Here is a 67,107-nt window from a genome sequence, read left to right as displayed (position 1 = left end):
GCGGCGCTGTTTAAAGAGAAATTTGAGTTGCCTGATGTCGGTGTTGATCAATGCTGTTTTTTGGAAACTGTGGTAACGTATTCCAGCTTTGGTGCTGCTATAGTTTAAATGCTTGCTCCATTTCTCTGCTTGTTTCTCTCCCCCTTTTCCCACTTTATGTTGTGTTGTCATTGGCATCTTTCTCTGGGTGCAAGATCTCTCTTGCCTACTGTCATTCAGCAGATTCTGCAGTTGTACTTGGTTCCGGAATTTTTCTGTCAAGTGAGCAATCTGCATTTTGCTTTGTTTATAGCAGCCTTCCATGAAGAGCTGTTTGAATATGTCAGTGCCTGGAATCTGCTGTAAAGCACTGGCATTGAATTTTAATTTCTGGTCTATTTTTGTCGTGCTTAAGTGGCATGAAACAAAGAAAAGGCATTCCAGCTGCAGGTTTTCTATGCTGAGTTCGGCATAAATGCCTTGGGGAACTCTGGGTCCCTTTTTTGGTTGGCATGAATTTTGCCACTATGCGGTAGAAAGAAAAGAAAATATAATGCCGAGTGCACTTTCAGCCCTTTCAGTACTTAGCATAGCTTTTGATGGACCCTCTTTATAATGTGGCGTAAGGCTGTGGTGGTAGCACATTGCAGTGCACTCCACTGTACTCTAGCCCCCTCTGTGGTATCAGTTGCGTTCTAACAAGGGGACTTCATCACATGAACTTCCTTCATGTTGGTTGCACTTGTGAGGAGACGTTGAAAATCACACTGCCAGATTGTGAACATACACAAGCCATAATTATTTTTTGTAAATGTCTCAAGTGCTTTTTCATGGGGTTTTCAAGGTGTGACATGTAACCGGAGGTGGGTTGACTAGAGGGAGGAGCTTGGACGCTAGCATTCACACATGCACGTAACAAGTACACATGCCACCTGTGAAAGTGAGATGGTTTTTAAAAACCTTTACGTAAAGTGTTTAGACAGCAGCATGCCATGGAAACTAATTTCATTAGAATTAAGCCTTTTTATTGATGTTCTACTGGGTTGTAAACTTTTGGGGGAGACACTTCATTGGTATCAGTGCTCACAGCTGTGGATATTTGGCCTAAAGGCCTGTAGAGCAACATTTCAATTAGATGTCTGCTGAACAGGTCTTGGTGGTCATTTTCTGCCCCATAGAATAATAATACTGCTGAAGTTACATGAACTGAATACTAATAGTTGTTTTCCCCTTAATACATGGACAAAGTCGCATCTTGCTAGGTAATCAAGTGGCTTTAAAGTACAGTTCTGTGGGAGTGATAGCTTAGTTGTATCAAAACTGCGAGTTGCTAATCAGTGATACTATAGCATGTTCTGTGTTTAGAGTGTGTGCTAGTGTGAAGACTGCAAGTGCAGTTGGCTTTTATTGCAAATTTTTCACTTCCTTTCCACACTTAGCATAAAAAAATTAGAAATCAGGACTTTCATGCTTGCCGTGCTTTCATTCTGCACACTGTGTCAGCTTAAAACGACAAAAAAGTAACTGCGACTAACTGCCAACTGTGCTCCGTTCATTTCAGGAGTGCAGTGTGAGCTGCCTGCAGCAACATTGACTATGTTTATAACAGAACATACGGGCTGTTGTGGGGGAAAAAAAAAGAAAACTAGAAACAGGTGCAATTTTCCTTTTGCTTAGTTCCTGTTTTAGTTTGCATCAGTAGCTATGCAGGCATCTCGACTGCTGCTATGCTGTTTGAAAGGACACTAAAGGAAAACTCTAAACCATTTTGAGTCTGGGAAAGTGCACTGTTTAAATGCTGAGATCATATTTCTGTTGGTGGAGAAAGGTAGATTAATGATGTCGAAAAGGAAGCCCAAACTTCCCTCATTGAATTACATGCACAAGTCATGGCACTTTTGTCATTGTGACATTGATTTCACACTCTTGCTGCTTATTACAGCCATTCTACACACTGGAAATGCTCTTGAGAATGATTATAGCAGAGACGATATAAGGCTTCCTTTCGCTCAATTCTATTCCTTTCTAATCATCCACTGCTCTCGACGGGCCAGTCCCTGTGATATGTCGAGCACTGCTCTGACCACTGACAAATCACGAAACGGAACAGCATTGAATTAGACACTGCACTATCCCAGCCTAGATGTGTTCCTTGCTTTCCTTTCGAATGCGATGTCAGCTTTATTCATTGGCAAAGAAAAAATATTACCCCTGAGCAGAAGCTGTCATTCAGCGAAGTAGCAAGGAGCTGCTACGGGAACCTCGTGCTGGGGTCACCACCATCGTTTCTAGTTTTTCTGCTAGCACCCTTCTTGGTTAACCATGTGTTGGATCATAATTAGACACCCATTTGGCATATTGGGACTATAATCTTCCAATCTAACTTGCGATTTCTCTTGAGAGTTCCTTTAATGCTGAACTGTGCTTGCTATGGCTGCTTAATAGGGTAGCATGACACTACACTAGTTTGTGTTGGACTATGACAGTATTTTCGAAGGCCAATTCTGAACATCGCATCTTCACTGCATAACAAAAAAGCTGCTATATTAATGCAAAAATAATGATGGGTCTTTGAGCACTTCCCAAATCACTCGTGCATGAAAGAAAGTTCTTGGTCATATCTTTGTCTCTCAGTGACATACAGTTCTGAACTTTACGAACTGCATTTGCCAGGCTGGTTAAAGACAAAATGTGAACAATGGAGGTTGTTGGATGTCTTGATAGCATTTTAGAATATATTGTTCAACGATAAGTGTAGCAGTGTTTATATGTTGCATTGCTTTTGGGAAGAGGACTTCAAATGTGGTTCTACCCATTGCCAGTTAGCCTTTTGCCTACTAGCAGTGTCGGAGGCAGACGGGACAGGGGCAGCCACGACTTCTCTACTGTTGTGTCCTGTCATTAAAGGCAACTACCTCCTTTCATGCCCTCTGCCGCTTGAAACCCCCCACACTGCAAGGCTCAGTATGAGGGCAGTCTTGGGACGGTAAAGCCAAACATTAAGCTGAGTCAGTATGATATAAGATTGGTACTCTGAAATGTCTGAATTTTCACCTTTACCAAGATAGGAGCGTTAGCAAGCAAGGGAGTGACCCAAGCGAAAAGTGGGAGGGAAGAAAACACCACCTCCTGGCGACATACGATGTCCCCTTTTAAATTGACAACTAATTGTTCCCAAGTATGAAATATATACATTTTCTTTCAGCTTGAAAGAAAATTGAGTTTGGCTGGGTTTGTTAGCTTGTCCTACAGGATTTGCCAATGCTGCCGTTTCAAAATTTTGTGGTGCCTCATCTGTGCACTGGCGCTCTTTGGCCATACTTGTCCTTTGCACTAGAAGATAACAAATTCATCATCTATGCAGCTGCAGGACTCAAAGCAGGCAGTAGCATCTGCAGAACTTGACCTTGTGAGAGGTGACCTCTTTCTTTGGGTGCGATTTTCTCTGCAATAAAGCCACGACATTGCACAAAGCCAATGTTGAGGGGTGTCTATGGAAGGTTTAGTTTAAATTGTTTAGACTGGTTTAATGTTTGTCTTCAATGTCTTTCCAGGAAGATTAATGAATGGTGCAACTTATGGCTTTAAATTATGATATAATTTTTGTGCTCTGCAGTAACGTTCATGTATGGAGAAGTTAATCTGCCCGAATCCTATGATACAAATTGGGGCAGTTGCTGTCTCTTTCCTGTATAATTCAATCAAGACTGCTTTATAAAACTGGCGACTGTGAATTTTTTCCTGCGTGACTTCGGGTACATGCAACTGCTCCTTACCTTTGGCACTTCATCAGCTGCCTGAAGATAGCAGCATGGCCTTTCCGACTTTGGAAGTGAACAACTGATTATCAGTGCTTTCTATCTTTTTGTTTTGTTTTTATGGCGTGTGCTTGTGGATAGGCAAGAAATGTGGTTGCAGGCCGTGTAATCTTGCGGGGCACTGCTGGCTTTCCCAACTTTGGGAAAGGGTATCTCTGCAAGCGCACAATACATCGAAATTGTTTGCAGTGACATTGCCTCCGCCTATTTTTTTCTACTGTAAATAAAATAACAAAAAAAATGCAAAATGCAAAATCCTCATGAAAAAAAACTTGACTGCATAAGAATGAACTGATAATGCCAAGCATGCACATCTGTATAACAGTGCTTTATTTTTTTCCCCACTTGTAGGTAATTTGAGTGATGCACCAGTTCGTGTTGCTGCTGTCTGGCAATGGGAAGGCATGCTACATATATATATACACATATATATATATATACACACACACACACGCATGTATTATTCAATGTTCATTGATAATAGGTCATCTCTAACAATTGTAAAGAGGTGTGAAGAGCAGATTCAGAGGATAGCACACATATGTTGAAATCTGCACGTGCCGTCGACTTTAAATGTCTGTTCCATTTAATTTGTGGTTAGTGGGATTGTTGTGCAGAAGGTTAGTCGAAACTGAAGGTTCTAGAAAGTGGGGATGGGGGCCTCTTCCATAAGGTGCATTTCTTGCTGTGTAAAAAAATCCCCGTATGGGATTGTTTGCACACGAGTGCTTTCCTTAGCTGTGTGTATTGACAGTATTTGGAAACTTGAGGGAAGTCATCTTTGTTTTTAGATGACGTCTCATAGACGCCCATTCCTGCATTGAGCGTTGGCGTCCCTTGGCTTAACTTAATGAACGAGCACAGCAAAAGATGAAAGAGCGAATACGGAACGCAAGTGGGCAGGGGAGGAGGAAAATGTGGCAAAAGGGTGAGGGGAAAGGGAGTGCTTCACGGCGGCGACCAAGCGCACGGCGAGTATATCCACCAATACCATATATGGAAACGATGGTCCTGTGGGCTTTAGACCCACTGCGTATGTGCTACTTTGCCTGCGCAGCCGCCGTTGGAGACTGCACTCCGTGCGAGCGACGCATTCCCCATGTCAACGCTTTCTTTCTAAACAATGCGCGATGCAACCAGTGGAAATGCTTTGTCTACTGTTAAATGAGCTGCTAGAGCAGAGGCACAGCGCAAGCGCTGAGAGGACTCTGTTGTTCAGAATCAAATTCTTTGCTGAAATATATTTCAAAATGCCTCAACAGCTGCGCTCAAAATTTGCATTAAGGAGTATTGCAATTGTTGAATTTTGTTTTTCTTACTCTAATTCAAGGGAGAAAGCAGTCTCTAGTGCTTGGTCAGCAGCATGGAAATAGCTAGTGCAAGATTTAGTAGACGTTGCTTGGAACTATGTTTACTTTAATTTTGTCCATTGAACACGAGTTCGTCTTTTGACGTCTGCTCTGAGAAAAAACACATTTGGCCTTGTATTGACAGGGTTCACCTGCATTGTTTTACTCGTGTTCAAGAGAACAACTAAGGGGGTGCGTGAGAAAGCTACGAAGTTTAAGGCATAGTAATGATGCAATAGATTTTGTTGGTGCAGTCCCCAATGGTGTGCATGTTTTGGTGGCTTATTCATGCCTTCACCGAGAAATAAGAGCTTGTCAAGGGCCAAAGAAATCTATTTCAGACTTTGAGCTGAGCTGGTTTGAGTAGCAATCGGAAGATGAGGTCAAATGTGACGCATGTTATCTGTGCTTGTCACTGTTCTGCTCGATGAACTTTTGTTTTGATAGAAATGGAAATGTTATCGTGGGAAGAGGGGCCCCACTACGTTGCTTCTCTGTGCGAACATTGTATCATTGTGCGATCTCCATTCATAAATTGGGTCTGAAGTTCTGTACAGTCTTGGAGCCTGTGTGCAGCACACTTTGCTGGAACGAATTATAAAAGATGCTTACAGTTTCATAGTTCCGACATAGCATGCCAAGCTTGAAGTAATGTGAACGATTAGGATGTGCCAGTATTAATAAAATGACAGATTCTCTTGACATGTGTATTCTTGTCTGCACAAGGCAAGAAGCAACTCTGTCTTGGACTCTCCTGTGTTTGAACAAGGTGGTTAGATGCAAAAGAAGTGCCTTTTTGTGCACAATGTAGTCCTACCTGTGTCTTCCTTTTCTTTAAGATGCAATGGACAGACTCTTGAAAATGTCTCCACAATGCAGGTCAGCAGTGCTTGAACATGAGTGCCGTTAGCTATCTTATGGTTTTCACATCAGCCCTGCAATGCATGTATGCACTGCAGTCACTGCCTAGTGAAGAATGCAGATGCTGCACTGAAAATATGCTGTGCCCACCCACTGCCCCTCTCCACTAAACAAAATGTTCCCTTTCATCATGCACAGACTCTGAGAGGACATGTCTCCATGCCTTAGCAAAAAATAGCAAGCCTATATTGGTTGGGCTTTGCACAGACGAAGGGAAGTAGCACTAAGTGTAGACACTAAGGAAACTTGGTGCAATTGCAAACACGAAGCACAGAAAAACGTAATGGACGGTAAAGTGGCCCAAGGAGGTGCATATGTGAGCACGCTTCCAGTATGATGCAAGTACTTGGCACTTGGTAGGAAGCCCTGTGCCTCTGCTACTTTAAAAAAGACGTTGAACCCAGGGGACCTTTTGCAATATACCTTCGGCTTTGCTTGGACCTGTGAGGGGTATAGCCCTCAAGGGTCCAAGTATGTCTAACATGCTAGGCCATTAAGTTTTACTTTAGAGACGCTGCACAACAACTCGGTTCATATATACAAAAGTTTCATTTTAAACTATTTTGCAAACTAAACAAAATAGGCATGTAATTGAAATTTGGTACCATTTCTTTTGGGGAGAAATAGGGAGGCAAGTGCTACTAAATCTGCAAATAACTGGCCAAGATGCATCGAGTTCTCCTATGCAGTTGCTTCTTTAAAGGGAAGTACCCACTGTGGCAGGAGTATACCAGATGAGAATGTTACCATAATGCCACATCTGTAACCCTTTCAGACACCACTTTATCCCTTTGATTGAAAAGTTGCTTTCACCACATCTCTTGCATCTTCAGAATCATAGTGTACAGCTGCAGCAATTAAGAATTTTCAATTGTTTAGCGAGTTTTGTCAAGTTTACAAAATTTTAACTCCATGCGAAAACTCGCTACAGGAACACAAAATATGAGAACATGTACTATTTCGTGTTTTGAAAAGCTTGAAAAGCACTTATCCAGCCACTTGAAAATTATGGCTGGTGCACGACATTGTAAAAAACAATGACGGAAGCGAACCCGCTACATACAACATACTGACACAGAGTAAAAACACCCAGCCGTCTACCTTTGCTCTCATTTTGCCAAAACATTTTGCACGTTATTCAAAATTGCAGCACAGTTCCAATAATAAGTGTTTCAAGATGTATGAAACACATTTTAAATACCATTACTTTCATCAGTGCTTTTGCTATCGATGCACTCTCCTGCTGTGCACAATTGTGTAGACAGCGTCTCAAAGGGTTAACAGTGACAAGACTTATACTTTTGAAAAATCGTTGTTTAAGCTCGCCATAAGAATAGGCTTCTCATGAACCATTGCCACAAAGGGATTACCGTATTTACTTGAAAATAGGTCTAGCACGAATATAGGCTAACACCTGTATATCGGACTTGCCGAGCAATAGAAAAAAATTTTTGGTGTAGTTCGACCAATATATCTCTAGAAAAATGAAAAGCTTCAGAATATGACGCACATTTATTTACTGTAAGCTCGGCTACTAAACCTTGCTAGTCTATGCCACAAGCTGCACCCTCATTGGATGCCTTGCAGCTGTCCTCTGTGCATAGAGTGTGCATTGAATAATCGCCAGACTGGCTCTACGGTGGATGTGAAAGAGGAACTTAGTAGCTCAGCACTTCTGCTAGCTTTGCTCACAAATATAGGTCAAAATTCTTCGGTCATGAATATAGGTTGATTGCTTGTTTTGGGTAACACATTCAAGGAAAGAGAAAAGGTCAATCCCTATTTGAATAAATATAATTACCCAGCAGCCTTTAAATGCAAACCGTGGTGGTAGAAAACTTTGCAGCTCGCTAGAGGGGTAAAAGAAAAGGCTTGCTAGCAACATTGCAGATGATCCCTGGCATAGATGCCCTATGTGATCACCCATTTGTTTGTTTATAAGCAGATGCATCCCTTGGCTATTTTCACTGCCATCACCATAAAGGCAACAATTATGAAACCTTTTTGTTTTACTGGTTCTTCCACCACAGTGCTTCAAAACACCGTCCATGTGTAATCTACTGGCAAAACTGAATATAGTTAGCCCAAGCATGGTAGTCAAGATTGTGTTGAAGCTGTGTCAAGAAGTCAAGCTGTGTTGAAGGTCGGAGAAAAACTGCAGGCATCCTGGCATCTGCATAACCTATGTCCATGCACTTGGAACATGGTGCGATGAGATCAGTCTGTTGAGCAAGCTGTCGTGCTAGTATTCAAATTCTAGCAGCAAGTCAGGATTTTGTGTCGTCGTCAAACACACAGCTAAGGTGGTGTCCACAAAAGCTCTCTTTTTCGTAGCCTTTGCTATACTTTCATGGAAGAGCTAAATGCCAATCAGTGCAGCATTGTTCTGTTCATCCAGGCTAATAGTGACTGCAGTGGAACCTTTCGGGCATGTTATAGAAATTGCCAAAACTTACACCTGTGTGTATATCTTCCAAAGATGGGCACCCCCCATACAGAGAAGCCTTTAATAGAACTACAGACTAACAATGCTGCAACAGAATTTTGTTCTTCTAATCATTGTTGCTTAACACTGGCTATCGACGCATAATGCAAAAATCGCTGTATCTTTAAGTACCCTATTTAATATTTTTGATCAAACACACAGCTGCACAATACTGCATAATTACTGATGGTGAGAAGCATCTTGTACACAGTAAATAAAGAGTCGTTAAGCAGCTGACGAGCATTCCGTTTGTTGGCAATCAGCATTGCGCTTGCATCAAATTATTTGCACAAACAAATGTCCTTGCATATATCTACATTCTTTCATTGCAATGAGCAGTTGTGTTCACTGAAAAATTGAAAATACATTCTATTATTGGGATGACGAGCAGAGCTCACAGTTCCGCAAGCTTCCTCTGCACCTTGATCACGGAATCCATCTGCATGTGGATCAGGCCAAAGGCAACAATGCACTGGAGGGCTGTTAAGCCAGCCAGCGTAATCCTGTGCTTCCTGAAGACTCTGTAAATGTCGGCGAGGATGTCTTTGTAGTGTGTTCTGTAGGGGGGCACTGGATAAGTAAATGAGCGTGCAGCAATGGTCAGGCAAGCCAGTGGAGCCATGATGCATGGGTAGATGGCTCCGAAACCTAGCTGCAATGCCATAGCTTTTGTCTGCGTGCATACAACACACCGAATGTCCATAACAATGATGTCGTGCATTGCTTGAGTGCTTCCAATGTATGCGAGCACGCCGGGAAAGGCGAAGTTGGGTAACGTTGTGGCTACCAGGCCAATACTTCGCAACACATAATGCTTCCTGAATATGGCATTCAGCACAACGCCGCCAAATGCTGCTGCAATTCCAGATATTGTAGCGCCGTATGTGACAGGCCACCTGATGGACAAAGCAAAAAGAAAAAAAAAAAGAAAGGGGGGGGGGGGCTGATAAGGACCAATCTTGAATTGTGCCAGTACTGTAAATTCACTTGAATTCCACTGCTCTTTCATACTAGTTGCTAGTAGTGTGCATGCAGCTGGCACGCTACTCAAGCACCTGTGCGCACAAAAGATCCAACATTCATTGCACATAAACATGAAAGATTAATGAGTGTTTTTAAAGCACCAACGCTTTCACCTTTTGATCGAGGTGATTTTTAAAAAAGTGCGTAAGAATAAGGCAAAAGATTTAAGCATGCTGACAATTCTTTAGCTATAGTTATCTAAATATCTGTGTCAGCTTGTCATTGTAAATAAAATTAATTTAAGATCTAACTCTTGCAATACAACCAGTCACCGCTGCACACAAACTAAAGGTAACCCATGGTAACTATTCTGAGTGCAAAATTATGCCAAAAACATCCCAAGGTAAAAACGTGCAGTACCCTGCGGCGCCCGAGTCGACGCAATTAATAAGAGTTATTTTAATGGTGACAAAATAGACAAGCCACATGCCATGATTCATGATCAAACAAGAGAATTTAATGCTTTGCCTGGAGTTGACAATCCCTGTTATTTATACTTTCTTTTAGAGCCTCGACTCAGGTTCAGCCATGGGGATGTTTGCGCCACGACCCAAGATTTCCTTATCAGTTGTTTCTGACCGTAATATGGTGCATGTGCAATTAGCGAGGAATTGGGTGGTAGGATGGGTCCAAAATATACTATCAATCTTTGTAACTATAAAAAAACGAATTTATTTACTATAGGGACATTAAGTGCACATACTTTAAAGGTACACTAAAGAGAAAACTACCTAGATTTCACCTGTATTAAAGAACTACCCTTCTACAATGTGAAAAATACTTTTATCGCGAGAAGAGGCTTGGCAAATCAGAGAAGGCACGGAAAGGAAAAGGTGGCGACGCTGCCTTGAAGTTGCCGCAATAGCTCGACGTGACGTCACGGATTTCGACGGCGTCTGCTGGGGCCTAGCTATTTGTTTATCGGCAAAGCTGGACTACGTTGTGGTCTAATGGAGCCAAAGACTGAACATGGCAAGTTTCTGGAACTTTTACTGAGATGACACAACCCAAATACAACAACAAAAACAAAAAGAAAGAGAGAAACTGAAATCTGCGATGTACCGGCGCGGGATTCTCGTGCGAAAAAAGAAAATACTAAACTTTGACCTTCATTGTCCCTTCTAATAATCCCTCATTATAGCGGAATTCACAAAAATGTGGTTAAAACCTAGAGGATCGCACCAAACGAAAGGACACCAGAAGAGACGAGGCCAAGCTTTCGAGAGAAGTCCTTTTCCTTTGAAATAAAACATGTCATGTTAAGAAGAAATGTTCTAAATTCACTCATTACTGAAAAAGCCGGCAGATCCCACGCCCTGTGCGAATCGATGTTATGCGAAGCACTGTGAGGGGAGCCTACCAAATTAATGAAAAGACCATGAGAGCACCCAGACGTAGGCGGCTGTTTCATGACCTATGTGACACGCATGTCATGACATTCACAATGACCTTGTCGTACACTCTTGTCATACCACGCCAATTTTGTAGCATGCCGAGTTAACGATATACGACCATGAGAGTACCAAGACGTAGGCGGCAAGATAAGTAGATGCTGTCAAAGTGGAAAATGTTCGCCAAGAAATGCTTCGCATTTGATATGGCTACAGGTTCGAAAAGAACGATTCATTCATTTCTAGAATCTCATATTTCCCACAAAAATGACAAAGCGGCCTGATTATTCTGTTCATTTTAAAGCTAATAGCCTTCTTGGGCTTTTTCGTTCGCTTTTGTGGTCGGAGGCTGGCGGTCGAAGGTTAGACCAAAAGCGCCGAAATTACGCAATGAACAACAAACGCTAGCTAAATGTCCTCGCTATAACAAATATATGTCCAAGTGCAGCATCGACCCTTCCTTGTGCCTTCTTGAAGCGTTCGGCGTTTCGCTTACATTGTCGATGATTTGTGCGCAATATCTTTTCCTCTCTCGTTTTTCATACATTTCAGTTCATAACTTTGGTTTATATTCTTAATTTTGTCATACGCTAGCTACTTAGACTTCCCCCGCTTCTTCAGACTTCTTCAGCAATGCTAGAAGTTTGCAAACGACATTTCATTTTTATTATCATTTTGTTTCATCTACCCGATTCTTGGCCAATCCCACATGCACGGTGCGTATATGAGACAAACACAGATTATAAAAATACGAACAGAAAATGGCAATGATACACGAGTTACAGAGCATGCCATAACACCACCGAACGTTTCTGCACAGCTTTTTTCTTTTTAGTAATACTCATGGATGCGTGAACACACGGAGAAATAGAAGTACTCATGCTCACACATCACGTGTTGGTTTCCACTGAGCGAAAAGTTCCCACTGATGCTTCACCGCCGCTTCCTTGGTCAGCAACACGGCGCCCGGTGGAGCATTACTTCGTGATGTGAAAGTTACCACACCCGTTGAACGGTCAGTCAGGGGACTCAGTGAGTCGCATGTTTTCTTCACAGATTGCGACATTCTAAAAATATGGCTAAGGCAACTCAGACGCAATTTTAGTTCTTGTGAACTTTCGTAACACCCACGGACGTGGTAACACCACACGCTGGTTTAGTTTGCACTGGGCGCCGCCATGTTTATGGATCATTGTTAGCCGATGTAGAGAAAGCACTGCGCTAAACCCAGCGTTGAAAATATGTGCGTACTGGTGCGGTGTGGTCTCCTGCTCGGCGGTGCTCGAAATTAGTTGAAATGCCGGCCGTCTGTAAAGTACATTTGCCTCAACTTATTCGCCCTTAAACGCAAAAACTACTCTAGCCGAATTCACCGACATGATCTAATTAGCCCAAAACTGTGAACCTTGTGAATCTTTCTGCTCGCGCAGGCACGCGGCACGTTGAAAGGTCGCACGTTCCTGGCTGCCGACGTAGGCTATTCCAACGCCGTTGAACTGCTTTAGGTGGATAAAAATGGCTCAGAGTGTTTCGTCTGCGACACCAACCACCGGTAGCTCGTTTCCACCGAACGCCGCGCTGGCTGCGCCAAGGACCGCGACAGGCAGGAAAACCAACATCACTTCAAGCGGTGAGCATTGCGATATATCATGTGGCAGAACTTGAAGTTACGCAAGAAAACACCAAAACACATGCGCATCCGTTCTGAGCATGTATTCGACAGAGTTCTTGTCGATTCCAGCTTATATCTAGTGACCGAGCGTCTATTCTCGCATGCACTAGTAGTGTGGCCATTCAAAGAAGGCGTACGTCGGTTGTCACCCATACATCTCAAGCCTTCGCTCTGTAGAAAAGAGCGTGTGATTCAGAAACCTAAGCTAGTAATTTTCTTTTCCCCCTTTTCATATTGCAATTTCCTACTTATTTTAGTTGGACTTAACCTTTCACTTTTGCCGTTTTTCTTATTGCTTCCTAACTGTACAGTGATTCACTAGGGGCGACCTGCCATCCCTTCTGGGCATCCAGCTGCAAGCATCACCGCGGGCACACGCGTCTTCTGCTTAGACCATGCAACACCAACTCGCCCAATCCGCTGCCCTTCTGCTATTTAAAGGCTGCAAATAAGAAAATTAGACAATTACCAGCACATGTGGCTTTGTCAAGATTACACTGATGGAATATGCTACGCATCTAAAGTCAATTTAGTCCAATTAAAATTTCGTCATAGTTGACCTTTAAGTAATACAAATGTTAATAGTAAATATAACGTATATATATATAGTGGGCCGAAACCGTAAGGTAATCGAAATGTGCAATTTAATTTGTCTAAGGAAGTTTCATGCAGCTTTCGTTACATATTACGTTTGCCAAGCAGTCTTTTATAGCTAAAATTGAATCTTTGAGTTAACAGCTTCAATGTCGCCTACACAATATTGCTTTGAGGATTGCAATACAAGAATCAAAAGAAATAAGTTCGGAGTCTGGTAACAATGAACAGATCCCAATATAGGTGATTTATTAGCACTTCATTCTTAAAATTGTGGTGTCTTGCACAACTATAACGAACACGAACAGGCAACGCAAGCCGAAGCATCTGTTTAAACTCCGTTAAAACATCAATTGTCTCTGTTTAGTACATTTCAGTTCCCATGCAACTAGTTCATAATGCCAATTTTCGACGCTCATATTTACACAGTTCCTGCCAGTCACTGCTAAGGCTGACCTCATTACGAGGGCGGCGTTCTCTCCAAGTATATCTCGCTATGTGGGTGTGTGTGGGTGTGTGTGTGTGTGTGTGTGTGTGTGTGTGTGTGTGTGTGTGTGTGTGTGTGTGTGTGTGTGTGTGTGTGTGTGTGTGTGTGTGTGTGTGTGTGTGTGTGTGTGTGTGTGTGTGTGTGTGTGTGTGTGTGTGTGTGTGTGTGTGTGTGTGTGTGTGTGTGTGTTGGCATTAGTCATACTTGAGAACATTCTTTACATTCTTTTACTCTTTGTGTTAGAGTGTGGCAAAGATATCAGTTGTGCCACCGTTGGGATATTCTTGAATTCTTGAGTGCTATCATACGTTTAGACTTTAAAGTAGACTTTATTTAATGGCAGCAAGACTTGTGGCTGCATATGGGATCTATGTCACTAACTTCTATTGCACTACATGGGTTGTACGAACTTCTGCAACAGGGTCGTAAGAATATTCTCGCTCTCTTTGACGCGTATTTAGAGGAGCCGTTGCCAACCCCACAATTTAGAAAATGTTAGTACTGTCCCTTTCAGGTGTGTCTCGCACGGGTATTCATAATACGGCAGCGTTTTGAGTGTCGCTTAGGCTCGAATCTTCGTGTAGATTGAAGCGCGTAATTTACGCAAAAAAAATGTTTTTTTCATTAGTGCGGGTTCTTTGTGGACAAGAGAAGGAAAATGTTAGTGCGCGAGTCGCACGAAAGCGGATGATTTGCGGACTTTATTCGGAAAAGGTGGATTGCTTTGAGAACGAAGCTTTGTCTTCGCGACCTGTACTTGTCTCGGTGTCATCCTTGCCCAAGTTAAAGAAAGTATTGAAACGCGTCCTGGGCAGTAGCTCAGTCGAAAACTGACACCGCGAGAAGAGGCGTTTAGCACCTCGGAGAAAGAGTCTCGGAGTATCCTATTCGTCTATGACGAAACGGAAAATATCTGTTGTGATAAGCATCCGTTATTTGAGCTTGTACAGCTTGCCAGATTTTTGTGATTTTTCTTACTTCTACCAGGGCTTCCAAATTCCATAAAAAATGCTGTGGCTTACAATATTTACCCTACACTTTGTAGGAAAATTGCCTGGTGGCCCTACAAGGCAATCAAAATGCGGAAAATAACCTATAGTAGGGTAATTGCCCTACGTCTGGCAACACTATTACGAAATTATCCTGCATTTTGTCCAAAAATTACTGGACGGCCCTACGTCCGGTAACCGTTATCCGGCAACCGCTTTCTAACCACGGACCTTTCAAGTGATAATTAAAGCCCCGCCATACCGCCGCAACAAACTGCATGAGGTGAGAGAACAGCGAACCACGTGATGCAAGCACACAGTGCGTAGAAAGAATGGCAGATACCGAGATCGGCCGCCGCACTACGTAGAGGGCCCTCGTGTGTCGGCGCGGCTACTACATTTCGCCTTCAACTTATTAATCCCTTAGACCAAACCGAGACTTCGAAGAAGATAACACCTGCATCTCGCTCGGTCGTTTGTCCGCTATGTCGTGCGCATCTTGCCAGTGGCAACTTCGAAGAAAGGATCGCTATGAATCGGAGGAAAGCCCCGCAAACATGCATCGTCGAGCAGAGCCCTGCAGAGCCGGGCAAATCTTTCGATCCTACCGGGCGGACCTGCAGGGCGGCGAGGAAGAGCAAGGCATATGCGCAGTGTGCAAGCTGCCCTTCGCGCCAGGCCACTTGAATGGGATCAGCCGGCAGTTAGCTTTATGAGTGGCCGTGAGCAGGCGAGAATATGTGAAAGGGACCCTGAAACGATTTTGACGATTTTCTACAAACGTACTGAGTCGTTAGAGTAGGTTCTTCTGATCATTAATTGATGCATCTAAGTGCTCTGCGTAAAGCGTGTAATTTATTATAAGGTTTTAAAAATACACATCGCTGCCGATCGCAGCGCACTGCTCGGCGGAATTTTAAGCCGCCCCTACCCATATGATGCAAATAACCCATATTACGTCACATGGGCGAGCTATCTGATTGGCTGACCAGGGCGCGTGGTCGATAATTTTTCCAACTTTATGGTGAACAAATGATGCTCGTAATAGTTGGAATGTTAGTTACTTTGTTTTTGTAAAAAGAAAATAACTGAAAGAGAATACACAAGAATAGTTTTTTAGTACACTTCAGCACTTCCGGCACACAGCAAGTGTCGTCTGCTTGTGTTACAACGTACTCCATATTGACGAGAACTCCGCGGTCAGAGTCAGTCTCAGTCTTTTCGCGAGCACTATGATTCGACTTTGTTGCCTTGTGGACTGCAAACCTAGCGACCTGCAAACCGCGAGTCCTGTATTAGGGCAAACGCAAGCGCAAGGGGACAGGGTCTGGCCGCTTGACTGTGCCGGGATGAGCCACGAGATGAGGGCAAATGTGAACGGTCTGCACGGTGCAGCCACCTGGTGGCACAGAGCTCAACCATACACAGTAGCAGCAACGAAGTTTATTCTTTGCTGCTGGTGTGTATTTTTCGCAGGAGTGTAATCATCAACACGTTGATTTATAAATGTTTAAAATGCTTTACACTTGGTTAGTGCAATATTAGCGCTTTGTTTGACTGGTTAAGCGCTGCGCCAGCAAGTGTCTGGACCGTGCAGACCGATCAGGCTGCTCACGTACGTCTACGCTAAAGTTCCTTCATCAGCTTGAGTTTATGCCTCCAGTCATTTGCCGAAATGACCAGCTTGCCTGTTTTTAGCGGAGTACCGGACACGTTCGGCGGTACGACAGAATGCTCGCAACGCAGGCTGCTTCGATAGCTCTCGGTCGACGGCCAAGCGGCTAGCGGAGAGGTCTCGCGCGGCAGGGGGCGTGCTCCTAAACAACCGGAAGTGAGCGATGTGACGTCGCATCGTGACGCTGAACCGGTGAAGGCGGAGCTTAGCGCCGCTCGCTCGGCGAGCGAGTTGAGGAGGAAAAGCATAGCTAGGGAGGAGGGTAACTTCTAATCGCTTGCAGCTCCATTAATACGTAACGCTTCACTTAAATTGTGGTGCGAATGTTCTACTTAAGCTGTACCCTACGCGCCTACAAAATTTGTCCGAACCGTTTCAGGGGCCCTTGAAGGTCCCTAGGTAAAACAAGTAAACAAGTTTGTTTTATCTATAGAGACCCTAGAACAGGTCACCTGACTGCACCGCCTGGGAAGAACAACTGCAGCGATAAGGTAACGCGACGAGCCGAGAAGATGCGGTCGTACTCATCCCACCTCATGGGAACTTCTTGCTTGAAGCGTTTCCTTCCACTGTTCGAATGCATGTAAAACGTGGAAATGGTTTTATGAGACAGGGGCGTAACCGATTGGTATGAAATTTATTGCACTTAAAAGAAAAGGTTCAATTCTAGTGACGCAGAATTTCGATTTAGGCACCTAAATTTATTTAAACAATTTCAGAAAATTCGAAAGCTGAAGAAGAAATTCGCGCTCGAAGTTTACAAATTTCGCGAGATCGAATCCCGGCCCCGGCGGCCGCATTTCGATGGGGCGAAATGCGAAAACACCCGTGTACTTAGATTTAGGTGGGCGTTAGCACCTAAAGGAGCAGCACAGAGTAAGCACTTCAGTTTGTTCACAAATGCGTCGTAATTATTTTCGGAAATGATTTCTGCAGGTAGTTTATTCCAATGATAAATGGCAAGGAACAATGGTGAAAGACGCATAAGTTTGGTGTGAGCTATCTTGGATTGCACTTTGAGGCAGTGGTCTAATCGGGGGAAAATGCGATGTGCTGGTTTGATATGAGATTCTGTGAACGGCAAAGAATTGATAGAGCTTGTGTAAGTGACATAGCCGGGTGACAAGTCCTCGCTTTTCAAGTGAGCTTAAATTTAAAGATGATTTCATATCTGTGATGCTGGAGTAGCGAGCGTATTTCCTTGTGATAAACCTGGAAGCCTTATTTTGAAGTGATCCCAGTTTATCGGCAAGATAAGCTTGATGCGTGTTCCAGATGAAACCGGCATATTCTTGTTGAGATCTGACTAAAGTTGTGTAGGCTATAAGAGTTTGGTTGCCTGATTTGCAAAGTGCAAGTTACGCCTAATGAAACCGAGAGTTTTGGATGCTTTGGTGGTTATCTATTCAATGTGCTTCATCATCATCATCATCAGCCTGGTTACGCCCACTGCAGGGCAAAGGCCTCTCCCATATTTCTCCAAGAACCCTGTCATGTACTAATTGTGGCCATGTCGTCCCTGCAAGCTTCTTAATCTCATCCGCCCACCTAACTTTCTGCCGTCCCCTGCTACGCTTCCCTTCCCTTGGAATCCAGTCCGTAACCCTTAACGACCATCGGTTATCTTCCCTCCTCATTAGATGTCCTGCCCATGCCCATTTCTTTTTCTTCTTGAACTAAGATGTCATTAACTCGCGTTTGTTCCCTCACCCAATCTGCTCTTTTCTTATCCCTTAACGTTACACCTATCATTCTTCTTTCCATAGCTCGTTGCGTCGTCCTCAATTTAAGTAGAACCCTTTTCGTAAGCCTCCAGGTTTCTGCCCCGTACGTGAGTACTGGTAAGACGCAGCTGTTATAAACTTTTCTCTTGAGGAATAATGGCAATCTGCTGTTCATGATCTGAGAATGCCTGCCAAACGCACCCCAGCCCATTCTTATTCTTCTGATTATTTCAGTCTCATGATCCGGATCCGCAGTCACTACCTGCCCTAGGTAGATGTATTCCTTTACCACTTCCAGTGCCTCACTACCTATCGTAAACTGCTGTAACCTCCTATATGAACAACACAATCAATGTGCTTGTGCCATGTCAAATCAGAAGAGATGTGGACACCTAGGTATTTGATTGCAGGAACTTTTTCAATGGCCACTTTACCGATAGAATAAAAGATGGGTTCAGTGACTCTAGCCGTCGTAAATGTTACAAGTTTCGTTTTCGAAACGTTTATTTCCATATGCCATTGTTCGCACCACTTAGCGATATTGTCAAGATCTGATTGCAAAGCGTTAGTGTCATGAGGGTCAGTAATCTTTCTGTAAATAACACAGTCGTCCGCAAATAGCCTAATTGTAGAAGTGAGGTTGCTGCTTATGTCATTAATGTAAATAAGGAAAAGGATCGGCCCGAGCACCGAACCTTTAGGCACACCAGACTTTACATGGGTTAGTGCGGAACAAAACTCACTGGCAGACACGAGCTGCTGTCTGTTAGTTAAAAAGTTAACAGTCCAGTTCAAGACGTTGTTTATGTTTAGATTTCCAAGTTGAAATATAAGACGATTGTGAGAAACTTTGTCGAACGCTTTTGCAAAGTCGATGAATACGGCATCAATTCTCATTAACTGGTCTATAGCGTCGTGCAGGTCGGCCACGAGTTCAAATAACTGACTCGCAGGAACGGCCACACAAGAATCCGTGTTGGTTTCAAAAAAAAAAAAAAAGTCCTACTGACCGAGATACTTCACTATTGCTGATGATATGATGTGTTCCAGAATTTTGCAAGGTATACTCGTTCATGAGATGGGCCTGTAATTTGAAAGGACAGAAGAATCTCCAGATTTAAATATAAATATAATGCGTGCGATTTTCCAAGCGTCAGGTACAATTTCTGTATCAATGGGTTGCTGAAAAATTGGGACGAGTATGCGAGCTATCACTGGTTTCATTAAATTGAGCAATTTTGGACATATGTCATCGCGTTCGGGGGCTGAATTACTCGGCAAACGATCAATAGCTTGCTCAATGCCTTCCTGCGTAATTAGGATGTCATTCATGTCCGCGTTTATACTAATAGCATTAAAACCTGTGGGAAGTGGTATTTCGTTAGTAAACACGGAACTAAAAAGTAGGTTCAATTCGGTGGCAACCTCAGACGGCTGAATAAAATCACCGTCTTTTACTATTGTTATCAGACTGTTGTTATAATGGGAGAAAGGGGGAGCAATACCAATACCCAATCAGATCCGAACTTGGTCCTCACATACACTACCGGTGCTTCACGGGTCAATGCCATTCTCAACCGTCATTTGAACATCATGAAACAGAGCATCACACTCGCTATTGTCCTCAAGCGGCCGCCTCGTGTGGTATACAGAAGAGACAAAAAATTAAGGGATTTGTTAGTCAGGGCGAGGACACAGAAGCCAAACGCGCCCAAGGGCTAACGACCATGTCGGGAACTTCGTTGCGAGGTATGTCGTCACATGACAACAGACAGAGCCGAGGCATCGAACTCGTCCTTCGTATATAAAATTAACGAAAATTTTGATTGTGATTCCAGTAGCGTCGTGTACAAGATTCGATGCTAGGTGTGTAAGCAGGAATACATTGGACAAACAGAGACCCCTTTTCGCCTGGGGTTCAACAATCACCGCGCGCATGTGAAAAGTCTCCCGAATCTACCCTTCTACAGGCACGTTCGAATGGCAGATCACACCTTTGAACGCGTGAGCGTCCTGCCCTTGCAGTCTGGTTTCCAACACACCCGTGCACGCGAGCAGAGAGAATCTTTCTTCATGCATAAATTTGCCTCCGGGATATGCACTGAGCAGGATCCCGGAGGCAAATGAGTGAGAGTGCAAAAGGTTTCACCTTTTTCTTTTAGACTCAACGAACATCATCAAAGTTGGCGCAGCGGTTGCCGAGAAAAATAATTTCCCCATTCTCATGTATTTAGAGACAGGAGCTCTCGACCTAAAGGGACACTAAAGTGAAAAATGATTTCTTCTGCATCAGTAAATTACCGTTCTACAACACCAAAAACACCACTCTTACAACGATAAGACGTTTGGTAAGCCAGAAAAAGCGCAATAACGAAATACGGGTGGCAACGCCTACTTATGCTCCCGCACCTGGGGGCTGTGACGTCTTGGATTTTCATGGCATCTTCTAGGGCCTACTAATTACGTATAGCGGTACAGATTTATTACATTGTGTTCTAAAGGAACCAAATATTAAACATGGCAAGTTTCGGGAACCTTTATTCAGCCAACGCGGCCCAAACGCGAAAACATACTGTGGAATCCCTGACGTCACGCTGACGTACCGGCGCTGGGGTTCCGGCGCGAAATTCAAATACTGATACTTGGACCTTCATCTTCTCATCTAATAATCAAACTATTCTTTTAAATGACTGTCAGCAGGGTTCTCAAACAATGCTTAATTAGTCTAAGCTGATTGAGCAGTCTAAGCTGATTGAGATTGAGTCAAACTTTCGGTAGCATATACAATAACTGTAGCGTTGGCGAAAGGGGGAACGTCCATGCCCTGCGATAACGTACGGGTACATGTGACCGAGGGCGGTCATACTGCTATGGAGAACAGAGTAACAACATCGTAGATGCGGAAAATTATTCGGTTGCCGCGTAGCCCCGGCACCGAAAGCTAGTTGTGGACGAAAAAAGAAGGTATTTATACGTATAATGCAATGCACGCAAATATGTATGGTCTGCGGTATTTTATGTCGGTATATCACGCACGTGCAAGCAATAAACGTATTATTGTTATTATTATTATTGCTTGTTTCTTGTTTGTTTGTTGAATGGCCGCCCGAGGCACTCTGCGTGTATTAGCGGGCTTCTTTCACTCTCGGAAAAACACCTTTATGTAGCACGTATTGAGCAACAGAAAGCTGTATCGGTAGTTTTTCATGTCGCTCTACAATTTTCTCATTGACATCTTTCATTTAATTATTTGAGAAGTTGAATAATTAATTAATTAGGACTAATTATGTAGTTAGGTAGAATGGAAAAAATTATATGAGTATCTCCAAGCGACGGGAAACAACGTTACCTTGGTTCTGTTCAGATACGTGGCATTCGCATATTTTTTTAAACTCTGACTAACATTATCTGGTGTCGTCAGTACTTGGTTAACTTGAAAGCGTGCGAGAGGTGTGCAATAAGGGGTTATTCATTCATCGATGCGTTATACGATCCACGTGGTATTATTCGGTAATTCTTCAGTGCGCACCCACTTAACGTAAGACAAGCATGGGGACAGGCTCTACTTGCCTTTGACATGTTTAAGAGCGCTTAAACAGCGCTGCAAAGCTCGTGAAATAAGTTTTACTGCGAGTCTAAAAATGTCTCTAAAACGTAAGCTTGGCTTCGCACGTGTATATATGTCGGTGTCAGAGCTCGATTGTCCTCGTGTAGTAAGAGTTCAAACGCTGTCGTTTACGGCTGTGTAGAGCTACCGAAACGCTCTGAAATGACCAATCGAAGGCGAGATGAGTGATCACGGAAAGCCCCGCGCGAGCAAACAGGCGTCGTACAAGATTTTATCGAGAGCAAGACAATGCTAAAAAGTTATACGTATATATTTAACCAACGCTATGCGCCATACGTAAACATGTGCTCACAGTGCCACATCGTGGTTGATTAGCCACTATACAAGGTTGTACCAGGTCGCCGCTACTGATGTGGTAAATGAAAAAGCCACGCGGTTGGCGAGAATGCGCTTTGGCTTCCAATGCGCGTATGCAGTAGACATTTGACCTAAAAACGAGCTTTGAATGTTGGCTTCTCCACATAAATAATCTTATTGCGGCGCTGCACCTGGAAGTTCTGCAGGAGACCTAACAATATACTGTACCACGGATATTTATTTGATTTGTTACAGTGAAGCAGTTGAAGAAAGTTCCGAAACGGTTTTCGTACGGCGGCGTGGTCGAAATCAAATGTGAATTATCGTAGAACAGCCAGTAAAACGCAGCCTGTATCAGAGCTCTGAATCTGCTTCGAAACATAATTATATATACGCCAATAGTTATAGAATAAATGTTACTTTGCATATGCCTCACGCCAATAGACGACGTCTTCTTTTCGCGCGGTTTATATTGGCAAGAAATTCGAAATTTTCGCTTTTCACTGGCTCCAGGTTTTGAGGTCATCTGTATGAGGGTTATCACGTCTGGGCTATGAGTATGTTCTTGCCGTAACAGGGGAGTTCCACTACGGATCTGGTGCGGCAGCATGTACGCTGTATCAAATGTCAATCAAGTCAACCTGCGTCGGAGCCTCGTAGTGGCCGTCTGGACAGAGAATCGGCAATAACGTGCAGCCGGCGTCGGCATAGAGCTAGCGCAGCATGCAGGAACGTACGCCTTGTTTTCTTGGTGGGCAAAGACACGAGCGAAGTGGCGTATCAACTTATTAGGCAATGAAGGTCGGACTGAAGCGTGTTAGTATCTGTATAGTTGTAGAGGGGCACCACACTATCGTCTGGTGTCCGGCACATGAGCGACTGGCAGGAAACGCTAGGGCAGACCGTATTGCTCGAGGTTTGGACGTCCGAGCAACGGCATGGCCTAGCGATGACCTTCCGCCGAATTCTCGTGACATCCTCCTACAGCAAAGGCAGGAGCGGAGACGTTTTGGACATCCTCACTCCGATTTAAACAGCCAACAGGAGAGGGACTGGCGTCGTATTCAGACGAATACATACCCCAACCTGCACCACCTACACAGAATACACCCCACGAGGTTCACTGACGAGTGCCCGTGGTGCACAGACACACCCACACTAAAACACATCGCATGGGAGTGTCCCAGGAGGCCTCCGCACATAGACAGTCCCATATTACACGAACATCCACTAATGAGGAATAGGCAGTGGGAGGCATTGCTTCCGGACGAGGGTCGGGAGAGCCAGTTGGCTCTTCTAGACCAAGCCCAGTGAGCCGCTCGTGCCAGTGGGGCCCTGGAATAGGGGCTCCAACCATCGTGCCTTGTTTTATTTACATTTAATAAAGTTTTACTCTCTCTCTCTCAGTGAAGCGGTAAATGCACAGAAGCCGGATGAAAGGCGGACACGTTTGATGCTACAGATAATATTCATTGCAGAAACAAAGGGCTCCAGAACAGCGCCGCGCGGTACGCCTGACGTGACTTCCCGGAAGATCGAGTGATGGTTGTTATTCGCATGTAACAGAATCGCTGACAGTTAATTAGCCACGCATCTAGCTAATAATAAAGGGGTTTGAATTTCAGTTGGCATGACAGATAGGCAGAAGTGCCACGGAAGCGTCAGTGCGCGGCCCGTATGTATGTCGTCTGTACTTTAGCAAAAGGCTGCGCATATACGTGTTCGCGCGCGTTTTCCGATCGCGTTATTATTCGCCGCCATGTAAACGCGCTAAGGAGTCCGAATTCGCTACTTGTCCAGCCGCAACGTCGACCAACCGTTCGTCGGTTGGGGGCACGTCGTCGGCCAGGACAACGTCGGCGTCGCAGCCGCCGGCTCCGGCTGTGCGCGCGCGCGGTGCGAGCGATGCTCGGGAGACGGAAGGAGGAACGCGACCGGCGCCGGCCTCCAGCCCGGCTCCCAGCAGCCAGGCCTCGTCCGAGTGCGGCGACCTCAACCTGGTGCCCCCGCCCAGGCCCGGACGGCGGGTTATTCCCCAGCTGCTCAGCCGCCTGCAGGGGTCGAGGCGCCTGGCGATAGTGCTGTCCGCCGCGCTGGCCGCCGCCCTGCTTACTTTGCCCATGGTCGCTATTCTCGTCTCCGGGAAGGTGCGTCGCTTTGCGGTTTTATTTTCTTATTTCTCTCTCTTCTCTTTTTTTTACGCGAAGCTCTATTTGCCTCTTCGACTTTCTCACTGCTGCTGCTGCTGCTGCTGCTGCTGCCTGGCACACCGCTTCAGGGTGGGTGGAGGGCGGCTTGGGGGGGGGGGGAGCGTTCAGAGCGTCTGTATACACGAGAGGAGCGCGGCAGAGAGAAAAGGCGACGCGACATACTCGTTTGGATCTCATGCGCCGCCTCGACTGTGCACGGTGCCCTCTGGAGCTCCCTGGGAGTCGCCACATTAGCCCCTTGACAGATGTAATTATCCGTGACCCCCTGAAAAAGCATTGCAGAAATTGCAGCGCTTACCTTTCTATTGCAGAGGGAAGCTAGACAGACTGGCAGAGAGGAAGGGGCGAGGGTGCAGAGAACGGGTAGAACCAGAGTCCTTTAATGCAAGAATGAAAAGCATTGAATGACTCTGGAAGAACCAACGTTGTCGCGAAACGAGTGAATAAAAGCCTTGCCACTCTTCGTTCGCAGTTCCCGTATACAAGTGGGGTAGGGGATATGGAAAAGGTGTGCGTGTGCTTTAACCGGGCGCAATAAGAAATAATCCGAAGCAATGAAGTAAACGATAACTTCCGAGCTTCGCTTAATGCAAAATACATAAGAACGGGGACGACTTGCTAAGCAACAAGGTGTTTGAGGCACTCTGAAACGCGAAGGACGCGATGTAGGCTGGGCCCATAACAGCGACTCGTTCCGTTGACTTCGCGCCTGTGCTACTGGCCTTGCCGTTCCCTGCCAGCACCACGGTGAACGCGGTCTCTTGTACGCACAGACGATCGCGTGGCGCTCGTCGGGTTCCGCCGGCACCGCGCTGTACCTGTGCAACGACTCGGTGTGCCACGCCGAGGCGCACTACTTCGACGACAAGCTCGACTCGGCGGTGTCTCCGTGCGACGACTACTACGCGCACGTGTGCTCGTCTCACTGGCAGCGGCTGCTCGGGGGCGCCGACCTGCGCTCCGCGCCGTACGCCAGCCAGAGCCCCGGCTACGCGTACCTGGCGCTGCACGAGCTGGCCGCCGCCTACGTGGCGCAGGACGCCGACCGGGTTCACCAGAACAGGCACCACTTCGGCCACCAGATCCTGCTGTTCGTCGCATCCTGCGCGAAGGTACGTGTAGTGCACGCGACGGCAGTGCTCCTCGTTCCTCAGTGCCTGAAAAAGAAAATGAAAATGTTTTTTTTTCTTTTAAAGGAAAGATTCTCTTGCACTGTTATTGAGCGTTGGTGCCTAGCACATTCAACATAAAAGCACTGTAGCTTACACGTCTATAAGTGAGGGCACCTGCTACAAGTGTTGCAATGCGTGGTTCACAAACAGCCGCCTGGTTGCTTGTTGTTCTTTTACAGCTGACAGCTAGACAAAAGGGATGGAACATCGCAAGCGCTTGTTGGACTCCGCCAATTGATGCCTCCTAAAACTTGCTCCACCCCGTATAGTTTCGCTACCTATACGTATAGCCCGCATTCTTACAGTTCTTATGATAGAACCACGCGAAAGCTTTGTGGATTCACTTCCAGTTGCCTGCAAAAGTTCCGAAGAATTTCCGCCGTTGCCCTTCGCCAACGGCGGAAATTCGGTTGTCGCGCAACCTCGTTGTGAAACGTAGCGATATACACTGGGACAACGACGTATATAGTGTCTGCGCTCACGCAGGAGTCCTCGCGGACGTCGCGCGAGACGGACTCTCTCACGAGCGTGCTGCGGTACCTGGACCTCGAGGGCTGGCCTTTCGACGTGACGCCGAGGGGCCGCAAGAATGTGGCACACATCGCGGGCAAAGTGGCCGGCTCGCTGGCCATCTTCCCGTTCGTCACCGTGGGCCTCGAGCGGCTGGCTTCTCTCCGCGACGACCAGCAGCGCCAACCGCCCAGAGAGAGGCTTCTGGTTGTCCTCGGACAGGTGCTGTCGCAGTGATCGTTCCTCCTGCACGTTTTACGTCCGCCTATAGGCATGGCGCCGGGACAACTGCGCGTGCTTAGATGGTCCAGCCGCACGCACGTGCATCGTGGCATGCTGATTCGCACACGTTCATGTGCTGTGTTGATTCGTTCAAATATTCAAGCAGGCGATATAGCCTCGGACGAGGCTGATCAGTCAGTGACCTCAGTTCATCTGTCCCTCCGTCCGTCCGTAACTGACATGGCATGTGCTGCAACCGCAGCAGTTACTCAGGCCACTTGACAGTCATTGATCATTCTATAAATTACTCCAGTGTTCCAAAACAGCAGTCGGACAATAATGAAAGCGTTCAAAAATAGTCCTCAGCACTATCTGTTAATTGCGTGCCGCAAATGCACCGTATTCAGAATTTCGGACAAATAAAACCGGGGGGAAACGCGCGTACTTTACTCGAAAAAGGCCAAACATCTAACATCCTCCTTCTTCTCGGTGTCTTCGATTACGGATTACATTACTGCGAGCTTAATCGATGTGTATCATCGATATGTCATCGTTCTCACGGTAGCTTTTGCGAAAAGGCCTTTTGATACGCAACTTGGGCTGCCATTTGGCTACCAAATTCTTTAGGGCACTACCGTTTCTGCCGTGTTGTCATCGAAACAAGCCCATCTCCACAAGGAGTATGTGCGCACCCAAAGAAAGCAGAGTTTCCTTAAATATTGCAGAGCGCGCGTAGATTTGACCCGGCGAAACCTGATTTGACAAAGCGAGATCCTGCACGGCCTAAAGGAAACGTCTGTGTAGAGTTCTCGCCATTGTACATTACATTGAGACTTACACGTCGAACCAAATAAAGCTCTAGCCAGGTTGGTTGGGGGGCGATCTAAAATCGCGCGACGCAAGAGTTCGCAAGAGCCGAAACGGAGTTCGGTGTCCGCGTGTACCCACTCTCGGTCGCAGGCGCAGCTTCTGCTGTCACCCCACGAACACATGGACGGGAGCCGCGCCATGGACTGGTACCGGGAGATCGTGGGCCGCGCGGTCAAGTTCTTCTACACAGGTCGCGAGGAGAACAAGATCATCGACGCCATCGTGGAGCTCGAGGCAGGCCTCGCTCGCTCCATCGAGAGCCAGCCGTCGCGCAAGCCACCGCTGTTCTTCAGGGTAACTGTAGCGAAGATTTGCTCTAAGTGGAAGTCGAGTATACGGTATACAAAAGCATTTCCGACGTATGTTCAGCATGCCATCGCTACTGCGTATGGTTCTCGTCTACGTGATGCTGACGGTGTGTAATGAAGCTTTTAACTGCTTTCTGTATGTTATATTTTAAGTCACAATCACACGAAGCGTCGTAGCCCGGCGCGAAATAGACGCGGCGACTAATTGCCAAAAATACGTCGGAAATACGACTCGTGCGGCTACTTTGCCGGCATGTTCGCGTCGATTTTTTTACACGTTGCGCGAAGAGCCCGCTGAAATTCCGTTCGAAACTGGGTGTCCATAAGCGGTTACCCTTTATTGAACACCGCAGACCGCTGAAGCGATTATCAAATCCACCGGGCTCTCTTCGCTATAAGAAAAGGCTTTATTTAGCTCGGGGCCAGCTTCGATGCCGCCTATGCGAATACATGTAAAACGCAGACATGCTTTTGCGGGACAACCTCTGGTCCAATTTGAATAATTTGTGTTGAATATGAAAGAGAAAGTTGAATTTAACGACTGTAACAGCAGAATTCTGATTTGTGATCTGGATATGTTTATTTATTTTTTACACAAATTGCCGAAATTTCCTAAGCTTAAGAAGAAACACAAACACGAAGTTTACAAATCTGTCACCCTACACCACAATCAAACACGCAATCCTGTAAAGTGCATCCGTCAGAGCATCTAAAGCGGTCAAATTTACAGTCAGATTACAGAATTGTGATATCGTTGTTTCATCGCTGAGTTACACAGTTGCAACTCTATATTTCGTACTTTTTCTAATTTTTTTAGTTTTGCAATTCTTATAACATTTTTTAAAATTAAAAAAATGACGACCTAAACAAAAAAGCCGCTTACAACAGTAATTTGATTTTAACATTTTCTTTTAAATCTAACAAACCTAATCAAATTCGACGCAGTGGCTGCCAACACGTATTCTTTCAACGTGCAGCCGAGGACCTAATGACAGTCCAGCTTTATTTCAAACGTACAATGTAATAGTAATAAATAAAATTAAAAAAAAACTCAAGTAGAGTGAATGCCATCGCTACACGTGGTGTCACATCATCCGTGCTCCATTCGCATTCACTCGAGCTGTACTATATAGCTCTCTCCTACTAGGCACCAAATATCAATGCTTTGCCGCACAACACTTTGTATATAAAGTCCTACTACGACATCGGCTCATACATGACAGCCAACGCAGTCACTTCCTCCCTCTAAATAGCAGGGATGCTTATATAAATGTACCATTGGCAGTTACGAAAATACAAGGTTGACGCTTTCGATATATAGTTTCGGACGTGCACATCTTCCGATGGCAGTGCAGTATATGACTCTATTTTTCTGCCATGCTTCCTGTGGGATGGCGGGCTTATTTTAGCGCTGCAGTTTTTTTTTTCTTCATTTACTGGCGCTTCCTTGTATCGCGATTTTCACGAAGCCCAGATTTCGCTTCGTTATTTTGCCTCTGTATGTGCGGTGCAACATATACAGTAAAAGCTCGTTAATTCGAACCGCAAGGGGAAGCCGCTTCAGTTCGAATTAACGAAAGTTCGAACTAACGAAAGTGAAGGAGAGCAACAGTACACTGCGATTTGGAAGCAGTAGGGCATGTCAGAAATTTGGCGTGTCAGAAAGTGATGGCGTGTGCCGAGTCGAAGCTCTGGGTCCGACTGTGCCACACCACCGATGTCCAATGAAACGAACATTAGCGGAGGCTTAACACCATCACAATGAATCGCGACGGCCGATGCCTCCTAAGCTGAAAACAGAGATGCACAACCGATGAAGACTGCCGAGACAAAGACGCTGAACATGCGAAGGTGGCGAAGGCCCTGATTCGTTGGTTCTTGATTGCAAGCGCAGCTGCGACGTACTTGATTCACTGTGTTTTGGCGCTTGCCGTGCCATCTCCGCACAGCATTAGCAGCTGTACAAGATTTGCGAAGCCTCCGAGATTCGCAGCGGGCAAGAAGTCTCGGAGGTTACGTAGAACGGAGAGGCGGCAGCCGCCGCTGCCTTCTGGCTGACCCCGCGTCGGTTAGATATTTTTCCGATTTTGCCTTCTCTCGCCGCCCTCTCCGTTTCGGAGGTAATACAGTCTTGTGTGTAGGCAGTAGGCGCGTTTCTCTGGCCGTGTGCCAGGCGAGCGTAGTTCGAATTATCCGTGAGGGAACCTTCTCGTGTTCGAATTAACGGACTTCTTTATACATAGACTTCTTTGGAGCTTGGCCGGACCAAATCGTACAGTTCGAATTATCCATAAATTCGAATTATTGAAGTTCGAATTAACGAGCTTTCACTGTAATACCGGCGACACATGCATGGCCACTTTCGATCGCGATCGAGCCCGATCCGGGTCGACATGCTCGACCCGTGATTGGCTTCGATCCTCCCGCAGCTTGCGCAAAGGAGCCAATCGCGACCGAGAAATTCGATCCCTATCAGGCTCGATCGCTATCGAAATTGCGCCCTGTGACCACCGCGTAAGTTGTGATGCTTAGGCTGTGCTAAGGTGGCACGCTGAGCCGCAGCTGCAGCTACCTGTTGTCACAGAACGACCTGAGCATGTTTATGACTGTGCACTCTACACTCGTAAAAAAAAAATAAGGAAAAAAAAAGGTTGGTGTCACCTCCTTTGCTTACTGTCATATTCCGGAAGGAAGTTCGTAATAGCCGATGGACAGCGTTTGCTCGGTGAGCGTACTTACTTGGGAAATGAGGGGTATAAGTACGCTCGAAAGTGAAGTTATGCATAGGTTAAACAAGTTATGCATGGGTCAAGCAGTCAATACCGCAAAAAGGGGTTGTCACGGCACTCCGTTTGTTTATAAAAATTTTCACGCTTAGCTCAGCATTTCTTCATCCGGTTTGCAAACGAAGCGCATCACTTTCTTTTTTCTTTCACCATATGTAACGCACGATCACATTGTCGCAGTTCTCTTTTGTCATACTCGCATAATCAACCAGTGGAACGACGCTCATATCTCATGTTATGACGGTTCCAGAGCACTGATGTTCCGAATGAGTAGTGGGATAACCGGAACTGCGATAAGACTTTTTTTTTCTTCAATTGTCCGTAACTTTAATGTCATAGCATGCTTACTAATTAACCATGTTTAAAATGATCTCTCCAGCTACTTTCGAGATACAGGCATTACAGGCCGCATGACGCCTTATGATTTGCGTGTACGCTTCTGTGCGTTGCACATCTGCCTGACTAATGGCGACCGGTTATGGTACGAACGAAGGCGAAGTGCTATAGATGCGCACGCGTTGGGGATTGTTTCTCGCGCATGTATTCATCGCAAGAGCCACGTCCACGTTTTTCATGTCATAATTAAGGCAAGCAAACTAGTCATGCTTGTGCACGCTGATTGCAAAAATGACTACACCACCATTGGCTTGGCGAACTGCCACGCGGATAAGCTAGAAGGGGCTATTCCCGTAGGCGGGTTGGTTCCCGGGGTTGTCATATCAATGACGCGTATGGTAAAAGCACTATTGCCGGTGTAATATGTGACGATTATGTTCCAATTACTTTCTTTTTTTCTTTTCGAGATTCTGGAGTAAGCGTGTGTGCGAAAAGTAATATTTGGGACCGAATTCGAATACGAATAGAATAGTGCCAGAACCGAATCCAGTCTAATATCAAATAGTTTTCGAATAATGAGCAGCCGTTTATACAAACGATACAAAACGATGCTCATATCCTAGTATTCATAACGTTAAAATTTTTTCGTCATTTAATTGCGTGCACGGTATGAAGCTTTGTTTATTAAAAGCACGAATGGAACTTGATGCCCACGGGGTTGCATTTATCGTACTTCTTTCTTTTTTTTTTTCCAATTTTACCTTCGATTGCACACATTTCACGTTTTAAAATATTCGAAAAGTGTTCGAAAAATATTCGTACTTACATAAATGTGGCTATTCAATTCTAAGATACCGAATCGATAGAATCGAATGGGTCACTATTTAATTCGTTATTAGAAACTTTCGAATATTCGTGCGCCCCTAAAAAAAGGTATAGGATCAGGCTAAATAAATGGTTAAATTATACCTGCACTCCTCCCTCTCTCCATCTGCTGCGCCTGTTATCTCTATATCTACCAAACTCTTTCCCTTCTGCTCCACACTGTAACCTCACATTGTCCCCTCTCCTTTCCATCCCCCCGTACTTGTGGTAAAGCAGCGCAATTAACGTGCAGTACTTCTTACCGAACATACTGTCTCATTGTATATCTCGATCGAGATGGTTTTCTGTATACTCCGTCTCACAAATCGTTTGCAGCACTGTGGAAGCTCCTTAGCCTCCTTAGCCAATAGGAAGGCCGAATGCTCCTCGAGACATGTTTATTCGGGGCCGCGTCGTCTGCTCAGCGGTTGCCGGATTCGCGGTAAAAGGATGTATACATGCGCGTTCATGTACGTGTCATGTACCAAGCAGAAGCAAAACACTGTAATTCTGTGTAATCAGACAGTTACGCCCGGAACTACATTACGCTGCGCAAGGATATTGCCTGTGTACGCCTCGTAGCATACCTTCGGCAGCGCTGCAAGCAAGCTGTGAGGTAGAGTCTGCAGTCAGCATCGCGCGTTCAATGATGCACGTTATGCATGCGCGCACTAGTAGCGGAGAGCCCGAGGCCCCCCTCTCGAGCGCGTGTCTGCGCCTTGCTCAGGTGTCCCTAGGCAGCGTGCCGGGCGGCTCCCGCTGGAACTGGGTGCTGTTCATGAACGGTGTGCTGAAGGGCAGCGCGGCAGCCGCGGCCATGCAGCCCGTGGCCGTGCGCTCCATGCTGTACCTGCAGCGGCTGGCCAGGCTCACGCAGCTCACTCCGACCGCGGTGCTGCTCAACTACGTCGGCTACCGCCTCATGGTCGCCATGGCGCCCTTCCTGCCGGGACCCACTGGTGAACACTTGGTACGCGGGAACGGAACTGCGTGAACTCGATGTGCTAGCTACGTTACAACAACTATGTTTAGTAATGATCAACGCACTTCGTTGTAGTTTCATTGTGCTCTAAGGAAAGACGGAATTCTGATATAATTTCTTTTTCATGCTGGAGTAACTTGCTTGCACGTGTTTAACTGCACATTTGCTGTTCTCGACCTACCCGATGAAGTATAAAGTCGGCCGCAATAGCTTGCGGGGCACGAGTACCACGACAAATGTGAATGTCTGGTCTCTTAAGGCACGCGATCCTAATTTAATGAAGTAGCTACGTAGGTCGCACAAGCTACTACTTATAGAAACATTAAATTCGAAGCAATGTGCCCAAGCTTTGCGAGTATTCAGTTTTTTCGTAAATCCTGTGTGGCCCAAACTTTTTGTGGGCGACTGTGTATGTTCACCTTGCTTTCTTCGCTGAAGCATGTTTTACTCAAGAGCGCATAAGCATGCAGAATAAAAGCACTGTCGTTGAGCGGTAGAACTCGTTAAAACTGCGCTAAATATGGGACAGGGAAGCTACTCCTCCATAAAGTGGTTGCCGGCAATCCATCGTTTTCAGAGTGGCATCGAGCTAACTGGAACGCATAACTACCACGTCTGATGTGGTGTTCACTCTGTTAATTCCATCGTATAGATATAGCACATTCCATCTGCTACTGGTTCGAATCCTTCATATCTCTTTCTGGGACCACATGATAACCCAGTAGCCCACTTAACGATTTTGTCACTATTCTCGTTTCCTCGGGCAAGAGGTTGTCGCAGCTTTCCAAGAGGAGAATTTGAGGACGCGAAGAAGTACCACATACTGGCGACTGCTTCTTAAGCCTCCGGCGCGGTCCCGCGGCTAGCTCACCCGCCTGTCGTCTCCTTGTACAGGTTTCCCTGTCGGTGGAGGGCCGCCGCATCCCCGGCATGGAGCGGCTGCAGGCGTGCGTACAGTTGGTGGAGAAGGTGTTCGGCGCCGCACTCACCGTCATGCTGCGCCACGCCACGCCCTTCCTCAGCCAACCGGACACGGCGCGCAAGATGCTCGGCCTCGCCAACAGCGCCGCCGACGCCATGGCACACTTCATCAAGAAGGTCGGCCATCTTATTGCTCGCCTCCGTGTTGCTACTATATATGCGCGAGGATGTCACTGCGGCCTCGCGCGCCTGTTGTATTCCACAATCACGTGCTCACACGTGACATTTCGGCAGTTGTGCTTCAATTGTGTGGCGCTGTTCAAAGGGGTGCCGCAGCTTTGGGCGTTCTCTCGCGAATCAATCGGAAACGAGCATCGTTGCAAGGTTAAACGTCGGTGCCATTGCATCAAGAAATGGAAAGTATATACATATGCGTGCTTTTTCCGTTCGGCCGCGTCGCCGCAGAATGTACGCGTATTTCCGTTTTTGTCTCGATGTGTTTAGTGGCTGGCGAGACTGCCTCCTTGTCTTCGCGCTGATAATGCATGACAGATTATGTGAGGGAGAGTCTTCAGCATTGCGAGCAAACTTGCTAACATGGTGAACAGGACGTGAGCACAATAATATATTAACGATGAGAAAGGGTCATCGTTATTCGCAAAGTGTTCGACGTTCGATTCGATTCGCTTGCTATACTATATATCGGCTTGATATTTGGTTAGGTCTCAACATATTCTATCTAGTTATCAAGTTGATCACCTCGATTCATCGGTTAGAGGCAGTAGATTTAGTGATTTAGTCAAGCTTGAGTAGTTTTTTCACGCTTCGAGGCAATGACTCCAATCGCCCTTTACAGTGTTTAGTAAAACACCAGCAACTGCTCGCACCATCCCCGATTGCCAGAGTGCCCGCCAGGCGTCTCTCTCGGCAGTGCGGAGTTGCAACGGTACCTTTCCCGCCACGCAGGCTCCGTGGCTGTCGGCGGAGGACGCGAACGCGACGCTGTCGCGGCTGTCGCAGACGTCGCTGTCGCTGGGCGTGCCCCGCGAGCAGCCGGGCGAGACCGAGCTGGGACACCTGTTCGTGGACGTGCCCATGCTGAACGAGCGCAGCCTGCTTGAGAGCTACTTCCACATGAAGACCGCCGTGCAGCGTCGCTACTGGTCCGTGCTGCAGCGAGTGCACCGGAACAGCTCTGCAGCTGCCCGCGCTGGAGCCTGGAATAACGGCGGTGCCGTCGGCTTGCACGACGTCAGCAGCTTCGACCTCGCGTACAAGTACGCCCTCCGCTACTTTGCCACCGCGCCCGCCTACGTGCTTTCACCGGAAGGCTTAGTGAAAGTTGCTGATACTCTGTCAGGATTGGGGGCTCAATTCCATCGCTCGTAACCCGTTGTCAAGATTGGAGTCCGGCATGAATTAGAAGGTAGCTGGCCCATGCCGTCCTCCAACTTATCCACGCTGAGGACGTTGATGAAGGGAAGGAGTGCAGAAGGACTGCTTCTCATCGAGAACGAGGAATATGGGTTTATTTACAGTATCTACATCAGTCTAGCATGACAGCGAGCTTGAGAGAGTGTCCTGAGCATCCGATACCCAGGTGACGTAAACGGCCGCCTCTTTGCGCGAGGGCGCGCACACACACACACACACACACACACACACACACACACACACACACACACACACACACACACACACACACACACACACACGCGCGCGCACACACGCACACACACACACACACGCACGCACGCACAGAGAGAGAGAGAGAGAGGTTCATGGAGCCCGCCGAGGTCCGACTGTCTTCGCAGAACTCGGGACTTACTTCCAGAACGGTGCGTGGGAAGGGGTCTCCGTCGACGTTCCCGCGGCAACTCCCCCGCTCATAGCAGATCGGGTCCGCGGTGGCGAGTGCAGGCACAGTGCCTGCTTAGCCGAACTCGGCTCCAGCGACGGAGAGTTGAGGACGCGCGTATTGTTCTCGACACACAGTCGAGTTAGTCACGCCGTGGCTAGAGGTTTGCGGCGACGCTCCAGGAAAAGTTGACGCCCGCGGTCGCAACTGGTTGGCAAAACTTGCGCGTCAGCGGGCCGTTCTTAGCAACTCGCGTTGCGTATTTTATGGTTTCTTTCTACTATATTGCTAAAAAAAATTACGTATTGCACACTTTGTGTTCTTTGCTGTAATGCTCATTCTTGTTTTTTTTGGTATCGGTACATGCAGCGTGCGCGATCTTTAAATGTTGTAATCAGTTCCCATGACGTTTGTAGGAGTGCTGGGGCCCTATATAGAGCCCCAGCACTCCAACAAACGTCATGGGAACTGATTACAACACTTAACGAACGTAAAACTATTCCAATACATTTTTATTCCAATCTCCTGACGTCAACATTGCGTAACCGCCGACGTAAGCATCGGGCGGTCACCCGCAGGGTTCTCTCAACAGACGAATCAAACGCTCTCCCCATTCATATGAGGTTCCCTTTATTCGCTTGAAAAACCAATAACATTGGCGACACTGAGCGGCTTGCCTTATCGAATTGGCTGACAAGAGGCGAGGAGCGCGCTCAAGTGGAAAGGGATTCGATGGGGCCGCGCCACTGCACCTAAAATGGATAACAGCATGAAGAGGGTGGTGCCGGCGTCTTTGACTGGTGCGCTTTCCCTTACTTAGCTTGCGGTTGCTGGTCGGAAATCACGGCGGCATGCAACTGCAAGATTAAGAATGCCGCTAAAATGGATCCTCAGCAAAGAAGAGTTGGCAGAACGAGGGCGTAAACGTGCCGAAAGTGCTCTAAAATGTTACACGGCCTCGCAAGAAGGTTTATTACACGCAAATAAACCCATGCTTTGCGGCAGGGGCGAGTAGCCAGTGCCTGAGCGATCGGTGGCAGCCATCTTTTATTCCCTTCGGAACGAGGCAGCCTGCGGCTATTCAGAAGAAAATTCAGTTTTTTTCGGCATATTAGTGCATCTTTAACGCGTTCAGGTCACTTTGACGCGGTGAGTTTTTGTGGTTTTGTGACGTCGCGTGACAGACAGGTCAAGTGGGTGCAGCCCGAAAACTTTTGGCCATTAGCCGGGAGCTACTGGCGAAAAGGCGTCGAATCAGAAATAACTATTTTACTTTTGTTCGGTCAAATCATGCATAATCAGTATGTACACCTCACATCAGACGTGGAGCTATCGCGGTTTTCGTGACGTCTCGTGATAGACAGCTGAAGTGGGGGTGGCCCAAAATGTTTTTGACCAATCGCGGAAGACTGATTGCAGAATTGGAATAGAAATGTTTGGAATAGTTTTACGTTATAGCGCCCCTGTATACGCTTATTACGTGGTGACGGCGCCTTTCTCCATCTGGGACCGGTCAGGCGCATTGTATAGACTTCGTTTTGCAGTGCGAGGTGCCATCGGCGTAAACGATTGGTTTCCGCAGATCTGCACGTCTTAACTCTTAAAACACGGGATCCGCGAAGACTCACTAAAATCCGGGCGAGTTCATTGGTGCTCATTAATGGATCGAGCTTTCGCGTTGTCCTTATTTCGGTCGCGATACAATGAGTGGCGATATCTGCACGCGGTGGTGCAATGCAGGCACGATCCGGAGCGCAACAGCGTGCTGCTGCCCTACGGCGTGCTGGGCTTCCTGGCACGCGTGCAGGACGTGCTTCCCATGCACGTGCCCCGATTCCTGCCCTACGCCCTGCGGGGACTGTTCGCCGCCGTCGCCGACATGCAGGTACGCGTGCATGTATATACTCGCACACTCGCTGTTGCGATTGATGTTGCGAAAGACGGAAGTGCGTGACACGTATGGTGCTCAGTCAGATTGCTCGCGGGCGCTATATACAGTGCCAGCTCCGGTGGCGCTATGAGAAACCTAATGTAAGAAGCGCAACTGACCGCGCCCGCCTTGTATACGTGCACATATACATGCAGACCGTGCACGACGATCGGCCGTCGTGGAGCCGCGCCACGTCGCTGCGGTTCGCGCACCTGTCGTGGTGCTTCCTGCGCCAGTACGGCGAGGTGCTGTCGGCCGAGGCCGGCTCGCCCGCCGGCGGCGTCACCGACGACTTCCTGGCCGAGATCGTGGAGGACAACGCGGTGCTCGAGCCCCTGTACCGCGTCTACGTCCGCTCGTTCCCGCTGCGCGAGGGGCGGCCGGCGCTGTTCCGCCTGCCCACGCTGCGCGCCCTGTCCACCGACGAGCTGTTCTTCGTCAACTTCGCCCTCGGGCACTGCGACCAGCCGGCGACCGCGGCGCGAAACGGCACCGCCGCCCGCCAGATCCTTTTCCGAGAGCGGCTGCCGGCCAAGTTCAAGGTGCGCGGTCTGTTATATTTATATGCACGGGCAGAATCGGTAATTTATATGCGGACATGGCACGCAATTATAGCGAAGCTAGATTCACACAAGCCGTGCGCGGGGTTTCGTGCCGGGGTTACGTTGTTCGAACTATATGCGGTGTTTTCAAGTCACCGCGTCCGCACATATGGGCTGCTGTGGGACTTTGATTCTATAGGAGAAAGTCTCCATGAGACCTATGCTGCACCTTTTGCCTGGCCTTTTTTTTTTGCCATAGGAGGGTTGGTTTTTGTTGCCGACACTTAAGTTTACGCTAACCGTAGGATTAGCGTATGCTGCGCGAGTTTAGCAGACGCAGCAAGCGTCTGTAGGTGGAGCGAAGTCTACGTTTCTTTTACGTTAACTCGGCCACACGTGAAAGCCACGCGCCGTCAGCGCACATTTAACTGTTCGCTTATTAGTACACATACTTTTTTTAAGACCCATCACTGTCGGCGGGACAAAACGGTCATCCCTGACGTGCCTGTGTCATCGTGGACTTATACGCTCGTCTATATGCGGCGAGCATTCCGCTTCCTATGCGCTTCTAGCAGCACGGGCAGAGGGGAATGTAGAAGTTAAGTAACATATCAGAGTCTAGTAGACGCAATACAGACACTTATATGCGCGATTTTTCTAACCAGTGATCCATTATTTTTGTTTCTCAAGTCACATTCTACGCGTTGAAGGTATATATAGTATATACGGTGCAGGTATGACCCCAACGCAGGCTGCACCGCAGCCTGCATATACATCACTGGTACATACAGCAACTTCCTTGCGCGGTCTTTACGGCGAAGCGGTTAGCCTCTAATTGGTCGGGATTTTTCGTGGCGGGCTCACCCAAAAACAAACGGCAGCTGGAAAGCTCTGTGTTTGAGTTTCAGCGCAACAGAATTACGTTTTCTCGTATATTCGTATTACAATCCGATGCTATCATGTCTATCATGTCAAGTCGTACTTACGCGTTACACTTTCAGAAATTCAACTAGTTCAATAAAGCACTTGCGCTATATTGGAGGGCCTGCAAGAATTTGAGTGTATGCTGCCCTATAGCTGTACCTAGCGGCCGCGGCCACTCAGACAGACCTCAAACGGCAGCTGGAAAGGTTTTTGTCTTTCGGTTTCCGCGTAACAGATTTATGTGTTCTCATATATTCGAATAACAATGTGAAGGTATACCGTGCCTGCAGCTTGTGTGCAAGTCGTACTTAACGCTAAGTCGTACTGTCGGCGGCGGCTGCTGTGAATCGCGCCAACGCGTCACCCACACGCTGGCTCTCGCGACCTCCAGATTAGCGAGGTAGTCGCGCCACACTTCACTCCGTTTGCAACGTGCCGCACGAGACAGATTGTCCGCGCCAGCCAATATATCGCGAAATGAAAACGCGTATAGTGCTGCGCTCAAATTTCGCGTTAGGGAATATCGTAATCGTCAGTGAATTTTTTGTTTCTAACGTCGAGTGTTACCGGTCAGCTATCGGAGTCTGCGCGACCGTGACGGGGGGTGAAAGCGGACGGCATGGTCTCGTAGTATACTGCAGTGTATGCAGCCTATAGACTAAACGAGTGGCTCTTGTATAGGGCCACCCTCAAATGCACAGAAAGCATTCTCTCATCCTCTTCTTCTCATCGTAATACATCCCTTTATATGTTACTTGTTCCCTATACTTTCCACTGCCGTTCCCGATTTCCCGGTGCAGAGTATAGCAGACTAGAGCGCGCCAAGCTCAGATCGACCTGTCTGCCTTTCCTGTAAATAAAATCTTTCTATATCTTGATGTGTCGGTTGCTCAGATTGGCATACGTCTGCAGAGGATGTGTTTTTTGAAGCTGCACAAGCAATATTTGAGCTTCGGAACTCAAGAAGCTGCTGTCCCAAGCGACACATTAATTGACGCTAAACGTGAACCGTGAGCTTGGAGTCGTCGTGGGGTGTATATATCGTAACTTTTCGCTGACCTCAACATATAGTGGAAACAGGTGCGCGATCAGTTGTGTTTACCTGGCACGCAAACGAGCGCAGGTGAACGTGCCGCTGAGCAACTCGGATCACTTTGCTCGCGTCTACGGCTGCAAGAAGGGTTCGCCCATGAACCCGTTCCGGAGCTGCTCCGTCTGGACCGCCACCGGATGATCCACGCACCATCGGCTGGTCCATGCACGCGTGCGGTGCGCCTCTTCAGCGCACTGCAGAATGACGCCGAATGGCGATTGCAATAATAAACCTGCTCTGCTCCTTTCGTGCACCCACGGGGAGCGAGCTTCCGTTTCTTTCTGCGTTTCTTATTTTACTCACCAGACTGCAGTGTTAACTTCCGAAGGTGAATCCGGGATTGACATACGCATATAACTCCCAGGCGGAAGAAAATTTGCAGTATCTGCACTCAAACACATGCTGTGGGAGTGCAATGTAGTTATAGGAGGGATGGCAGTTACTCCGGAGACCCTGTCGTCGAGGTGGGTCACCGCTCTGCGCAGCTCAGACCTCGGAATCCAGATGTGCGCAGTCCAGCAAGCCCGTGAGGCGGCGTTGAGGCAGGGCCTTCACGTTCCCCCGTGGGAGACCTGAGCCCGGGTCGCGTTAAACCTTGCCGGACGTACAAGAAAGTTGTATCCATCCATCCATGCACGAATGTAGTGCGAACACTCTTACAGCGAAGCTGTCTGTGGTTAGGATCCCGGGTTTCTTTCGCGTCCGTCACGTCGACAGAAAACCCAGGCCGATCCCGGCGGCAGTGCAGGGCCAGGAGCAATGGCCCTTACCCCCGCAAGGCAGAGGCGTGAAGCGCACATACAGCACGCCGTTCGTATCAACACGAAACGCACAAATAAAAAAAGCCGTCAAACCACACGATTGATGACGAGGCGCGCGCACTAACGTGTTGATCAAGGTGTATATACGTTGCCGCTGATCCCTCGCCGGTGGTCGTTGTCGGAGAACTTAACGTAGGCATCTCAAAACTGGTAACAAAGCAGTGGTTGAACCACTTTGTGGAACAGTTTGGCCTCGGTTACTCGAACGATCCGAGTCAACCAACTAGAGTACACGGGTCATGCATCGGCGTAACTTTGGCCACAAACATTTCTCAAATAAGAACGGAAAGCATCAGCGTGTGTCATAGCGACCACAAAGCAGTTATACCAGTCATTTCAAAGTAATGGATAAAATAAAGGTATTTCAAACTGCACTGAAGCGTGTGTTTGTGTCGTATATTACTTTTAAGAGCAATGTGCGTAATGGGCGCCCATCATGGGATCGGTGTTTGACAAGTTGCTCTACATTAGGCGTAACATATCTACAGCTTCGCTGACTAACCATGGGAGTGGATCGGCGGTCATTTTTGTGAAAAGAAAATTAATAGGCTGATCAAGCAACTATACGGAAACCTTCAACGAGGTTCGAATAAAACGTGGGCTACAATTCCCCTTTTCAAGATGCAACGATGCTGAGCCCCAGGGTGTATCCCGACCGAATTTCGACCCCATTTCGATGGGGGATAAATGCAAAAACGCCCGTGTACCGTGTATTGGGGGCAGTGGCGTAGCCAGAAATATTGTTCGGGGGGGGGGGGGGCTACGCCACTGGCCCAATATATATATATATATATATATATATATATATATATATATATATGTAGCTGCACGTTTTTTCCTGCAACCACTTCAGCAAATTTGAGGAGGTTTGTGGCATTTAAAAGAAAAAGTTTAATTCTAGTGACTACTGGCTTCGAATTTCTCATTTAGGAGGTCAATTATTTATTAAAAATTGGCCAAAATTGAAAATTTTCGGCAAACGAAACTATCAAGTTTGAAACTCCGTGACTCAACAATGAAAAATGATATCACAATTCTGTGAATTGCATCTAATAGTACATCTACAGCGGACAAAATAAATATGTTACACATGAATCTCAAAAAAATTTAGTATTGTGGAAATACGGCTTTTGCAGAACCCTTGTACACAACGTAACCAATTAACGTAAGATACAAATTGACACAGCAAACTTGTCCGCTTTGACTGTTATAATAAATGCCGTTTACAGAACCACAATATCTGTTCTTCATGCATAGCTATTAGTTTGTAAACGCCGTGCTTCTATTTTTTCAAACTTTCGAATTTTCCAAAATATTTTAAACAAAATTCAGGCCCTAAATCGAAGTTCTGTTTCCAACAGACACTAGGATTTAACTTTCTCTCTCAAATGCAACCAATTTCAACAAAAGCGATTTGCAGGATTATCTCAGAAAAGCGTTTCTGCGTTTTACAAGTATTTGAATAGGCCGCGTCGGATTGGGCCCGAGCTAAAGCTTCCTCTTAAACAATTTATCGAGGGATCAAATACATGAATAATAACTGCATTGTCATTGCCAAAGATGCTGCAAACGAATTCTTGAAAGCAACGCTCTGTAAATACAAGTAAAATATGTATTTTTTTCGTGAAATATTATACTCGTATGTGCCAAAAATTGTGCCCAACATAACTGACGTGAATGCTTCCATGTTTTTTGTCTATTTATTAAGTAAAGAAAATATCACACGAACTTTAGAACTATATCAGTTCGAAACCAGGAGAGCAGTGCATGCCGCTGATATGAAAAATTAAAAGGCAATGAACTGAACAAGTTGAGGACAAATATCTTAATGAAACTTTGTCATTCAAGAACCGCGCTTACATTCTTGTATATATGCAATGGCCAGTGAAAAATCTCAATGACGCTGTCGTTTGTTCCATTGTATTACGCAGGAGTAGCTGTCCCTTGTCGTGTATCGTGAGTAATTGCACCGAAGTTATAGTCGCGACAGAGAGCACGTATAAAAAGCAGGAGTTCTGCAAGATATATGAGGGCAAGTCAAATGAATGAGCCAACAACGGGGTACTTTATTTAAAAGTAGTCTTCATGAGAATTTAGACATTTGTCCTATTGACTAACGAGTTGCGTGATTCCCGTCTTACAAAACTCCTTGGGTTGCTGCTTCAAAAAGTCTGTATCTGGTTCCCTTGAGCTGTTTTTTCGGTTGCCCCAAAATGTAGAAGCCACAAGGTGACAGGTTTGAGCTGTATGGCGGATGTTGCAGCGTTTCCCACTTGAACTTTGTCAGTTTTGTATTAACTACATAAGCGACGTGGGGACAGGCATTGTCGTGGAGCAAGATGACCCCATTCGTCAATTTTCCACGTTGTTCGTTCTTGATTGCGACACGCTGCCGTTCTGGCGTTTCGCAATATCGGAAACAATTGATAGCCTCTCAAGATTTAGCAAATTCTATCAGTAATGGACCCTGTCGATCGAAAAAAAAAAGTCAACAACACCTTTCCAGCGGAAATGATGGCCTTTACGTTCTTTGGGCGTGGTAAATTCGAATGTTTCCGCTGTAAGCTTTGCCGTCGTGTTTCAGGCTCGTAGTAGTGGCACCAAGGTTCGTCCCCGATCACAGTTGCAAACAAGAAGTCGCCATGCTCATTGTGATACCCGATCAGATGAGTCAGGGCAGCGCGAAACTTCTTCGTCTTCTCGCGATGGATAAAAATCTTGGGGATCCATTGCGCACCAAAGAGCCGATAGCCGAGAAGCTCATGAATTATGGCGTGAACCGAACCGTGACTGATGTTCAGACGGTCTGCCAGTTCATCGATGCTTATCCTCCGTTCTTGTTTCAGCAGCTCATGAACCTTTGAAATTGTGTGGGGGGTGATTGCACGATGGTTTTGGCCCGGTCTTGGAATGTCTTTGCAACGTCCTTTGAACCGTTTGCTCCAACGATTCACAGTGGTCAATGAAATGCAGTGTTCAACGTACACGGCAGTCATATGGTGATTAATTTCTGTTTTGGAAACACCTTCAGGTGTCAAAAACTTCGCGACACCGAGTTGTTCAACTTTTGAAGTGTCCATTATGTGACGCAACCATATTCAACCCAGTGTATGAGAGCACTAAAGAACATTTATCTTCACACCTGCGTGTCACTTTTGTAAATGAGACATGCCGTTCTCCTACGCGCATGCCTCGCAGATAATGAACCGAACCATTATTGCGCGGTTAGGGTAGGCTCACTTTCATTTGACTCGCCCTCGTATACATTAGAAATGCAAAGATACAATGGGATATGCAAATGCGAAAATACTGCTTGATAAAGGACAAAAAAGTGTCACTGGAAACAAAGTTCACTGCATGTATACACAATACCTAGCAACAAGATATTTAAGTATACGTATAAGTCTCCAATGAGTCTATGTATGTAACTGTATAAGTTAACTGTATATAATGCGTCTAATAACTGTATAACTGTATAATGCGTACATAATACTGTAATAAAGAAGTAACTGTATATAATGCGTCAAACAAGGCAAATAAACATGTTGCACAATCATAGATTCACAGAATCCTAGATTCCGCCCCCATTCCATCCACTCCCCCCGATGTATTGCGCGCGACGGAAGGCGGCGCGCTTGCTCCCCGCTTTTCTCCTTTGCGCACACAAGACTGAGCCACCATCGTCGGCTCACCCGTTCCACCTCCCCACCTACGCTTTCACTCGCACATACAGCATGCAGCGCGTGGTCACGATGTTATCACCCTTGGACTTCATACGAAACATGAGGGCGATGGCAGGAATGCGCCTGGAGTGTCCATATAATTGCTTTCGCAATAATATAATAAACGTATCCGGCAACTGAAGCGTCCCGTCGCCCATTACTTTCCGCAAAAGAAGTATCAAAATCGAACTTTCACCATGCGACAATTCGCTGCGCCGCAACAATGTATTTTTTTTCTGTGAGGCGGAGGCACCGAAAGGAAAAAGAAACGCATAGGAAAGTATCTTGGCCAGAATCTAATGCCTACTTCGGGCACCCAATGGGGCTACGGAAGGAATACCGAAGAAAACATGAGACGCTTGGTCCACTGAGAACCATACGCATACTGCTCAGTATCCTACAGCGGCGAAAGAAGACTTTCCGGAAAGGTTCCGCTCAAGGAATGCGGTGCAATCCTTCGAGTCCCCACAGTGATGGCGGCGAGCGACCATTGTTTTTTTTTCTCGTCTGCTAGCCAGAAAACGTCCAAAACTCTGTCCGGTGAAAATCCACTCGGCCAGAACAAACCGAACGTGCACCAAAGTGTACCGCACGGTGGTCGGGGCCATACGAGAAAAACGTATGCGCTCTGGTTGGCTCTGGCAGCCCGCGGTTAGGGTAGCGAGAACAAAAAAAAATCGAAGAGGCTCAATGTGTCCTCGCGAATAAAAGTCAAAGTAGAAAAAATAAATAAGAACGTATTTACTTTGGCTGGCTTGAGTGTCTTGACATGGATGTTCTGGCGCAGGTTAAAAAAAATGTTTATATTTTTTTATGTAACATGACGGCACAAATGAACCACCCCAACGCTTCGTCTCATTGGACCTCGCTGCCTGTTTGTCAACTCGTCTGCTAGTGTGTTGATTTGGCTTGTCTCGTTGTATGTTACGATGTAAGACTTTAGAAAAGTCAATAGACATTTGGCGTCAAATGTTTATAAAAACATTAAACCCACAAAGTTCCGCAATTGAAAATCTAAACCACAACTTTGGAAATGTCAATGCACCTTTCACATCAAGAGCTTATGAGATTTATACCCATAAAGTTTCGCAATTGATATCCATGCGCTCCACAGATTCCGTGGCCTCAGTGAGATGCCGCAGCGAGCCCGCTCACCATCAAAGCGCCCTCGAAACTTTGTGCTCGGATGGGACTGCTTGGCGTTATGTGACTTCCGGTGTATGGGCGTTGCCACGAAATCCAGCCCGAGTTTGCAATCTTCGCGGTTAAATGTCTTTTCGAGCGTCAAAAAGACATTCTAGACAAAATCCGGAGTGATTTCCGGCGCCGGAGGTCACTTTGGTCGGCGGTGCATGGACAGCACGAAAAAATTTTGGGGGGGGCTGAAGCCCCATAAGCCCCCCCCCCCTCCCCCCCCCCCCCTGGCTACGCCCCTGATTGGGGGCATGGCAAAGAACGCCGAAGGTGGTCAAAATGAATCCGGAGTCACCAACTACGGCGCGCCTCATTATCATATTGCGGTGTCGGCACGCAAAATCCCAGAATTTAAATTTAAGGGGCAGCGAGCTTTGCCACCACACGCCTAAGGATTGCAAAAAGCCAGCCTTCCGATGGCCGGGTGCGCAAGTCTGCGAAGGCGCAACTCGGCGGCTTCACTGTACAGCACCGTCTTCAAGGAAACGCAGTCGCGTGCAATACGAGCTGCAACACGGTGCCCCGTGGTTGAAGGGGCCCGAACACTGCATGCCGGCGCCGACACACGAAAATGGGAGAACTAAGCACCATTCATTACGATTACCGCATAGCTAAGCTGAAACGCGGAGAATTCGTGAGCAAATGAGGGGGAGGCAGCTGCGCAGCAGAAGGCGCGCCGTGTGCAGCGGTTGCTCCTCCCAGCGCGGATGCGCAGTTAACTGCTTCTGCCTCCGCCAGCGGGAGCCACATGCGCGTTCGCGCAAATAGCGAAGCGTGACGGACATGGATGACCTCGAACAGGGATGGCCGAACAGGGATCCTTCATGCAAGAGAAACATCGTAGCAACCAACACTCGGCAACATCGTCGACCATAGGACGCCAGAGCTTTCGCGCTCGTTTGAGAACACTACGTTGGCGTGCGAAGTTATCAGTCACATGCAAACAATTAAGTACCCTGTCTAGGCGCTGACCAGTGTTTTAAATCGTTTTGAACCAATTTTATATAAATTAATGATGCCATTCTTGTACGGCAAAAAAAGAAGGAAACGAAAAAAAAAACAGTTATGAATTCGACAGCTGGTTTCCGCTATGTGCGCAACGGCGCACCTAAGAGGCACTAAAGACTAACTCAATTGTGGTCTGGTAGAGTGTTCTTTAAAAGCTATATTTTCATTCATTTGGAAGGAGGTGACTGTTTATACTAAGATACTAATCAACCTGAAGGTCAGAGTTATTTGAAATTCGCGCCAGAACCTCAATGATTGTATACGTCAGTGTGACGTCATGGATTTCAAGGTATCTTCTCGTATTTGAAACTCTTTGACGCAGTAGAAGTGGAAACTTCTCAGGTTGAGTCTATGATTTTTTCAGAGTGCAATGTGCGTCTTTACCAATACACGTTTATCTAGATCCGAACAGACGTCAAAATTTGATCATGCATGTCGTCTCGTCGAGCTGGCGCGGGTAACATAAAGGGTGCTTCGCCACCCATGTCGCGCTATTACACCTTTCATGCCCCCTGCACTTTCTTACCAGTCCTCCTATCCGCTTCGCGTTACCGCAAAAGTGTAATTTACTAACACAGGCTATATTGGTGTTCATTTTTCGTCATCATCGTCAGCATATTCTTATGTCCACTGCAGGACGAAGGCCTCTCCCTGCGATCTCAAATTACCCCTTGTTACGATGGGCCAGCGGGGGTAGTGACCTTCTAGTCTTTCCTGCGCCGCTGCGGCGAATCGCTTCGTGAAGCCAACAATGCGACCTCCTCGGACAGACTCATGGCGCCAGCCGGGCGAGACACGTTTGGCCCACCGAGTATTGTTTGTTGGTTCACTGTCGCCTTCCGGCCCAATGGGAGCAAGAATCTCCTGGAAAAGGGTGTCCTACGGCGTTCCCTCACGGACCCCGGTAACCGCCACGGACGGGTGACAGCCGCTTCAGCTAACTGCGGAGTCATCCCAGAAATCAAGACGCGCCACTTTGAGTCAAGCGTGACAACCGCTGTCTACGAAGCCCCCTCATTTCTTTGTGTTCAGTGAACAAAGGTGCTGGAGTTAAAAATCCCTTAAACTTCGTAAAGTAGTGACACTCTCCTCCTCCGCCTTCACTCCTCCTCGTTTCTCCTCTCTTTCACGCTCCCTCCTCGACCATGGCGCCGCCTACAGTGCTCGAGCGTAGCAACGGCGCCAACATGTGCTCCTCGCCACTCCGTAGACGCTTCTCGAGCAAAAATGGCGCTGATGCACGGCGCGAGAGCCCACGTGATGCTATTAGGCCAATAGCGACGCGGCGTCGGCCTCGGCCAGAGCGCGTGAGGAGGAGGCGGCATTCTTCAAAGCGTGGCACTACTTTACGGAGTTTAAGAGGCTTTAGCTGGAGTGAGTCTCTCTCTCTTTATATATATATATATATATATACACACAAAGGGTGTTTCTTTAGATGCACCAAATTCTTAAAAGTTGCCTGTGGCAGATGGCACAATTCTAAATATTGTTCTGAATTACTCGATGAGGCAGCCATTACTCCTACAAGAAATCAAAGTGATTAATTGTACAGTTACCATAAATGTGCTAATTAACTTTCTTAAAACTTACTTTGTGGAAAATATATCAATCTACTAATTTTGGTTAGTGAGTACGCAAGACATATCGACTTAGAACGAATTCTGAGGTTGGCATCGGTTTCGAGATTTTCACCGTCAAACTTGCGATAAAGATGCGCTGTTGTTTCACTTACTTTTTAAAGATAACGCTGTTTGATGCATTGATACATAAGAGTGATTGGAACGCCAATGCATTTCCTTGCGTGCGCGCGCGTGTCTGTGTGCACTAAAGAAATAAAAGGACGAAATGGGGTATCGAGGTTTCCAAACTCATCAAAGGCATCATCATCATCACTCCTTTAGGGGAGTAACTGATCTGCCATAACCATTCGTCCTTTTGGGGTGCAACTGCAAAAGGATAAAGTGTTACTCTCCATGCGGTTACTCCTTCAGGGACTGGCAGTTGCTCTCCTCCGATGCTCCTCAAAAAGTAATTAACGAGATTAGCCATGTATATACTGATAAAAAATAGTTGAGCTGAAAAAGAAAGTTCACTTACGATTACGATACTCCCTAACTGCGAAATTTGAGCCCGTAATTTTGCTATATATTGGCTGGTGCGGACAATATGTCTCGTGCGGCACGTTGCAAACGAAGCGAAGTGTGGGGCGACTGCCTCGTTAATCGGGAGATCGCGAGAGGCGGCGTGTAGGTGACGCGTGGGTGACGCGTGGGCGCGATTCTCAGCAGCCGCCGCAGACAGACCTCCGGTCATGCAGCGCTTTGTTTCCATATACGGTATCGATGACGTCATCGGTGAACAGACGACGCACGCTACTCTGGCGCCATCTCGTAGCCATTGTCGCCGCAAAGCCTGTCTTTCGCGGCACTACGCTTTTCTTCTCACGCTTTTGCCATACCCTCCTCCTCTGCTTTCCTCCTCGCGGTTCCGCTGTGCCCTCCTCCTCCACTTTCCTCCTCGCGCTTTAATCTCTTTCGCCGTCTTTCATCCGCGCTCCACTTTCGCTCTTTAATACGAAACTCACGTCTCCACGTTCACAAGTCAGGTACTCTAACCACTGTAACACGGCAACTAGGTTGACGAGAGAGGATAATGAGACCATATGTTAAGCATCTGAACGCCGATGCGGATATACAAAAGGTACTCGGCATTTTCTGAATACGCTATGCAGGGAGAGCTTGCAACCATAAGCGACAGCAAAAAGATAGCTGCTCGAGCATTCTTAGGATGATTTAAACTGGTACACATTACGTGACGTGCAGTGCTCACGGAATGAAATGCGTCAATTTAGGGCTAACTAATGCGCATACTTTCGTGTCCACCGGCTGCAGTTCGTGTCACATCGACGTAATTTTGGCACGTACACTTAGATCCGAGTCCGCGTCACCTTTGGTGATCAGATTCCTAGCAACATAGCATGGTACTCTCGAGTACTTTGCGCATAGGCAGGGTTCTACTAAATGCTCCCTGTCGCGTTTCATTCCGTGAGCACTCTACGTCTATAGCGAGCGCAGACGGGGCCAAGTGAAGGCCACCGTTTGAGCTACACATCGCTTAAGTTTGCAATGTCCTTGGAACGGAATGAACTTAGGTTTTATAGACCAAGAACATCTGGCAGTGCACCAAAGACTTGCGCATTTAAAGGGACTGACAACCGATTTTCATGGCACTCATTTTTTTAGTGCAATGGAAAGCTTACCGGTAAAAGTGTCTAATGATGAAGTGCTATAATGTGGAAAACGCCGTGGAACATTTTTCATTAGAATTTTTCGATCTGCAATGAAGCTGTAATCGTTCACTGGAAGCATGCTGAAAACGGTCATAGGTTAGCGTGATAGTTATTATACGCCGGCATTAGTGGGAGGCAGACGATAAGTGTGGCTGTGCTGTTACAAAGTACCTCATGTGGTCCACATGAGGTCTGCAGTATTATGTAAATAAATAAAATGATATTGTTTATCAAGTCGATGTTCCCGCGATTCATGTTTCCCGAATTAAAATATTTCTGCGATAATAGCTACGTGTTTTCGTGGTTTCCTGTTCAACTGCTTTGGTATTTAACCAGTCAATTGAACGAAACCAATCGGATTGAAAACGAAATGACGCCTTTACACGTGATACGGAGTACAGCGTGTTGCCGTAGCCAAGCGTGCGTTTTTTATTTCCGAAGCATAGAATAACGCGCGAGTGTCTAATAATATGCCAACTGTAGTTTTAAGCAATAATTATGACGTGCCTAGTAACAGTCGACTTACGTACAGTAATAACATAGAATACATCCGAAGTATCATGATTTCACCACCAGGTCTCGCCACATACTGGTTTTCGAGAGTTTCTTTGACAATTTAAAATTATAATTCCTACTTAAATCGCGAACAGCCTGCTGGATTCCTATCACTATAAATCATGGTCATATCATTTCCATCAACGTCTCACATAACATTCTGGCCAGTTAACAGTCCCTTTAATGTGCACCGTTCGCTCATGGTGTGCAAGCGAAGCACATTGCTCTTTACATTCCAGCTTTTAAATTTCACGTACATTTTTCACGAAGAGGAAAAGTGATGCTTTTCAGTTCAATAGACACTGTACGAACGTCAAGCTATTGACAATTTATATAGACAATACCGTTTTCGCCGCATCACTTGACGACACAGAGGAAAACAGCGGAGTGCATGGGGAGTAGCTGTCGTTTGTCAACCCGTTTTTCTCGTTCCGACCGGGGACTAAACGCTGCTCTCCAAAATTTGTACACTGCACGTACATTGCTGCAGTTAGTCCCTTGAGGGACGAAAGAGCCCTTTCTTAGGACAAAGTGTCCAGCTATATACTGCCGTTGTCCCCTGCATTTTTTCTGGGGGAGAGAGAGAGAGAGTATGTGTGTGTGTGTGTGGGGGGGGGGGGGCGGTAGGTGTGTGCAACAAGTACCACGAAAGCCAGCCATAGAACTATAACGCAGACCAAAGAATGAAACCAAAAGACAGCAGAATGAATCAGAACAGCTCAGTAACAGTTCTTCAAACTTGCTAAATTAAACCCTGTCCTTGGCTGCTTTAGAACGCAATGCAGTCCTTCTTTGTCTATAAAAGAAACTGACTACGTCCAAGTAAACGAGGTGAAAATCCATGCCGTCACGCCGAGCTGGGGCGGGAACTCCACGGCAGCGTCGCCACCCGCCTTTCGGTTTTGTTATAGTCACTCTAGTTTTGTGTCCTTTAACTAAGCCTTTTCTTACGGTGTTATATATATAAGAGCGGATATTTTTTTTTATTACAAAGATAACTTACTGATGCAGCTGACATTGTTTTCTCTTTATAGTTTAAAGGCAATATCGGGGGAAAGAAAAGCAAATCAGCCTGTTGTGGAAAATAATAAAAGACGGCTGTAGTTATAGTCAGCTCAAAGACATCAGAACGACAGCAGGCTCTGCGTCAGGCTGCTCTCTAATTGTGACAGGCGCCAAACTGTTCTGACTCACAATATATATACAGGTGATTCCGCATGGTGCACTGTTAACCAAATTTCGTGCAGCAACCGTGAAATAACGCGGTAAATATAGTGTTTCTTATACATCACGCGACTTCAAACAGTAAGCCGACGTAGAGAGAGATGTGCGAGAACGGTGGCAGGCGATTACTGCGCGCAGAATAAGTACAATAAAATAAGGCTCTCTGTTATTTGCGATAGCAGTTTAACGCTTGAGGCACATTTGCGCCATCGCGTCGAGCCGTCCTGCTATTGACGACGCAGTGCGCGGCCTGCGCGTAGAGAATCAGCGGGTCTCCAGAGGTGCGAAGCGCGTGTTGTTGCAAAAGCGACAAAACCACGAGTGGTCTAAAATTTCACGCCCCTTTCAGGCGGTTTTATCCGGATCTAGGCCTAGCGTTCTGCTGGCTTCCACTGCACGCATCAGCTTGCATGCGCACACTCATGTGGCGTTCGTGCTGTGCAGCCGCGCGCACACCACATCGTGGCGAACGTCAAGCGAAATATATGTATTCCTTCCTTTGGACGCTGATCAACGCCGACGGTTTTCCTTTCTTCCTCGTTCAACATCGAGGCGCGACACCTGCAACGCCGCTGGCGCGCACGGCGTCGCGGCGTTCGGAGATGCCTTCAGGGCAACCTGCAGCTATCGTATCAACTGCTCCGCCTTCGGGTAAAAGTAGGGATCTTTAGCGCCTCCTATTGCAGTTTTTGATTCGTCGGTGCAGGTATTTAGCAGTGGCTAGATCAGGCGCCCGTAAAGTGCAATCAGAGTGCTTAAAAATCTACAGCGATTCGCATTGCATGCTGTCGCAGATGGTATGTTTGTTTCTGTATGTAAAGAAAGCACTGCATGTAAAACTGTAGCCGGAACACCGGTTCACGACACGTGTTCAGTCTGTATTTCTTGAAGCTGGTTCTTTTGTTCTCTTTAACTAGTTCTAGGGCGCTATAACGTAAAACTATTCCAAACTTTTCTATTCCAATTCTGCTATCAGCCCTCCGCGATTGGTCAAAAACTTTTTTCGACCACCCTCCACTTCACCTGTCTGTCACGCGACGTTACAAAAACCGCAATACCTCCCCATCTGATATGATGTGTGCACACTGATTATGCATGATTTGACAGAAAAAAGAAAAACAGTTATTTCTGATTCGACCCCTTTTCGCCATTAGCCCTCGGCTATTGGTGAAAATTTTTCGGGCTGCAACCACTTCACCTGCCTGTCACGCGACGTCACAAAACCGCACGAACTCACCGCGTCAAAGTGACGTGTACGCGATAAAGATGCATTAATATGCCGAACAAAACTGAATTTTTTTCGGAATAGCCGCAGGCTGCCCCGTTCCGAAAGGAATAAAAGATAGCTGCCGCCGATCGCGGAGACGCTGGCTACTCGCACCTGCCGGAGAGCATGGGTGTATTTGCGTATAATAAAACTTCTTGCGTGACCGTGTAACGTTTTCAAGCACTTTCGGCACGTTTACTACCTCATTCTGCCAACTCTTCTTTGCTGAGGGTCAATTTTAGCGTCATTCTTAAGCTTCCGTTGCATGCCGCCGCGATTTTCGACCAGCCACCACAAGCTAAGTAAGGGAAAGCCGACCAATCGCAGACGCCAGCACCACCCTCTTCATCCGGTTATCGGTTTTCAGTGCAGTGGCTCGGCCCCATCGAATCCCTCTCCACTTGAGCGTTCTCCTCGCTTCTTGTGAGCCAATTAGATACAACAAGCCGCTCAGTGTAGGCAATGTTATTCGTTTTTCAAGCAAACAAAAGGGACGTCCTATGAACGAGGAGAGCGTTTGATTGGTCTGTTCAGACAACCCTATGGGTGACCGCCCGGTGCTTGCGTCGGTGGTTACGCAAATTTGACGTCAGGAAATTGGAATAGAAACATATTGGAATAGTTTTACGTTATAGGGCCCCTATTTTGTTGAAGCTTACAACAAAACGGTATGCTGTAAGCACCGGCTTGACTTCCATTGTGCGGTTAGAACATTCTACATAACGAGTATAATTAAGAAGTTTGTTATTAATACTAGTGATGCACAGTATTTGCTTTTATCAATCGTATTTGGTTGTTAGAAGAATGAGTTAGCATAAAGGTGTCGCCTCAGAATAAATTTGAACTGCTGTCAATGACTCTGAGTGTTACTGTGGCTTTTGGCACAGGTGTATCTTGCATCTGTGTCAGGTACGATGATGCACGTACAAGATACCCAAAGGGTATCTCAAGGTAGTATCTAATATACATATGCTATCTTCGATACCGCCCAGCCCTGCACCCAGGGTGGTTCCCTCCTCCTCCTCCTCCTCCTCCTCCTCCTCCTCCTCCTCCTCCTCCAATAGTGACGCCATTGATTGGCAGTAATAAATTGTCCGCCAACTTGTCCTCAATAAAGCGGACGGCTATAGAAAAGCTAGGTTTAACCGCGGAAGGAAAGAAATAAAAGAGAAAGAAACGAAGCTAGAGATGAATTTGTAAGTTTTTGTTTACTGTTCACATGATCGCAAGGCGAATTTGACAAGATATTTTATGACTTCAACAGGTTTCAGGCTGTATGTTTGCAGTTTTCAAAAGTTTTTGGATGTTGCCTGGAATTTGAGATTTTCCAGTTCGGTCCAAACGCGAATTCGACGATAATATTCGATTGTGCGGGAGCTGCAACACTAATTGTAGTCTGACATATTGAAATTATTTTTCTCTGAAAAAGGCGTATGATGGAGGAATATTTATGTGGAAGAAATTGGATAATTGTTTTCGTGCGTGTATTTTGATAACATGTTTCAGTGCGTCCCTTGACACAATACCCCTGAACTGTTTCTCATACAGCGAAAAAAAAGAAACGCGTTCATTTACAAAAGCGTCGTGTACGACGCAACGCAAGAAACCCACGCAAATGTACCATGAACTCGAAGGCTGACGGATGGACATTTCGTTCCGCGCGCGTTCTACCGCAGTCAAACTGCCGCGTATATTCGAGGCCCAATGAAAAACGAATAAATTATTATTGTTTTTATCCCATTGGTCAAATTTGCCCACGTGACACTGAGGCAACTTGGGTGCCGCCATATTGGTTTGTAGCGCCGCCGCCGCGCCGCTGAGAGAGTGCGTGTATCGTTTGATTTCATTTCGCGGTGCGGTATCCTCTGCGTTCGTCGGTGGTGTTGAAAATAACCACTTGCTGCTGCCGTGTTTTTTAGCCGAAAATATTCGGTCACCCCTTTTTGTGCTGCTTCGTTGTTTGCACTGGAGTCGGCTCTCTTCCATCAGTTGTTTGCGGAGGAATCACGAAGGTGTTTCGCTGGATACCGACGCTAGTCCGCGGCTGCTGCTTTGACAACGGCCATGCCAGTCCGTAAACAAGGTGGTAAGATCATTTCAGTAGTAGGTTTAATTTACTCTTCGATGAATCGTGCCCGCAGTGTCTGAGAGCAAAGCGCCGTCCGACTGACTTCGCCGAAGAGCTTTGCGGGTTTTCGCTTCCCTCTCCCGCCTAGAGTGCCCGATTTGTCACTCCCCAGGAGAAAAGCAAAAAAGAAAAAAGGGAAACACGCTTCCGTGCCGCAGGATTTGTTGTGCTCTGCTCGCTGGAGGAGGCTGCGTGGTTTGTGCTGTGTTTCGACCGGTGTCTCCACGATGCACATCGACGGTGAGGCTCCCTTGTGTGCGCGATACCACTGCAGAGCCAGCGGATAACAGCCGACGGCCAGCGAACATGGGTCAGTAGCGGCGGAATGCGCGGCGCTCGCACGCTGCCGCTGAATCCGCGGCTCGAGCAGTGGTTGCGCGCCCGGAGGCTGCGGCTTATCGCTGACAGACGCTGCTGCGACTCCCGCTCAGTCTGTCGCATCATTTGTGTGCTCCGCCGCGCAGGTTGTAGCGATAACGGTGGCTCAGATGTAGATAGGTGCGCTCGAAGCGCGACTAATCGGTCGCGCACGGCCCTTGACGTACGGCGGTGGGCGCGCCGCCGCCGCCGTTCTGACCTGCAGTAGTGCAGCGGTATGTGGTCGGTTGCAGTGCCAGGAAAGGTTGGAAAAGGTTGAGGCTGCATTTAGGTTTGATTTCGTGTAGGCACCGCTGCGAAATGTTATGTGCTTGGCGGCCGTGTAAAGCTAGACGCGGGCTGCCGATCGAATGACACTACTGACGCATGCGGATTGGAGCAGGGCCTCTTCGGACGCTGCAATGGGTTGCACTACACCTGATGAAAGGGATAAATAGCAGACGATTCGCTGAAGGAAATAACAAAACATCAATTTGCATTATCTCTATTGGTGCTTAGTGCAAATTGACATTACCGCGGTGCGCTCAGTGGGGGTTGCCCCGCACGTTGCGTCACGAGCCAAAGTGATGACACACAGAAGGGTGGGAGTTCTGACAGCTGCGTATAAATAGTGCTCGTTTGTGTACAACTCGTCACAGTTGATGGACAGGAAAGCTGTGCGCGCTTTCGGCTGTTCGTGTTTTATTCTTCTCATTTTTCTTGTTTACGTTTGACGACTTCTGTTTGTTTTCATTCCTTGGTGCAGATAGAAGGGTTTTTCAGCTTCATATTCACGCTTTTTTGTTTTCTCTCACCTTCCACGTAGGGACGCGCCTTGTTTATTCTAGTTTGTAACTCGGCTCGGGAGGTGAAAAAAAAAAGGAAAGAAAAAAATAAATATAGTGGCTTTCATGTGTGCACTCGAAGATGGAAAAAAATAAGTAATTACTGCTATTTTATTAATGCCAATACTTGCAATTCTCATTCCAGGGCACTTCACTGTCAATGCTTACTATTCTCTCGAGCAAAGTTCTTTACTTTACACATAGACTTACTGTAACAAGAAAGCTTGATGCTTGCACAATCTACAAGCCTTATCGTTTCCTGTGCTCATGAATGAGTGATTAATTTTGAATATACATGATGCAAGGCAGTTAAAGTGCCTAAAGAGAGTAGAGTCAGTGACCCTGCACACATTTCGACAAGCTCCATGCATTAAATTATGCCTTGAGGTAGTGTAAGTACATTATGCAACATTTCATTATTTTATGGGCCTAAATATCGGGGATAACTAGAAATACAGCTTGTGACAACTTGGAACATGCAGGAAAAGTACAACACAAAGATATTTACTTTCCTTTCTTACAGTTTATGTTTGTGGCCAGAAAGCCTAAAAGATTTCTTGCTTCCTTTTCTCTGTGGCAAATACGTCCACAGAAATTTGGCGGCATGTTCATTTGCCAGTTAATACACCATAAATATTTTAAAAATAAAGAATTTCAGCTTATGCTGTAATTCACCTCACTTCATGTGCAGTATGGTGTACATATGCCCCAGCCAAGATTTTCCATGTAGAGCTTTGACATAACTAGGTTATCTTTATGGTCTCAGTTACTACCTCATCAACAGTTTCAAATTTGATAGTGAACTACTTTAAGTAGTCAGTCATTTTCACTTGGGAATAAGTGGGTCATGTTTTAGCCATACATAGCTGTAGGGCAAATTTGCTGTGCTCATCAGCCTGCTTGAATGTACAAATTTTTGTTAAGCATGCGTATATGTTTCCTATATTCATCTTGATTTAGCTTCACCATTTGAAGTCTTCTTATTCTGATATTTGTTATCAGTTTTGTATACTTTTAATTTGTTCATGTAAACTTATTTTTGTCCACAATAAATACATCCCTCCTCACAGCTGTGCTCATCACTCCTTTGCTTTCTGTAGAGCTGTACATCAGTTCTTGTGGAATATATTATGCCTGCAATGTCATCTTTGTTCCTAATGTGAATTTTACAGTAATGGTACATGCATTTGAGAACAAATGGCAGTGTCACTGTGACAGACACAGCTATGCAAAAGTGTGCCACCATTAGTAACAAATTTTAGAAATAGTGCACTCAAGCGGCTTGGCATACACAAAAACCCAAACTCCCCTTAAAAGCCTTTGCACTCTTTTTGCTTTCTCTCGTATGCACCGCCAATAGCATCTCAAACTTGGGTCCCCTGTTTCTATAACCCCTTGAAAGCTACAGGTGTGGGAATTTTAGCAAATTTTTTAAAGTCAGTCATACACATTCTTGTATTCTGTTTGTTGTGTCAACATTGAGGTGACACGATTGTTTGAAATTTCAGATATCTTTGAATAAGCTTGCAGATAGCGAGAGCTTTGCATGCTTATTGGTAGTGTTTACACTGTTCCTCACTTGAAAACTGTGTAAGTCAACTATGCTGCCATGCTGTTTTCCAACTGAGATCTCTTGCCTGTGGGTAAGAGGTCTAAGTGTGGACCACTGAGAGGGAAAGTGTGAACAAGTAGGTACAGGAAAGTATAACTTAGCTAGAATGTATTGCACTTCCCTAATGTTTTTTGTGCATTACAATCAGTAAATTTCCCTTACACCTGCTAAATTACCTTACACCTCCTTGTTAGAGAATAAGTGTTCTGAGTTCTCAGTAAAGGAAATGGCACTCGATTTATGAGGACCAGATGTCATACCCATGTTTTTCTTCAATGTACCATAGAACTAAGTCTGTGAACAAAAATATTTTGGTTGGAAAGCAGCTTTCCAGGGCTGCCAACTTTGCAGTATAAGATGCCTATAGGATACATATATTGGATGCGCAGCTTTAATGAGGTACCCTGCACCTATTGCATAATTTCGTTGGTACCTCTCAAAACAGTCTTGGGAAAACTGTAGGGGTAGCAATTGTCTAATTTTCTTATTAACAGCCTTTAAATAGCACCTAAGCAGACAACACGAGTATGTGATGGTTAGCAGTTATGACACAAATCCAAGACCATGGCCTCCATAATTTACAGCGTGATGTGCAGTGCTGCCTAATCTTTGAGGTCATACCAAAGAGCCATGCTGGTTCTCAATGTTCTGGGTTCTGTGTCATTTCCTGCGAGTGGTAACAGCACATTTTTGGATGTTTCATTATTACATTGTCTATGTTTACTGCCTATATTAAGAGGGCCCTGCCACTGTGGAAGCAAGAACAGGCTACTCAAAGCAGTTGGGGCATGCAGCATGGTTCAAACTTGATAGAAGTATTTCACACCAATGAACTAGCAGCGTTTCATCTGTCAAATTATGCCACAGCAGAAGCATGCTTCCTAGTCTACTTTCCGCAGAGCAGCATTAGCAGTCATAATTGCAGAAGGCACATGAGGCCTTTGCATATGAAATAAATCTTTCACTTGCAGTACCAAGCTGCTAGTTACAGCAACTTTTGCCACTGAATTATGAATAACACGATTAATGAGCATATGGACACAAGCATAGCCAGAATTTTGTTTTGGGAAATGATTTTGGAGCATCTTTTTTGTCCACAATGAATGCATCCCTCTCACTACACTATGGGGATCTGATACAGACGACTACTATATGGCAGATTGAAAGTTTCGGGAGGCATATTGCCTATGCCATCGGCATATGTAGTTCTTCAAACAGATGCCAGATTGTAACATATACCACAGTTTCCTGCTAGTCTTGTTGAAAAGAAAAAAAGAAAGCATGCTGACCAGTGAAAGCTGTTGCTGGTGGTGTTACAGGCCACCAAGGTAAACGATTTTGAGAAACCTTGTGGAGGAATTTGTTAAGATGGTGCTTGCCACCTTCCCCATTACTGGCCTACAGATATATCTGCTATCAGTTATATGACTTGGAAATTTTTGTAAAATGTGTTCTGGCAAACATTTTCCTTGAGTTTCTTCTATTTGTCAGCGATTTTAACACACATATTATTTGCAGAAGCCCACAGGGCACTGGAGCTCTTGGAAGAGTACCACAGCAGGCTGAACAAGCCGCAGGACAAGCAGCTACGCAATGCCATTGAGCGCGTGATCCGCATCTTCAAGAGTCGGCTCTTCCAGGCTTTGCTAGGTAGGCAACCTTCTCTAAACATTTTAATTTCTAGTTCTTCAGGATTCTTATTGCCTGCATGTTTTTCTTGTAAGATAGATGTTTGTTCTTTTACTGTGTGTTCTTGATCGTCCTGACTATTTCTTGTTGTTCATGTGATACACCTCAACAACATTGTAACTGCGGTACAATTCATAACCTCCCTCTGAATTTTTTCACTTTAGATGTTTCATGTCTCCTCTTCCTAGTGCTTTCTTGTGACCGTGTCAAAGCCTTAGTGCAGCCTGCTATGGCTCCTACATATTTTGGGAAATGAATGTCAAGAATTTCAAGAGAACTCAGTGGAGTGAAAACCCTGCTTATATACATCATGGTAGAGCTCTCCTAGTGTCGGACTCACTTAGGCAGCACAATTAATTCAGCATCTTTTTGAGAGGCAAGCAGATCTACAAGGTGTGATCAAGACTCGTATGGGAGCCACAGTGTCTCTAGTGGCTCCTGCACAAGTCCCAGTCATGTCTGGGCACGGAAATTTGCTCACATTTCCCTTGTTGCTGCGTCTACAACTGCACTGAGTCTTTGCTGTGTTTTAGAAATCGCACTTGACTAAATTCAGTTCCATGTTGTATACTGGTGTGCGACAAATGACTGAGGACTTTAGCTCACAAAGTCTGAAGTTTGAAGATTAATATGCAGAATACTAAGGTAACATTCAGTAACCTGGCAAGAGAGCTGGAATTCATGACTGGCAGTCAGCTTCTAGAATCTGTGCCATCATCACCACCACCAGCACATCCACCACCACCACCATCATAATAATAATAATCATCATCAGCAGCAGCAGCCTATTTTATGCCCCCAGCAGGACGAAGGCCTCTCCCTGCGATCTCCGATTACCGTTGTCCTGCGCTAACCAATTCCAGCTAGCACCTGTGAATTTATAAATTTCATCACCCCACCTAGTCTTCCGTCGTCCTCGCTTCCCTTCTTTTGGCACCGATTCTGTAACCCTAGTGGTCCACCAGTTATCTAACCTACACATTACATGACCTGCCCAGCTCCATTTCTTTCTCTTAATGTCAATTAGAATATCGGCTATCATTGTTTGCTCTCTGGTCCACATCGCTCTCTTCCTGTCTCTTAACGTCTTGCCTAACATCCTTCGTTCCATTGCTCTTTACGCATTCCTTAACTTGTTTTCAAGTTTCTTTGTCAGTCTCAAAGTTTCTGCCCCATATTTCAGCACTGGTAGAATGCATTGATTGTACACCTTTCTTTTTTATGATAATGGTAAGCTTCCAGTCAGGATCTTACAATGTCTGCCAAATGTGTTCCAAGCCGTTTTTATTCTTCTGTAAATTTCCTTCTCATGATCGTGGTCTCCTGTGAGTAATTGAACTAGGTAAACATACTCCTTCACAGACTCTAGAGGCTGACTGGCGATCCTGAACTCTTGTTCCTTTGCCTGGCTATTGATCATTATCTTTGTCTTCTGCATATTGCTACATGTAGGTCAAGGGCAAGAGTGGGTTGCGCCCAAAAGAACAAAGAAGACTGCCTTCTCTTTCCTGCTTGCAAGCCAACTCCGACAGATGCACTTTCCATGAGCCAGCTGCTCTGCGGCTTATAAAACCCCAAGAGGACTTCTGAAGGCTTGTGACACACTGGTGGTGGTGCGGGGTAGCCCTCACGAATGTTGCAAACCACTCCAAGGGTCCGTGCTATGAATCCAGTGCTAGTCGACTCCTGTACATCAGGCCAGCCGCAGGATCAGGCGACTAGCCCGGAAGTTGTCGCCGCTACGGTTCCCACCACTTCAAACAGTATGACCAGTGCCTCCGCTCAACCCGCCTCAACCAGTATGGAGAGGACGATGTTGAATCGGTATACACTTGAGAGCCCATGGGTCCCGACGACGTTCCATGGCGCAGTGTTCGAAGATGTCAAAGACTGGATGGTCGACTTCGAGCTCAGGGCCACCTTGAACCGTTGGGATGATGCGGCAAAATTGAGGCACGTCTACTTCTACCTAGAGGATGGCGCACGTACATGGTTTCAGAACCGTGAGGAGCAACTGACATAGCACGAATTTTGTCTAGCTTCTGGAGTCCTACACCAGTGCTGATCGCCACGAACGAGCGGAACGAGCAATTCAGGCCCGCATCCAGTTGCCAAATGAAACTGTGACCACATACATCGAAGATGTGACGTGCCTCTTCAGATGAGCTGACCCAGGAACGACGGAGGAAAAGTTAAGTCAGCTGATGCGTGGAGTCAAGGAGCAGCTCTTTGCTGGTCTCGTGCAGAGCCCTCCGAAGATGGTTGCGAAGTTCTTGTTTGAGGCCATGACCATGGAAAAGATGCTTCTGCATCGGTCCAACCTGTATGAACGGCAAGTGAACAGCATGTAATCTGCTGACATTTTCACGACCTTCGGAAGCAACAGTGACTGTCTGCGAGTGCTCATCCAATCTACAGTGCGTGAAGTGCTGCAAAAGGCCAGCGTCACACCAACATCACACCCTATGGTAAGCTCTCTTACAAGCGTTATCAAAGACGAGCTGCACCAGGCCCTCCATGATACGTTGCCTCCTGATAATGCTGCGGCTGGACCTATTGAATACCGCTGAGCGACCTACGTGGCAGTCTTAAGGCACCCTGCTTCCTCTCTGTTGCTGTTCGTTCATGCTCCTTCTACAGTGTCAGATCAGTCGGCACAGCCAATGTCGTACTGCGAAGCTGGGTACATGCCACCACCCTTTGCCCATGCCGCTCCAGTTGCCCATTGTCCGGAGTAACCGGTCCACTACATCAATGATAGACGTACATCTTCTGGAAGTCAGATGTTTGGCGCACACCCGATCGCCAGCCTCTGTGCTTCCACTGCGGTGAAGCTGACCACCTGTACTGCCAGTGCCCATACCGGCACCTTGGACTTTGCAGCCTTTCCACATATTCGCTGTCGCCTCGATACAGCCAGCGACCTCGGGACATTGATGACTACCTCTCTCAGCACTGCTTTCCACCGCCTGCCAGGCGGCAGTTGTAGTCACCGTCTCCGAGACGATTTTCACCTCCACCCCAGTGGTATTCTACCGCACGGTCACCCAGCCCCCGCCTCGAAAACTAACTAAAGTGATCTTTGAGGGCGAGGTCGCTGATGATTAAAGTGCTGAAGACCCCCGATTGATGAAGACAAGGACAGATCTCAATCCGACACCACCTGCAGCTGAACAGGACGACCGGCTTTCTCTCGATATAGCAGTGACTATTCACCGTTACGCCATTAGTGCTTTAGTGGAGACCGGTGCAGACTAGTCTATATTAAGCTGGAAAACGGCAGTGCGGCTGAAGAAAGTAATCATGCCCTGGTATAGCTCGCAGATTCGGATGGCTCGCGGCCACGTCGTTACCTCACTGGGCGCCTGCTTACTAAAGTTGAAATTCAGGGATCTACATTCGTTGCGTGTTGCCTTGTCTTACGCAAATGCCCCTGCGACATTATTCTTGGCGTTGAATTCATGCAGGAGTATGGCACTATTGTTAATCTTCAAGAGCACCGTATCACATTTTCAGCCGACTGAGCAATCGACGTGCAAAATGATCAACAGCATGCTGATGTACTTTGTGTTTCTGGAGACAGTGTAACGCTTCCTCCACGAGCCAGTGTCCTCATGAATGTTGCATGCTGTGGCTTACGCGAAGACGAAGCGGTGGCCGAAACTAATTTGGAACACCGCCTAAAGCAAGGTGTTTAAGTGGCTAGAAGTGTTATACAGCTTCCTGATGGCCAATCACAATTGCTTGTTACCAACTTACCACTCACCTATTAGGATCAAACCTAATGAAGAAACACATGATCATCTGGTGCCCGGGTCACGCAGGACTCGAGAGCAATGAGAGAGCGGATGGTGCAGCTCGGGCTTTTGTCAATCGAGCGGCCGACCACTCTGACGAAAACCCCATCTTACCACGAGACATCCTTGTACAGTACAGTGTAAAGTACAGTCCACCACACCCTGGCCTATCCAGGCGGGACTCTTATGACTGGCGCCAAATACAGATGCACACATTTCCAAACCTTTATTTGAAACATGCCATTCACCCAACGGTGTACAGCGTTCACTGTCTGTGGTGCGGAGGCCGGCCAACTCTCGCCCATATCACGTAGGATTGCCAGAACAGGCCACCCAAAATTAATACACTGAAAATAGCTGGAAAACTTTCCGGAAGGGAGCAGTGGGAGACTTGGCTCGCCAGCGAGGATAGGGAGATGCAGCTAGCGCTCCACGACCAGACACGGCGGACCGCTCATGCCAGGGGGGCCCTGGACGAGGGGCACCACCCGCTCGCTTTCTGCACTTTTTTTTTTATAAACGTTTTGATATATATAACTTTAGCAACGAGCATCGACACCTTTTCCGCGGCACTGCGATTGCAGTTGCAGATGAAGTAGCAAGCGTTAACAACTGCTTCACGTTGGAAGTAGTGGAGACAGCAGACGTGGCTCTAGGCCATATCGACATCAATTCTGAATTGTGCACCGATAGCCAGACAGCACTGCCTAAGCTCTTGCATGAATTCCGGGCCTGCTTTGCGAGTTCTTCAAAGGTATGCCAGACTCCCACCACTAGACACAAGATCATCACGTTTGAGGACGCACGCCCGATACACCAGCAGCCTTACTGCATGTCAGCAAAAGAATGTGAAGCCATACGTGCGCAGGTTCGGGAGATGCTTGACGATGGCATCACCGAGCCTTCCAACAGGCCGTGGTCATGTCCGGTCGTTCTTGTCAAAAACAAAGACGGTACGCCCTGCTTCTTTGTTGACTACCAAAAGCTTAACAACCTGACTAAAAAGGGTGTGCACCCGCTGCCGTGTATTGACGACTCATTAGATAAGCTATGGCATGGCCACAATTTTTCTTCTCTCGATTTAAAAAGTGGCTACTGGCAAATCGAAGTAGACCAATGAGACCGCAAGAAAACAGCCTTTGTGATTCCATATGGTCTCCACGAATTTCAAGCCCTTCCTTTTGGCTTGTGTTCAGCCTTGGCTACTTTCCAGCAAATGATGGACACTGTCCTCACTGGACTGAAGTGGCAGACTTGTCTTGTGTACCTTGATGATGTCGTATTTTCTGAAATGTTCGAGCAGCTTCTTTTCCGTCTGCGGAGTGTGCTAGAAGCCATCCGATCAGACGGAAAAGTGCAACTTCTGTTATGAAGAGCTCAAGTTCCTCGGGCATGTAGTAAGCGCCAAAGGGGTCCAACCAGATCCAGACAAGCTTGCCGCTGTGGCCGCATTTCCAGTTCCTGCTGATAAGATTTTCATCTGGCGCTTTCTGGGCTTGTGCGCCTGCTATCACTGGTTTATGAATGGCTTTTGGAAGATAGCGAAGCCTCTGACTCGCCTTACAAGGGACGACATGCCATTTGTCTGGCATAATGAGCAACAGGCAGCTTTTTGCTGAATTACGGTACTGCCTACAGTCGGCACCCATTCTTGCATATTTTGTTCATGATGCCGATACAGAGGTGCATACCGACGCCAGTAGCATTGGCCTTGGCACAGTGCTCGTCCAATGCCAAGATGGAGTGGAAAGAGTTATAGCCTATGCCAGCTGCTCACTGTCCCGCACTGAGGTGAATTATTCAACTACAGAGAAAGGGTGCCTTGCAGTCGTGTGGGTGATTATCAAGTTTCGCCCCTACCTCTGTGGTTGTCCCTTCAGAGTAGTCACGGACCACCATGCCCTCTTTTGGTTGGCAAGCATGCATGACCCTTCAGGACGACTGGCACGGTGGTGCTTGAGGCTACAGGAATTTGATGTCACTATCGTTTATAAGTCTGGCTGTAAGCACAAAGAGGCTGATACACTGTCCCACACACCCATTGATCATGTCAGTCAGGAAACAGAGGACGATGACGGCTTCCTGGGCGCCATTAGTTCGTCGGACTTGATCAGACGGCAGCGTGGCGACACTGAGATTTGACCGATCATCGATCATTTAGAGGGCCACGGCACAACCATACCACGCCATCTGTCCCTCTCGTTGACATCCTTCTGTCCACGAAACTGTGCTGTATAAGAAGAAGGCCCGTTTGAACAGCCGTGCTTACTTCCTGGTGGTTCCAAGGGACATGCGGGACGACATCCTTTTTTCTTGCCATGACGAACCCACATCTGGCCATTTAGGCTTCTCACGAACACTCACTAGAGTAAGCGAGATGGACTATTGGCCCGGGCTTTCGGTAAACGTGAAACAGTATGTTAAAGGTTGTCGTGAATGCCAGCACCAAAAGACATATTCCGTTAAGCCTCACTTGTCTTTCGACCAAGTCAGCACGGACATTCTCAGACTGTTTCCTTTTTCTGCAGATGGCAAAAAATGCGTGATTGTCACAACTGATTATTCAACACGTTATGCTGAGGCACAGGCCATCCCACGAGCCACGGCTTCAGAGCCATGTACATCGGCGTTCAACACAAAACATGGGATCAAATCTTGCCTTACATGACCTTCATGCTTGAAACACCACCGTGCAAGGGACGACGCAATTAACACCATTTCGCCTTCTCTACAGTCGCCAAGTCCAGACGATGCTGGATACTATGCGGCCGTGTCAAGACGCTGACCACTTGACAACTGGTAATGATGAATTTGCTGAGCATGTTGAGGAAGCTCGGCAGCTCGGGCAGCTGTACATCAGCCAGCGGCAGCAGACAGATGCACAACGCTACAGCATCCGCCACAGGGACATGTCCTACAACCCCGGAGACCAAGTTTGGGTGTGGACCCCTGTTCACGGCCGTGGCTTTTGTAAAAAGTTGCTGAGCTGGTATTTTGGTCCATGTAAAGTACTACACCATGTCAGTGACGTTACTTACGAAGTGATACCGGACACAGCATCACAGACACGGACCCAGACACAACGACAACTGAACTTGGACATAGTTCATATTATGCGCATGAAGCCGTACACTGCGCGTTAATAATTTTTTTTTTGCTCTTTCACCCTTCTTTGTTTCTGCTTTTCATTTATGTCTCTGGGCTTGTCTCTCTGTTCATTGACTGTGACAGCGGCACATTTCTTCTTTTTTTGTACTTTCGCTTTGTCTGCGTTGTGTTTTTTGTTTGTTCATTTTGTTTCTATTGCTTATGCCTATTTTGCAGCATTGAGACGATGCTTTTGTTCGGAAGAGGGGATAATGCCACATGTAGGTTGTGGGTAGAGGGCAAGAGTGGGTCGAGCCCAAAAGAACTAAGAAGAACATGCTTCTCTACCCTGCTTGTGAGCCAACCTCGACGGACGTGTTTTCCAGGAGCCAGCTGCTCTGTGGTTTATTAAACCCCTAAGACGACTTCTGAGGGCGTGTGACAATATTAATCTTCAACCCCAGTCTTATACTCTCGCTGTTAAGGTCCTCATTCATTTGTTGCGACTCGTTTCCAGTGTTGCTGAACAGGAAAATGTCATCTGCAAATCGAAGGTTGCTGAGATATTCGGCATTGATCCTTACTCCTAAGCCTTCCCAGTTTAATAGCTTGAATACTTCTTCCAAGCATGCAGTGAGTAGCATTGGAGAGTTTGTGTCTCCTTGCTACCTATACCTATAAAGAAAGGAGTTTGTAACTCCTTTCTTTATAGGTATCTTCCTACTTTTCTTGGGGAGATTTAGGTAGCTGTGTAATCTCTGTAGCTGTGGGATCTCTGTGGAAGGTAGCTGTGGGATCTTTGTAGATACTTTCCAAGACATTTACGTAAGCGTCCAGTACTCCTTCATTACGTAATGCCTCTATGATTGCTGGTATCTTTACTGAATCAAATGCCTTTTCGTAATCTGTGAAAGCCATCTAGAGAGGCTGGTTGTACTCTGTGGATTTTTCG

At 46.7% G+C, this 67,107-nt stretch overlaps 4 protein-coding genes across 9 annotated transcripts in view; 3 read left to right on the top strand and 1 right to left on the bottom strand.

Moving 5' to 3' along the window:
* The window catches only part of LOC135914465 (nuclear protein AMMECR1), a 17,180-nt gene extending 11,332 nt beyond the window's left edge, over positions 1–5,848 (top strand). The window contains exon 5 of the mRNA XM_065447334.1: positions 1–5,848. This exon is cut by the window's left edge and continues 2,053 nt beyond it. The gene's annotated coding sequence lies outside the window, so the exon portion shown is untranslated.
* A 2,823-nt stretch (positions 5,849–8,671) lies between these two features.
* LOC135914468 (transmembrane protein 126A) lies at positions 8,672–12,057 on the bottom strand. Its single transcript, XM_065447350.1, has 2 exons — positions 11,854–12,057; positions 8,672–9,448 (listed from the first exon to the last, which is right to left on the bottom strand). The coding sequence occupies exons 1-2, from the start codon at positions 12,030–12,032 to the stop codon at positions 8,947–8,949; spliced, it is 681 nt and encodes a 226-aa protein (XP_065303422.1). The 5' UTR covers positions 12,033–12,057; the 3' UTR covers positions 8,672–8,946.
* Positions 12,058–12,461: 404 nt separating this feature from the next.
* LOC135914457 (neprilysin-1-like) lies at positions 12,462–39,840 on the top strand. The gene is made up of 11 exons (XM_065447322.1): positions 12,462–12,596; positions 23,833–24,179; positions 25,016–25,354; positions 25,901–26,146; positions 27,107–27,310; positions 32,038–32,280; positions 33,187–33,390; positions 34,180–34,490; positions 36,812–36,956; positions 37,157–37,543; positions 39,591–39,840. The coding sequence occupies exons 1-11, from the start codon at positions 12,482–12,484 to the stop codon at positions 39,699–39,701; spliced, it is 2,652 nt and encodes an 883-aa protein (XP_065303394.1). The 5' UTR covers positions 12,462–12,481; the 3' UTR covers positions 39,702–39,840.
* A 14,604-nt stretch (positions 39,841–54,444) lies between these two features.
* dlg1 (discs large 1) overlaps positions 54,445–67,107 on the top strand; it is a 764,145-nt gene continuing 751,482 nt past the window's right edge. For 2 of the 6 annotated variants that reach the window (XM_065447255.1, XM_065447241.1), the window contains exons 1-2: positions 54,445–54,726; positions 59,101–59,232. In XM_065447255.1, coding sequence (XP_065303327.1) covers positions 54,705–54,726; positions 59,101–59,232 — 154 coding nt within the window. In that variant the 5' untranslated portion in view covers positions 54,445–54,704. Of the gene's footprint in view, positions 54,727–54,929; positions 55,079–59,100; positions 59,233–67,107 lie in introns of those variants that run through there. The other 4 variants (XM_065447249.1, XM_065447270.1, XM_065447286.2 and 1 more) reach the window with 4 other exon arrangements.

This window comes from Dermacentor albipictus, chromosome 1 (genome assembly GCF_038994185.2).
Source record: "Dermacentor albipictus isolate Rhodes 1998 colony chromosome 1, USDA_Dalb.pri_finalv2, whole genome shotgun sequence".
Taxonomy (NCBI): Eukaryota; Metazoa; Arthropoda; class Arachnida; order Ixodida; family Ixodidae; genus Dermacentor; species Dermacentor albipictus.
The sequence above is the reverse complement of the archived record's forward strand: the minus strand, read 5'-3'. Positions and strand labels throughout refer to the sequence as shown.

Coding starts and splice junctions, on each gene's coding strand:
- LOC135914457 (XM_065447322.1), top strand. CDS start 12,482: ATGGCTCAGAGTGTTTCGTCTGCGACACCAACCACCGGTAGCTCGTTT. Junction 24,180..25,015: donor CTATTCTCGTCTCCGGGAAG/GTGCGTCGCTTT, acceptor TTGTACGCACAG/ACGATCGCGTGGCGCTCGTC. Junction 27,311..32,037: donor AGCCACCGCTGTTCTTCAGG/GTAACTGTAGCG, acceptor CGCCTTGCTCAG/GTGTCCCTAGGCAGCGTGCC.
- LOC135914468 (XM_065447350.1), bottom strand. CDS start 12,032: ATGTCGCAATCTGTGAAGAAAACATGCGACTCACTGAGTCCCCTGACT. Junction 9,449..11,853: donor TGGAAACCAACACGTGATGT/GTGAGCATGAGT, acceptor TTTGTCCATCAG/GTGGCCTGTCACATACGGCG.